The sequence below is a fragment of the Homalodisca vitripennis genome, chromosome 6 (assembly GCF_021130785.1).
Source record: "Homalodisca vitripennis isolate AUS2020 chromosome 6, UT_GWSS_2.1, whole genome shotgun sequence".
Taxonomy (NCBI): domain Eukaryota; kingdom Metazoa; phylum Arthropoda; class Insecta; order Hemiptera; family Cicadellidae; genus Homalodisca; species Homalodisca vitripennis.
In genome coordinates, this window is record NC_060212.1 from 71,208,371 (window position 1) to 71,280,459 (window position 72,089).

Here is a 72,089-nt window from a genome sequence, read left to right on the forward strand (position 1 = left end):
TTACTTTATATAAATAGAGATTATAATTTTTGATTGTAAAATAGTAATGTAAACTGTATTGTGGCTCTTGTTTTACAGTAATAGTAGAGTTTATTAATTTGTGGTTAGGTGTAAGAGAGGACTTAATAGTCCTAACCTGGCCAATTGAATATGTTTTATGTTTTACGTTGTATTCAATAAAGTCATTTTTCTTTTTTTTTTCATTTCATTCAGTGTATACGCACAAACCTCCTGTGAAACGGCGATAAATGTACAAAAAGAATTGTATTTATTCTATTTATTATAAGAAATGTTTATACCTACCACGACTCACATCTCTTTTGCCACGTCCCCATGGAGGTGGGATGAAAGAAGACCTAACCTCGTAACTCTCAACGTTATCAAAGACCGGTTGTTGTGATGAAGGGACAACCACTATCAGTAGCATGCTGAGACTTACGGCTAGCATTACAGGCCACAACATGATTACACTGCAACAGGCAGAAGAAAGTCATGGATTCTGTTATGGGTGGAGAGGCAGCTGAAACAGGTCTTTACGTATTGAGACTCACGGCAAGCACTACAGGCTACATCAAGGTTTCACTGCAACAAACAGAAACACATCATGGATACGGTTATGGATGGAGAGGCAGCGGACACAGGTCTGCAGGTATTGAAACTCACGGCTAGCACTACAGGCTACATCAAGGTTTCACTGCAACAAACAGAAATACATCATGGATACGGTTATGGAGGGAGAGGCAGCGGACACAGGTCTGCAGGTATTGAGACTCACGGCAAGCACTACAGGCTACATCAAGGTTTCACTGCAACAAACAGAAACACATCATAGATACGGTTATGGATGGAGAGGCAGCGGACACAGGTCTGCAGGTATTGAAACTCACGGCTAGCACTACAGGCTACATCAAGGTTTCACTACAACAAACAGAAATACATCATGGATACGGTTATAGATGGAGAGGCAGCGGACACAGGTCTGCAGGTATTGAGACTCACGGCTAGCACTACAGGCTACATCTGCAACAAACAGAAATACATCATGGATACGGTTATGGATGGAGAGGCAGCAGACACAGGTCTGCAGGTATTGAGACTCAAGGCTAGCACTACAGGCTACATCAAGGTTTCACTGCAACAAACAGAAATGCATCATGGATACAGTTATGGATGGACAGGCAGCGGACACAGGTCTGCAGGTATTGAAACTCACGGCTAGCACTACAGGCTACATCAAGGTTTCACTGCAACGAACAGAAACACATCATGGATACGGTTATGGATGGAGAGGCAGCGGACACAGGTCTGCAGGTATTGAGACTCAAGGCTAGCACTACAGGCTACATCAAGGTTTCACTGCAACAAACAGAAATGCATCATGGATACAGTTATGGATGGACAGGCAGCGGACACAGGTCTGCAGGTATTGAGACTCAAATCTAGCACTACAGGCTACATCAAGGATTCACTGCAACGAACAGAAATACATCATGGATACGGTTATGGATGGAGAGGCTAGCATTACAGGCCACAACATGATTACACTGCAACAGGCAGAAGAAAGTCATGGATTCTGTTATGGGTGGAGAGGCAGCTGAAACAGGTCTTTACGTATTGAGACTCACGGCTAGCACTAAAGGCTAAATCAAGGTTTCACTGCAACAAACAGAAATACATCATGGATACGGTTATGGATGGAGAGACAGCAGACACAGGTCTGCAAGAATTGAGACTCACGGCAAGCACTACAGGCTACATCAAGGTTTCACTGCAACAGACAGAAATACATCATGGATACGGTTATGGATGGAGAGGTAGCAGACACAGGTCTGCAAGAATTGAGACTCACGGCAAGCACTACAGGCTACATCAAGGTTTCACTGCAACAAACAGAAATACATCATGGATACGGTTATGGATGGAGAGGCAGCGGACACAGGTCTGCAGGTATTGAGACTCAAGGCTAGCACTACAGGCTACATCAAGGTTTCACTGCAACAAACAGAAATACATCATGGATACGGTTATGGATGGAGAGGCAGCGGACACAGGTCTGCAGGTATTGAGACTCACGGCTAGCACTACAGGCTAAATCAAGGTTTCACTGCAACAGACAGAAATACATCATGGATACGGTTATGGATGGAGAGGCAGCGGACACAGGTCTGCAGGTATTGAGACTCACGGCTAGCACTACAGGCTAAATCAAGGTTTCACTGCAACAGACAGAAATACATCATGGATACGGTTATGGATGGAGAGGCAGCGGACACAGGTCTGCAGGTATTGAGACTCACGGCTAGCACTACAGGCTACATCAAGGTTTCACTGCAACGAACAGAAATACATCATGGATACGGTTATGGATGGAGAGGCAGCGGACACAGGTCTGCAGGTATTGAGACTCACGGCTAGCACTACAGGCTAAATCAAGGTTTCACTGCAACAAACAGAAATACATCATGGATACGGTTATGGATGGAGAGGTAGCGGACACAGGTCTGCAGGAAGTGAGACTCACGGCTAGCACTACAGGCTAAATCAAGGTTTCATTGCAACAGACAGAAATACATCATGGATACGGTTATGGATGGAGAGGCAGCGGACACAGGTCTGCAGGTATTGAGACTCACGTCTAGCACTACAGGCTACATCAAGGTTTCACTGCAACAAACAGAAATACATCATGGATACGGTTATGGATGGAGAGGCAGCGGACACAGGTCTGCAGGTATTGAGACTCAAGGCTAGCACTACAGGCTACATCAAGGTTTCACTGCAACAAACAGAAATACATCATGGATACGGTTATGGATGGAGAGGCAGCGGACACAGGTCTGCAGGTATTGAGACTCACGGCAAGCACTACAGGCTACATCAAGGTTTCACTGCAACAAACAGAAATACATCATGGATACGGTTATGGATGGAGAGGCAGCGGACACAGGTCTGCAGGTATTGAAACTCACGGCTAGCACTACAGGCTACATCAAGGTTTCACTGCAACAAACAGAAATACATCATGGATACGGTTATGGATGGAGAGGCAGCGGACACAGGTCTGCAGGTATTGAGACTCACGGCTAGCACTACAGGCTACATCAAGGTTTCACTGCAACAAACAGAAATACATCATGGATACGGTTATGGATGGAGAGGCAGCGGACACAGGTCTGCAGGTATTGAGACTCAAGGCTAGCACTACAGGCTACATCAAGGTTTCATTGCAACAAACAGAAATGCATCATGGATACAGTTATGGATGGACAGGCAGCGGACACAGGTCTGCAGGTATTGAAACTCACGGCTAGCACTACAGGCTACATCAAGGTTTCACTGCAACGAACAGAAATACATCATGGATACGGTTATGGATGGAGAGGCAGCGGACACAGGTCTGCAGGTATTGAGACTCAAGGCTAGCACTACAGGCTACATCAAGGTTTCACTGCAACAAACAGAAATGCATCATGGATACAGTTATGGATGGACAGGCAGCGGACACAGGTCTGCAGGTATTGAGACTCAAATCTAGCACTACAGGCTACATCAAGGATTCACTGCAACGAACAGAAATACATCATGGATACGGTTATGGATGGAGAGGCTAGCATTACAGGCCACAACATGATTACACTGCAACAGGCAGAAGAAAGTCATGGATTCTGTTATGGGTGGAGAGGCAGCTGAAACAGGTCTTTACGTATTGAGACTCACGGCTAGCACTAAAGGCTAAATCAAGGTTTCACTGCAACAAACAGAAATACATCATGGATACGGTTATGGATGGAGAGACAGCGGACACAGGTCTGCAAGAATTGAGACTCACGGCAAGCACTACAGGCTACATCAAGGTTTCACTGCAACAGACAGAAATACATCATGGATACGGTTATGGATGGAGAGGTAGCAGACACAGGTCTGCAAGAATTGAGACTCACGGCAAGCACTACAGGCTACATCAAGGTTTCACTGCAACAAACAGAAATACATCATGGATACGGTTATGGATGGAGAGGCAGCGGACACAGGTCTGCAGGTATTGAGACTCAAGGCTAGCACTACAGGCTACATCAAGGTTTTCACTGCAACAAACAGAAATACATCATGGATACGGTTATGGATGGAGAGGCAGCGGACACAGGTCTGCAGGTATTGAGACTCAAGGCTAGCACTACAGGCTACATCAAGGTTTCACTGCAACGAACAGAAATACATCATGGATACGGTTATGGATGGAGAGGCAGCGGACACAGGTCTGCAGGTATTGAGACTCACGGCTAGCACTACAGGCTAAATCAAGATTTCACTGCAACAGACAGAAATACATCATGGATGCGGTTATGGATGGAGAGGTAGTAGACACAGGTCTGCAGGAAGTGAGACTCACGGCTAGCACTACAGGCTAAATCAAGGTTTCATTGCAACAGACAGAAATACATCATGGATACGGTTATGGATGGAGAGGCAGCGGACACAGGTCTGCAGGTATTGAGACTCAAGGCTAGCACTACAGGCTACATCAAGGTTTCACTGCAACAAACAGAAATACATCATGGATACGGTTATGGATGGAGAGGCAGCGGACACAGGTCTGCAGGTATTGAGACTCAAGGCTAGCACTACAGGCTACATCAAGGTTTCACTGCAACAAACAGAAATGCATCATGGATACAGTTATGGATGGACAGGCAGCGGACACAGGTCTGCAGGTATTGAAACTCACGGCTAGCACTACAGGCTACATCAAGGTTTCACTGCAACGAACAGAAATACATCATGGATACGGTTATGGATGGAGAGGCAGCGGACACAGGTCTGCAGGTATTGAGACTCACGGCTAGCACTACAGGCTACATCAAGGTTTCACTGCAACAGACAGAAATACATCATGGATTCTGTTATGGGATGGAGAGGCAGCTGAAACAGGTCTTTACGTATTGAGACTCACGGCTAGCACTAAAGGCTAAATCAAGGTTTCACTGCAACAAACAGAAATACATCATGGATACGGTTATGGATGGAGAGACAGCGGACACAGGTCTGCAAGAGTTGAGACTCACGGCAAGCACTACAGGCTACATCAAGGTTTCACTGCAACAGACAGAAATACATCATGGATACGGTTATGGATGGAGAGGTAGCAGACACAGGTCTGCAAGAATTGAGACTCACGGCAAGCACTACAGGCTACATCAAGGTTTCACTGCAACAAACAGAAATACATCATGGATACGGTTATGGATGGAGAGGCAGCGGACACAGGTCTGCAGGTATTGAGACTCAAGGCTAGCACTACAGGCTACATCAAGGTTTCACTGCAACAAACAGAAATACATCATGGATACGGTTATGGATGGAGAGGCAGCGGACACAGGTCTGCAGGTATTGAGACTCACGGCTAGCACTACAGGCTACATCAAGGTTTCACTGCAACGAACAGAAATACATCATGGATACGGTTATGGATGGAGAGGCAGCGGACACAGGTCTGCAGGTATTGAGACTCAAGGCTAGCACTACAGGCTACATCAAGGTTTCACTGCAACAAACAGAAATACATCATGGATACGGTTATGGATGGAGAGGCAGCGGACACAGGTCTGCAGGTATTGAGACTCACGGCTAGCACTACAGGCTACATCAAGGTTTCACTGCAACGAACAGAAATACATCATGGATACGGTTATGGATGGAGAGGCAGCGGACACACGTCTGCAGGTATTGAGACTCACGGCTAGCACTACAGGCTAAATCAAGATTTCACTGCAACAGACAGAAATACATCATGGATGCGGTTATGGATGGAGAGGTAGTAGACACAGGTCTGCAGGAAGTGAGACTCACGGCTAGCATTACAGGCTAAATCAAGGTTTCATTGCAACAGACAGAAATACATCATGGATACGGTTATGGATGGAGAGGCAGCGGACACAGGTCTTCAGGTATTGAAACTCACGGCTAGCACTACAGGCTAAATCAAGGTTTCACTGCAACGGACAGAAATACATCATGGATACGGTTATGGATGGAGAGGCAGCGGACACAGGTCTGCAGGTATTAAGACTCAAGGCTAGCACTATAGGCTACATCAATGTTTCACTGCAACAAACAGAAATGCATTATGGATACGGTTATGGATGGAGAGGTAGCGGACACAGGTCTGCAGGAAGTGAGACTCACGGCTAGCACTACAGGCTAAATCAAGGTTTCATTGCAACAGACAGAAATACATCATGGATACGGTTATGGATGGAGAGGCAGCGGACACAGGTCTGCAGGTATTGAGACTCACGTCTAGCACTACAGGCTACATCAAGGTTTCACTGCAACAAACAGAAATACATCATGGATACGGTTATGGATGGAGAGGCAGCGGACACAGGTCTGCAGGTATTGAGACTCAAGGCTAGCACTACAGGCTACATCAAGGTTTCACTGCAACGAACAGAAATACATCATGGATACGGTTATGGATGGAGAGGTAGCAGACACAGGTCTGCAGGAAGTGAGACTCACGGCTAGCACTACAGGCTAAATCAAGGTTTCATTGCGACAGACAGAAATACATCATGGATACGGTTATGGATGGAGAGGCAGCGGACACAGGTCTTCAGGTATTGAAACTCACGGCTAGTACTACAGGCTAAATCAAGGTTTCACTGCAACGGACAGAAATACATCATGGATACGGTTATGGATGGAGAAGCAGCGGACACAGGTCTTCAGGTATTGAGACTCACGGCTAGCACAACAGGCTAAATCAAAGTTTCAGTGCAACAGACAGAAATACATCATGGATACGGTTATGGATGGAGAGGCAGCGGACACAGGCCTTCATGTATTGAGACTCACGGCTAGCACTACAGGCTACATCAAGGTTTCACTGCAACTGACAGACGTATATCATAGATACGGTTATGGGTGGAGAAGCAGCGGAAACAGATCTGCAGGTATTAAGACTCACGGCCTTCACCACTGATTACATCACGAATTTACTTCAATACACAGGAGTATGTCTTTAATATCTTCAAATAATTTTATCATCTAAAGCTTTAAAGATTTTCGGTACACCAATTTAAAACCACCTACCGGCCCCGTTTTAATCATTAAGAGTTGTATGAAATTCCAAAATTAAGAAAAAAGCACTCACACAACCAAGTGGACAGTCTTGGTTTGGAATACAAATAAGTATGTCCTTTTTTTAATGTAAACCCCCAAAAACCAACTTTTGTACATTTATAGTTGTAATTAAAACAATTTTTTACAGTTTTACAAGTAAAGGTAGTAACATTATAATTTTTATAAAAATTACTTTGTAAATTGGCCCTTATTTACACTTACCCTATAACAAAAAATGTAGTTTAATACTAAACCTTTGGTTTTTCGACGCTTTATATTCAAAGATTGCACCTGTTTGTGTAGTTTATAAATATCCATATCCCATTTAATTCAGTTCATCATCATTTACTATCCACGTTAATGATTGAAAAAGTATTGAAAGAATAAATACTCTTAAGTTGTTCCAGTTCATTAAGATTTGTTTTTCAGTTGAAATCATGTCATGGACATTACTTTAATATTCAGATTAAATTTCTCTTTACCGTTATTTAAAAAAACTTTATTTTCTTGTTAAATTTAAGTTCAATAGACAGAAGTAAAGGTGTAACAATGACGGAAAACGGCAAATTTACAAACAAATAGATCGTTTCCTATTGTGAAAATACAGTAAATAATTACTATTAAGCTAAGTTTATTGCCATGAAAGATATATGAATACCATGAAGTTCATATAGGCAGAACGCGTACTGTACGGATTGAAAATAATGATAACGACAGTCACAGTACTACATATATGTGTAATATTTTTTTTAAAGGATGACTTATATATCAGCCATTAAATTTATTTTTTTTACATATACAGAGAAATCGAATTATTCCTACTTGTAAAATAATACAAGGAAACACAATTTTAGTAATTTCTTATGAACTACAAAATTGAGTGATAGAAATTTAGTGCAGCTAAATAAATGAACCAAATTTATAAGTGAGCAATCATCTACTACATAAATATCTGCTATATATTTCTGAATCCATATCATGAAAACATGATTCATCGCTTGCTTCCGAATTCTCTGGGGGCTACCAGCGGATCGTATTTTTTATAATGTAATGATTTTAAGTTAATTCTGTTTACATAACTAATTCACCAGTAATGAACTTTTTAAGATGCCACAACCCTCTATTAGTTTCAATATTCGCAAATATTAATTACTTCTTCACTCTTGTGTACATAATATGAGCTCACAATTACGTTGGCTTTGAACGTGTACGAGATATTCTGGTTCGAGTGAATTACTTTTCCTTGTTGTTAATATCAAGGAAATTTGTCAAATAATGTATATTTAAGGACACTTTAATTTACTCTGGTCTTTGAATTTTGTTTCATAGTTGATTTTGTTTTTTTTTTACGATCAAGAAAATGTATATACATTAAAAAGACATGGAAGCCTACTTCTGTCAAAATGTAACTAAGATGGGTGTTATAACAGACTCAGTTTGTATTAACGGTTAATTTTGTCTTTTATATGTACATTACAGTACTGACCAAACACTGCATATTTAATATTTGCCAAAATTTAGAGATTAAATTATATATAATTATTTAATATTGTTATCTGAAAATTTTTTTACCCTATGCTAATCAGCGGTTGTAGAAAAGTTTGATATAAAAAGTAATTTTACTATAAAGCTTAATTTTTGCTTTTAAGTTATGTGGAAGTTTTATGAACTACTGATAAAGGTCACAGTTTCGGTTAGCTAAGAGTGATACCACTACAGATTAAATAGAATTGAGTGTTGGGTTATTTCTTGTACGTAAGTAAACATTTTTTATTAATTTATCAATAAAGTTTAACAAAAGTAAAAAGTCCACCCAACACGTGCCTTATTATTTATTCATTAACCACCTGTTTAGTTTGAGACCCTTCTTCATTCAAACATTTTAATTTCTTCAGACTAAATGTAGATAGGCGTGGCAATTTGTGCGGGATGTATTTCAGTGTTTTTGTTCGTTAAAGGCACAGCACTGCAAACCCTAACATTCCCCTTACCTTAAGGCATTATTCCGGGAAAAACGTCCCCAGAGAGGGCGGCCTAATGCTGCTAAATGTTACACATGTTTCATTGTCGGAGGGGAATCATAATCATCATTTATTAGGCCTAAACTGTCCATTTAAAGTCTAAATTTGGTTTCTTTACGTTTCAAGGTATATAATCTAATGAAACTAATTAGGTCAATGTTACAGTTTCTATGTAACGTCTGTTAATAATACCATGGTTAATATTAATTTATAAAATAACTCCATATAACTTTGATTACATCCATTCGAATATATGCTACCTAAAAACCTATATGACAGCCCATGTGCTAAATGCATTAATTCACTGAATGAGTTATCTATTGTGCAACTATTACAATTGAAGGTTACATGTATGCTGTAAACAAAACGTTTATTTATAAACATATTAACCACTGTAATTATTTATTTAGGTGTTGAAACCATGAAGCTTGGGTGCCCTTATCATTTTTATTTATATTAACTGTCACTCATAACAAGTTTTTTTATAAAGTTTCTTAAAAATCTTTAAATGAAAGAAGATGAGACAATACAGTTTAACTCAGGTTTCGCACTAACCAATGAATGATTTGTTCACTATTAGACTCTTGCATAATATACCTCTGTTGCTTTAGGTATTCAAGGCTTCGTAATATAATATATAGTGTATAATAGAATCCGTTTAGCTCGATTAAATGGGTTCTATGTAATTTATTAAAATATGGTATGCACTTCATGCTAAGTTCATAGAAACTATTTTTTCATACTGCTGTTAAATTTGCTGAGAAATTGACTCAATCAAATTAATTAATCTTGGAATGCTTGAATCTCAATTTTCAGTATACAAAGAATTCATTAAAGTTTGAAACAATGTCGCAATTTGTATAAATATTGGCTTTGAGAAATAATATAAAAATGTTTTAACATAACATAAAGGCACCACTGTAAAATCCACGAAAGACCAATACAATAGTCAAGAGGGATGCAGAATATCTAGGAGACAAAAGGTTCCACCACGGGGAGTATATTGTATTCTTTCGTTCTTACCTAAACTAGTATATACTTTGAAGAAAACATTTCAATTGTGCTAGAAAAATTCTTACTGTACATATGAATATATTTCTTTCTTCAAGTAGTTTTATATTGGATCATGCTCATATAACATGTTGCTTCAAATATATTTTTCTGCTTCTAAAAAATATATTTACAATATTCCAATATTCGAAAGAAGTATCAAATAAAAAATAACGTATTCTATGCTAACTAGAAAACTTTTTCGAAAATTACTGTTTCCCATTCTAGGAAAAGAGAGCTCGAAGCACCAGAAAAGCATTTTCTAATATGTTTGTATGTGTTTGATTATTGAATGCAAACCTACTCTTACATACTTTGTTTAGATCTGCTGCAATGATTATTGTGTAGTGCAAGTGTTAACATAGAGTATGAGGCGAGTTGGTAAACAACATGTTTTTTTAATCAATCTTAAGTGACTTGCAACGCATTGATATAAATTATTTGTTGTGATTTAGGTTTTATCGCGTTAAGTTATTTATTCATCAGAGCAATATAGTTGTATCGATTTTTATCATTGAGCAATGGAAAAGGGCACACAAATATCTGCTACCTTCATGAAATAATATATTTTATCACACGACTAGAGGGATTTATATTCATTGATATAACTCACTGACCAATGCAAAAGGGCACACAAATTCCTGCTACCTTCATGAAATATATTGTATCACACGAGGGATTTATATTCATTGATATAACTGAATGAAGTTCTAATTTAGGGTAGTTTTTAATCCGATTTAAAATTTATTGTTTTTACTGTCTCATCTTTATTCTTTATTCTTACAAATATAATTAATGGATAAAATATTCATGCAGATTATTTGTGACTTCAATGAACCTTACTTTTTATGTCATTAACTTATCAACAAAAATTGTGCAAAGTTTCATATATGCTGATAAGCTTTCTTATAGATATTAAAAGATAAGTTTTCTCTTTTAATATAAATCCGACGGTTAGTTCTTGTTTAGTTATTTGGTTAAGTACATGTATGTTGTGAAACACAACTCTTAATAGTTTACAATAAACTGTGCAAATATTTCGTACCCGGAATTGTATTTAAATAAGCATTTTTAGATTATAAATCAGTCGTTTTATTCCTTGGTTCTATAATTATTCCAAAGTAATTCACTCAGTTGTTCTCAGAAAATAACCATTTCAAGAAATATCTGCCTGTAAATATAACTTATACCAATACGTCACATAAATCATCTCAACTCTTTATGGTATTTAGATTGGAAAAATTCCAACGCATGTATTCTGTTCAATGTTTACATCTCTTCCTACAGAAACACTCTACACGGACCAATCGCGTATTCCCCTCACCACTCGGGATATAATAACTGAGTGTCTAAATATATGCAGTCACTCGTTTGGAGTAGTCTTGGAAACCCTAAGCAAGAGCTAAACAATATTTCCTCTATCCAGAAACTTCTTAAAGTATTACTTCACTATCATATTCAATTCAATAAAATGAGTTTAACATTCTTTTATCCCCTTGATTTAGAAACATTTATCAGTATATGCATCTTACCCTACAATCAAAATCTTAAGTATTTTGAATTTTCAATAAGCTAGAAATTTCACACACTCGTAGCTCCAATGTACTCATAGTGGAAATCGAGAAATCTTGGAATTTGACTATGTAAAAATTTAATATTTTCCGTGGAAGTTACATTTTAGTTTACCTACTAATTTTACAGTAAAATTGAAGGCACAAAGTCTATTACGGTCCTCTCTTATATTTAAAAAAACCGAATTATAAAGAAATAATTTATATTTTGATGTTATTTTAGAAAAATAACGAATAAGACAATCGTGTTTTAAGATGTAGAACAATTACTTTAAAATAAAACTTAAATTTCAACTCTTGAAATGTCCCTGCTCAAAAACTTAGAAATCAGTTTTTAATGGCAAGAAACAGCGAATATTTTCTTTGTCAGTCTTGTTATATTTTCGTAATGCAGATTAAGATATAATAGGGTTATGGCACTAAAAATCCACAAACATGAGAAACGTTTTATAACTCTTTTTACTATTTAGAGTTTTATAATGAAGGAATATACATTGTAAAGAGATACTATAAAATACCCTGTAATATGCTCGTCATTATGGACACCACGTAGTTAGAAACTAATTTATATTTTTAAAGAATAACATTGATATAAGTAATCAAATAAAAAATTAATATACTGGATTAATTTATAGACATGAATAAAAGTTTCTATATGATATTGAACACAACAAAATGACACTTTGCGAAAATTAAAAAAGTAATCTGAGATAATAAACACAATTTTATGTGTATTACGTAATTTTTCAACTTTAAATTTCTTATAATATACCATGTACATATATCTTAACATTTTTCTAGATGCTGCTTAATTTTTGCGACGGCATTGCTGGTTATGATTAGTTTGCCTGATGCAGCGAGAATTTTACATTATGGTGATGATGGCGAAAGACAATTCAGGAAAACACGATGTCTTCAACAGGCACATACTGCTCAATAAGAAAGTACAACAAACGACTAGAGGAACAGCGGTGAGCTTAGTCGATCGGTTCATTAAACTACCACCAACTACGCTTACTCGTGATTACTGGGAGAGGTGCAAACATCTCAGTCTTGGGCATCTTTGCTTTATAACTTGGAATTACAGCACTAGTTATTTTGGTGCTTTGATTATACAAAACTCTTACCAGTAGGATGCAACTAATCGTTGTTGTTAATACTATTGTAAAAAATGAAAATGTATTAATTGATTTAAACTTGTCTTCTAATAATAATCTATAACATATTTCTACCATTTTTAAAAAAGCATTAAGAGTATACTAAGGATGTTCCTTTTTGTTATTAAGCAGTTTCACACTTCTTTAAAATGCCATTATATTATTGACGGTATATTATCCAACGTGCGTCAACAGTGTCAACCACAAGACAATCTTATAAAAGAAGTTAAAGACGTACATTTACAAACTTCTGGTTCTTAACAATTCTATCTTTATCTCTAACTGTACGTCAGCTTTCAATAAACTTCTTTAAGCGTCTAACCTGTCCTTCAGGATTTTACAATCGTCCACTGCTATCACTCTAACTATCTCATTGACGACTTCAGCAATCGGGAATATATGATTATAGATCTCTGGGTTTACTACGTCTCTTAGACCTCCTGATAACTGTCTCAGTGTCAGACCACAACTCACATCTGCGCAAATCAGACTTCTTGAAACTTAAGTTTAGCTCTGAGCAGTCTATTATATTTCTAAAAAGATATATTTAAGTTTTGTAGTAAACAGATAGAAAATGTATAAAATAATTTGGTCATGTAACGTTAATGCAAAAATTAGATTTTTATTAAATCATTTTCAATTTTTCAGATATTTTACATTAATTTTTGTTATTAGTAAACACGTTTTTTGAAAACAACTTAAAATAATTAATAGAAGTGCGATTCATTACGTAAAGTAAACTGCTATAATCGGCTAGATAATAGCAGTTACACAATTATTAATATTTTTAAAGGTCATTTTTACTTTCCTGTCAGCATTCATTTATTATTATTTGTGAGGGTTATTTGTACTTTACTGTTAGCAACAAAATAGAAAGGTCAAAAAAGGTATTTAATACATATGTAAAATTCTTTTATTCACTATTGATGAGTGCAAGAGGAAGTTACCTGTGAAATTCGATTAATTACTTTCCTGGATTAGTAGAACTGTTTCAAAAACTAAAACACGTCATTTCTATTTCCATTTATTGGAATATTTAAAACTTCATAACGGAAATCTCGTATAAAACATCTGAAAAAAGCATGAAGATAACGTGCAAACACTTTACGACTTGAGGGAGTCGTAACACTTGTCTAGACGTCAGAAGTGGTGTAAGTTAGTAGGTATTTCTTATCAGTTGATTTAATTTTCTGAAATGTTACTGCTCTTTTTGTGTTCAATTTTTCAAGCTTGTATATGCTTGTTTATAACTCTTTTCACCATTTTCAAATAAGCCAGATAACTTTTTCTTACCATCTACTGCTTTATTATGTACAGACCAGCGGTGACCTCCTGTAATTGATTTATTGTTTTTCACTGACATTCAGCATGATCTTTAAGTGTTACGAATTGTAATTTTCTGGTTTCTAAGAATATTCTTTTGATGTAGGAGGTCAAATTCTATTTTATTCTTTTCAACACGCTTTATGTAACCTCAATTTTAACCAAGTAGATTTTCGTCATAGTTTAAAGAGACTGGTTCTGGGTACTTAATCTGTCGGCCCCTAGAAGTATCTCGCATTTGAGTATTCATACATTAAATATACATTAAAAGTTGCGACTACGTAGGAGTTTCCAAATTCTGGGTACTGCTACTTATGGAAGGGAAGCAAATAGCTGGAAGCTATGAAACTGTTGGACATATTGACCTTGAGCATCCTTCATAATATAAAATCTTCCTGCCTGAGAAGATCGGGAAACTTGGAAAGCTTCCAGAATGTGTAACATACAAATATCTGTACATATTCATTTTTTTCATTTCATATAGAACTCTATATAGAACTGTACATCTGGAAGAACTCCCACTTACTAGAACTTCTAATTCTCTAGTAATGTCTGGTATATCGGAATTTCCTGTTTTTAAGGAATATCAGCCTCTGAACTGTCCGGCTTTTGAAGGTTATGGTCTACCATGGATGATAGCTATTATTCATCAGGAAAATCGGGGTCCGTTGAAAATTACGAGAGAGTAAGTTTTGCAGCTCTAGGTTTTGGTTCTAAAAGAATCAAGGTAATTACTGTTCGAATTTTAAAATTGTAGGCTCTATTGTTCTACACACCCTTTCTATCAAAACTATCCAGCAATATGAAAAAAATTAAGTCACGATACACCAGTCGACCAGGGAAACGAACACGCCGACCAGAACGCGTGGTTATCTATGATAGGGCAATGTGTAGCAGAATAATATTAGATAACAAGGAATTTATAACATCTGATTGCTCTATTAGGCATTTTTGATCAGATCCTCTGGAATTGTTGCAAGATAGGCACCATCTTAATGGATTTATTCGGCCGAAAGAGCCGACGCAGCCTAATAGCCGAAGGCATTAGTCAGGTCGATCAGAACCTATTAATACTTTATAATCTTGTTTAAGCCATTGTGGAAGTTTTTTTCATTATTAGTTTAGTTTATTATTTAGAAGTTTTTGCATTATTATTTTATTGGTAAATTGTCTTATAAATAAATATAAATCGGAAAAATGTTTTTAAGCACTCATCTCGAGAAATTCTAGACCAATGCAACTAATTTCTTTTATAAGTATTTTCAAAAATCCGAAGAGTATTTATATTTATATAAAGAAAAAGATCGAAATGTTTATTTAGATCTAGAAAAAACTAGAATATTTTGTTCCCCAAATTAGTTTGACACTACGCTTTTGACACTTTCAAGAACAATAGAAGTTCGATAGGTTGAAACCTATTTTTAAATTTAGTAATTATATAGTATTTAATCAGTAGTACAATTCAAATAGCAAAGAAAAATAAATTTTCACTTGAGACTGCGCCAAGGTGAATTTATAGCTTGTGTATATTATCATACACTGTTCAGAAATTAAACTTAACAAAAAAGCAATGAATTTTTTCAAAAATGGTACTCATAACTGGCGGGATTCCTTAATGGTATTCCTGTTTTTTTTAAGTGGCTTAAAAGCATAAAAATGACAATTAACATGGATCTCAACGAATTATTCTTTCCCATACAACAGTCTGAAAAAACAACCAGACCTATTTAGCTAAAACCTTTACAAACAATTATTTTAAAATTAATCTAAAACTTAATACATTTTTCACCCTTATAAGGGAGTAATAACAGTTGCAGGCTTTTCAGTACTACGTATGTTTGATTTTCTTCTTCGGAACAACACGACAAACCCAAGACACTAGAAAATAAATTACAAGATCCGGACATTGACGCTTTTTGAACAAAGTAGTCTTCCGATAGCAGCTAACATGCGAATATATATATATATATATATATATATTTTTTTTTTCAAGGCAATAAGTTAACACCATAAATGAATTTAAACGGCCGGAAGTAGACACCACTTGACCGAATTATGCTTCTGAGTCCTATATATGTGTATATTTTTCTTGGTCAGAACAAAATGACAAACTCTACTGGAAGAAGATACTTAGGCCGGAAGTAATTACCTAGAGTACAAATAAACGTTTCATGACTGAATTAGGTTCCCGAGATCAACATATTTTATTTTCTCGGTCAGGGAAAAACAAAGCTCAGCAGTGGCGTCGGAAATCTACTTCATTAGAACCAGAAATGCTCTCAAACGTGAAAACATAATAAAAAGGCAGGTTAAACTCTGATCCTCTTGATTTTGAACTCTGAAGTAATACGTACCTATTGTACGTCTTCTTATGTTTCTTAGGACTCCATCATATAATCCATTAGTGATTTTAGTAATTAGATAGTTAAAAATTACGTGCTAATCATTGGGTAACTGCTAGTCATTGATATCAGTTAAAGCGGTACGGGTAGCTAACGAAGCTGCACCTTGTTTGTATATCTGATATTAGTAGTATTAGGCAGTAACAGTTATAGTAGAAGCAGTAGCACTGCTACTAACAAATATTAACAAATATTAATCTTAATTATATTTGCCTGCTACAAAATAACGTTAACCCGAAGTGCAAGGAAATTAATGTTGTATGTTAAGATTGTATATTTTTGTGAAAAAATCTTATTTCTGTAGCAGCACAAAAACACTTGTGTGCAATCATTATATTCTAATTACCAGAAGCATAAAGTGTAAAAATATGTTTATTCTTTACCAAATCTTGAAACGATTCAGCTACAGAAAGAATTAAAAATACCATTTGACTGGTAGAACACATTTCTCGTTAAAATATCTTATTTCATTTAGAATTACCAGGTAAATTGAGGATACATATCTAATAAGTAAAAGTGTATTTCTTTTGTTACAATAGAACCACTAGTGTTATCATGAGTATGGCATAAATTAGGTATTTTGTAGATTATTATAACAATATTGTTTTCAATCACAAACATGTACGAAATTATATTTAGTATTAATGGTTTAGAAGAAGTCGACAGAGAAATATGCGCACGTAGATTATGCAGTTGAGAAATCTTTCAGTTCACTTTTAACATGTATTTTCAAGTAATTATGACACTTAACGGTTCCATGTACAATTAAATATTCAGTATGTTTCTAGCTTCACATAATATAAATAATGGATGAATTTCAACTAGATGTGGCACCCAATCCAAAAAGATTTCTTATTCAGTAAAGTTTATGCCTAAATTATCGAAATATATCCATACAGTTTCATTCAAGGGATTACCAAACAAACTTTCATACTTAATCCAAAAGCATTCTATGTTTTTCAGTTGACATGAATGTTTTTTTTTTCTATTTTGACTACCAGTTATTAAAAACAATAAATAAAACTAACAGTAACAGTATTATAAAATTCAGAAAATATTAATTCTTTAATATCACATGCAAAATCAATTAATTTTATGGGAAACATTGATATTTTGGTGAAAAAAACAGAAGGTTTTTGTAGACGAAAAGTTTTAATTAGCCCTTTGTCATGTCAAGAGCTAGTGTGTTCTCTGCCTAATCTCGCCGAGGTTAAACATTTCGCGTGTAAACAAGGTCTCACTTCAGATAACATCTTAATTAGTTCTGGATTGCGTCTGATGTTAGTTGTATCTGACTGTTTCATCCATTCATATATTTTTATTTGTATTTAAACACTTCTTTAATGGTATTATAATATGGTAATTGTATCAGTTTTGCTTTCTGGTCTTTACGAAATGTAATGACTTTTTGTCACTAAACTACCGCATCTACATTTTGAATTAAATTGAGAATTAAAGGAATCAGTACATATTTCAAGAAAGATTATAAACAGTTTTGTTCTTACTGTAAAAGTTATAAATTTATAAATTATTACATGTGTAAAATTAGGCTTATTCGTACACAGATTTTATTTTTAGTATAGATATTATAAAACTAGTATTATAACACACACAAATATAATAGGCGTTCAATATATTCTATTGCTATACGTTACAAAAATGTAATACATTTTTTCGAACAATGAAATCCAAAACTTTTAAGCATAAAAAACATTTGAAACTATTATAAGCAAAAAAACATTGAAAGCAATTATAAGTATAAACAATTATACTAATTTCTTAATGTTTTTATATACTCTTAGCCTAACAATTTAATGTTTTTGTCACCTGAAGAAGAGAATAATTTCAAATCCACGAAACGTAGTTTTCGATGTTTGTAACATAATAAATGCTCAAATGATTCGTTGTCCTTTTAAAATAAATTATCTTTTTTCAATAATAGATTTCAATAAAACACACACACACACACACACACACACACACACACACACACACACACACACACACACACACACACACACACACACACACAGGTACATGTTTTTAAAGCAATGTCCCAGCAGTGTATCTTACCTACATTTATAGACATATTTAGTTGTATATCTTATAAAATCTCAGAATTAAAATGGTTTCTAACAAGTTAGAGTTTGTAAAAAAAGAATATATATTTAATATCGTTTACGAGAGGTATCACAGTAGCTGCAGCAACTTTATCGTAGTGTAGCATCGTTAAATATTTAACCTGCATCAGTAGCATGCTCTCATAAACCATGTTAAAAATGTTCACCTATAACTCGTAAACTCACGTCAATAGAATGTACAAAACATAATGCTGCAGCAGCGTCAATACTTGTTAAAAAATAAAACAGTCATGAAGCAAAATATGTCAATGCTTGTCTATCAGTCGATCACGTTGTAAAGCCTAACCCAATTGTTGGTAAACTTTTTAAAGATTAATGAATATAATATTACGGTGGATTAATTTTTCAGTATCCAACAAAAAAGTCCTTAATTTCATACTAGCTGTATAAAAATAACACATGTATATCCAATAAAGCTATTTGTTAACACCAAATACAAATTATTCACAACGTTATAATGGAAACAGGATATTTCCGGACAATTCCATCGTTCAGTGAAACAAAAAATCAATAACACTCCGTTTCGAGATCTACAATCTGATCTCTTCTTCAGGTAAATAACAAACCTAATACATAATTACAAACTAGGTTAAAATAAACAAATCATACCAAAACGTTGTGGTACGCCTAAGTCGGGAATCACAACCACCATGTTGTTTGTCAACTTCACTAACTCTAAAACCTGCACTTAATAAAAAAACTATACACAACGCTAATCATTAAAACTGAACTACAGAATACAGGTCACAATATGTCTGCATTCGTCTTCCAACCACCTACGACTGAACAAATGGCAAATGGCAATCGATACGGCAGAAAGATAAGACAAATGCAGACTTACAGGTCACTACAGTGCAAGGACATACTGAAATCAAATCTTTGATTTGTAACATAGACTAATGTATACTTTTTGTTTCTTTTAATCTGAAAAAAACCTTCACATTTTACATCTTATATGATTGCATTAGATCAGTTACAAATATATTTATCCTGACATTTTCTAGTTCTTGTCATGATTATTCACTTAAACACTATAAACTGGTAAAAAGGACTAAGAATATATTTTTCCCTTTTTATTGAGAGTATTATTTTTGCTTTTGATTACCAATGTAGTGTTTTCACCATTCACAAAACTCAATTACTTCTATCACCAAGCATTGTGTGAGTGACAAATTCAGAAACAAATTCAATTTAGTATTCCTAGGTACAGAATCTCATAAACCATATAATCCTGAGATTTGTTAACAATTAGTATAATTTATGCGGATCAATTCCAATCGACTGTGTTCTCCAACGTCAAAGTTCCTTTCATTTACTATTTAAAATTAGATACTTCAAACATCTAAAAAATTGATGAATAAGAACCAAGTAATAATCCACACACACATTCATGCCACCTGAATATGCTCAAGGGGAGGAAATATATTCTCAAATTCCGAGAATGCAATAAAATTTATTCCATGTACCGTAAAATTTCGCTGTGAGCTGTACTTTGAAACTCACTGGTTATTACATATTTATCAAAAGATTTTGGATTTATATCTCCCTAATATGAGATTTATTTTTATAAAAATTATCTATACCACTCTTATCCTTGGAAATATTTTCCAATTACACTGTTGTTATTGAGAGGGAAAATGCATAGATGGCAACTTCCAGTAATGTTGAATAACATTTTTCCAACACTTCTTTCAAACGCTTAAGAATTATATAAATTAAACCACAAGAATATTCTTTTCTGGTTGGTTTATACTAGGGCTCTAAAACCTATACTAGGTACAACAAAATCGATGTGTCACTTAAATCTGGGCAAAAAAAGGAATGCCCGGAAGTGGTTGATCAATAACCACAAATGTCGAGATATTAGAGTAATGAATATCCCGCCCGGTTTGACTGGAAGAGGCTGCATCAAAGCTATCCTCTCCTTCTAAAAAAGTGAGGTAACTTATAGAGTGTATTACCCTTTCCTAATTTGATCTTAACAGGAGGCATACCCAACCGCCCGGCTCACTAATCTTAAATATCCTGTCTCTCCAGAAGTAGCGCAATCGTCCTTTTTAGGCTAAGTTTACTGTGGGACCTTGTTTTATTGTCCTCAGTTAATGAAAAATCAATTAGTACGCCAACGATTTACGGCGCAGAGGGTGAAGTTTATGCTCGATGTCCCTTAGTATAGACTAGGAGTGATGGTGTTAACTACGGCTAAACAGTAGTTGTGTAATATTGTACGTGTATTATAAAAAAATTTAATTTGCCACAGTTTAAAATAACAAGTCATATAAATTGCAATTAATATAAAATATAGTATTTATATTAGATGCATTATCATCTGAGCATGTTGAGAGCGTTGGTTCCTAATAACACAAAAAAATAATACTAAAGCAGAGGATCTGCGTCGTTCTACTCCAACAACTTGTTGTGACAGATAAGTAATGGAACGCGGTTTCTGGAGACGTATTCAAGGCGAGAACACCTGGAGTCTAAGGGATTGAGGGCATAACTTTCCGTGAAATACAAGGGCACAGAAATTTAATCCAACTGTTTTAGGATCCCTTGTAAATTTTACTTGTAAACCTTACAACGCTTATTTTCTCCATCTTCTGTTTGTTTACAGTAATAGTTTAGACATATGGTATCCATACAATCATGTTATACATGCCTTACAAAGTATTTAATTTTATAATAATTTAAATAGCACATGAGTCAAACAGATTAGCTATAATCTACAGTATAGTGATAATTGCTTCATAGATGTATAAACATTATTGTAAACACGTTGCGTAGTTTCAAAATGTTACACGATATCACTAACTCAATAACAATTCACCATTTGATTTTTCAGATTGAAGTAGGAACTTACTCATATAACGCATAGGAATAATGTTCCTTACTTTCAGGTGGTAACTGTCTGTGTTTTTTAGGGAAATCTACATTTGTAATTAAATAACGGTGCAAAGTTCAAAAGTTTCAAAACTGTTAGTCTATGTAACACCTGCCTTTTGAAAACCAACAGCTATATAAAAGTGTTAAGCTTTAAACAAATAAAAAACCGGAGGATGAACTATTGTATGAATTCTTTATAAGAATTTAAAAATAAGGGGTACTTTTCGATGACAAATGTATTTTACTATGATAAATAATTACCGTGCAGAAATGGTTTTTACTAAGCTTTGCACACACACACACACACACACACACACACACACACACACACACACACACACACATATATATATATATATATATATATATATATATAAAGTCTACAGATTGTGTTTTATAAAAATTATTTTTAAGAGAGTGTGGAGCATACTCCTAGTGCATGGTCTAGAACAGGATGTTGGCGCGGTTATGGGAGTATAAATTATATAACCTATAAATAATTGTTTAATGTTATATTGTTGTATATTGTTAAATTTTATTTCCTTGTTATTTAGTACTATTTAACTTTATAGGCAAAAATGTTCTATAGCACGTTGTTGGTGTCAGTTTGAAGTTGTGTGTTTATTTATGATTGTTGTATAAGGTGATATTTGTATGTTGGTTGTGTTGTTGAGTTTTGGCATATTTGTAAAATTTTAAATTTCTAGTAGTAATCTAAATACAATAAAAATAGCTAGCTGCCACGAAGATTAAATAGATATAGTATTTGTATATTCATATTGCCCTAATCCTCGCGCGCCCTTTTGGGTGCTTTGGTGTAGGAAACATTGTTAGATTTGTATTTTTTTGAATAAAAAAAATATATATATTTATATAACTTAATGTTTTCATACCTATAGATGACACTCGAGGTTGACAATTAACGACGTCTATCTATCAAGGGATTGAAAAAATCGTGTCTGACCTACAGATGAGATGGACGAGAAAACCGCACATTAATTTTACTCCTAAAAAAACTTGGTACAATAAATAATGTAAAATCTTTTCGTGGATTATAAGCTATTAGTGGCTATAAATTTGATATTTTTCATACAACTTACACTAAGTATGTTAAGCGACACATGGTGTTGCTTACTCTTACCTTGTTATAAAATCGTACCGTAATATTACATTATGTTAAGAAATACAACAAATATTTCACAATGAAAATATTCTGTTACCAATTTAAGCGTCATAAGTATCCGGATGTTTAGTATTAAAACAAACGTCTGAAAATTAAATCTAAATCTTTTATAATAAATAGCAAAAAATGACAAGTGAGCTAACAAATTTTTAGATAATATTTGACTAATTGGATAGCTGATTACTTTTATTTCACTCTCTTGTTAAAAAAACTCCTACTTATCATATTTTCCATTTCAATTGTGGCCTTTAGTATTTAAATATATATACCAATTCTCTCTAATTGGCGCGAAGTATCACAAAAGATTCTATATAGGATATTGCTGCTCTTAATTGGGAAGTATTTCTTTTACAATCAATTACTAAGCACCACTCATATCTATAGCCGCGGACTGATCAACTAATCCACCATGGAATAAAGTCCTCGTTCCAATCAACAAGCGTCAGCGCACACATCCTTCGCTGTCAGTCAAGGCCGTTGCGAGTTTTAATTCATCCTCTTTCGATACGATTTATGTTTTTTGTATAAGAAACCTATGTCAACAGGTTGGCTATGGTCAACAGTATTAGTTCCAGTACATTGTACTCGGATGTTATATATCTAAATTATTTAATTCCAATACACAAAATATTGTATCTACAGCACACATAAGTTAGTTACGGAATCATATTTAGATGCTAGAACCTAAAATGATATATACAACTTTAAAAAGTAGGTATTTATAAAGTTTTGGTATAAAAAATTCTATAATTAACTGGAAAAGAATTTCTATGTTCAGTGACACAATACTTCGAAATCAGAATATTTGAATTCATAGTAATATAAAAAAATTTTAGATTTGTTTTATAAATAAAAATAAACTAATGGTGATCGAATACCATAACATTTTAAAAATGCATATATTAAACTAAGAAAAGGATTCTTGACAAGTCATCCGAACCCAGAGAAGCCTTAGCTACGAAATGAAACCCAACTATCCACCTCCACAAATTTATAAGTTAAATTTTTATATCTCAGTCACACACCTCTCCCTCTCTCATAGCTCATATTTCTCCAGTATGAATTTTGATGTGTGAATGTCCTAATTAATTCTTATTTTAGGGTTTATTTGAACAGTCCTATACAGCCAGTGATAAATGGGCTAACTTTGGGGCAATGTATCTGAAGAAATTCTTGTATGTGCAGTTTTTAAATCCATACACCTTTGTACGAGTATAAACAATTTTACATTGTATTCACTGCATTAAAATAACATAAATAAAAGCTGTTGATTAATTCTTTACTATGTTATAAATTTTTATCTAGTTCTTATAATCTAAGTATTCGTGATCATAATGAATTATACTCTTTTGAAATTTTGAGATTACAACATATCAGTTATGTAAGGCTTGTTGTGTTCGGATTCGATGTATTTCAAAAATCTTCAATATTTATTTTATAAAGTGAGTCTTAGAGTACTTAGAAACTCAGATCCCATGCTTTCCTCTATTACGATCCAGATTTGTCGTCCACGTGAGAGAAGCAACTTTATTTTCTTCAGAAGTTCAAATTAAATCTATTTATACAAAATTATTGAGCATTCATGTTGTCTGGAAGCTTAAATAAAATAATAATAACTAATGGTTTATACTGATCCAACTAAAAATGTTAATCCATTTGGAACATTAAATTCTGGCCACTATGTATTTACAATTCTTAAAAATATAAGAAGTAAACCAATATATAACAACATTAGTATATGTTTATGAGAGGGCTATTTATAAGAATTCAGATTATTTATAAATATGCCTTGTCGTAATAAAATGGCATTTTAGAGAAAAATTATATAAATGATAAAAATGAACTACTTACTCATCTTAAGTGCGTACTATATAAAAGTTATAGGCTGTCACACTGTGTAGTATTAAAGGCCCGGATTGTTTAACTACTTACCTGACTATCATTCTCAGTGTATTGTTACTACGTGATTGTAATTCATTACACACAAAGGTTACAACACACAAATGAACATCGCTCTCAACAATGCTGAGGAGGTAACCACTGGCCGCACATTGACCATTGTTGTCTCTATCTTTGTCGAGCTCCCTTCCCATAGTGTAAGGGTTAATGAAGGGGAAATCATACTTACAGGTATAATACATATGTTGTGTTAAGTAGTTTTTTTTATTGCTTAGAGTTAAATATAAAAAGTTTTAACATATGTCCACAGAATAGCCACAAGTGGTAACATGATCATATGGTTCAATTTATTACGAATTACATATATAACTAATACTATAATACTAAATACTATAACTTATTCGCTATTACATATACAGCAGGTATTCTTAGCCCCTGTAACATAATTTACTACCACATCACAGTTTATATATTACCTATATAACTTTTAAACTCTTCTTTCTGCTCAATTTTTAGACAGTTTTATCGATTGAGAATTTGAAAAAATTTGTTTATGTAAAATGTATATTTTATGTGAATTTATGGGGTTTTAAGATATCTTTCATGAATACAGAAAAGTATAAAACAAGTGTTGCCGCTCCACCACAAATGACTGGCATTTAAATAAGGAGGTATTTCTTAGCCCCTGGAACATAATTTACTACCACATCACAGTTTATATATTCCCTATATAACTTTTAAACTCTTCTTTCTGCTCACTTTTTAGACAGTTTTATCGATTCAGAATTTGAAAAATTTGTTTATGTAAAATGTATATTTTATATGAATTTATGGGGTTTTAAGATATCTTTTGAATACAGAAAAGTATAAAACAATTGTTGCCGCTCCACCACAAATGACTGGCATTTAAATAAGGAGATGGAACAATTTTATACTCAGTGCAAAATAAAATAACTAATGATTACAAAATTAAGATTAAAGAATAAATAATTCTTATTATCTAACAAAGAACAAAACAACCCCATTTTATTAAACGTTTATAATATAATAAGTAAAAATAATAATACTTTTAAGTTACATGTCAAAAAAGCTGTGTTTTCCATTCCCTCTTAATTAAAAGATAAACAAATGTAAAGTAAATGCATTTAAAAACCTTGAATTTTATGAAGAACATTTAACTATAAAAATTAGTTGTTGCTTGTACAGTATGACGGAAACATAATTCGTTTTGTGTAATAATTAATGTTATCAATTATTTGAAATAAAAATAATATAGTTTCCTCAATTTACTCACACGTGTAGTAAACTAAGTTACAACTATCAACCGTTTTTGTAAATCTGACTATTATTTAATTTTCTACAAGCTCTTTTACTCACATGACAGATATTACCAGAGCTTACTTGAGCCTACGGTCATTTTTGACTGAGCAGTAACAAAGTTTATTCCTTTGGGATTGGAAAAATTGTATCTCTGTTTGTTTGTCTGTCTGTCTATCTGTCCGCTAGATTCGTCAATAAGGAACTGTTCACTAGAATTTCTTCCAAGTTTTACATTAAATATCATTTTATATAAGCAAATTCCGTTCATGTCCCATGTCACTTCATTCAAATTAAAAAATGTCTTTTTGTAGAGTTATACACATTACATAATGTATGGAAATCGACAGAGTTATTGTTTAATATTTTAACAAACGTACAAATTGAAATACCAATAAAAAATACAATAAATATTTTAATAAATAGTACTAAATATTAATAAGAAAATACTTTCCAGTATGGTTTATTTTTTTAACGAGGCCTTTCGAAATCCAAGGTTTCATCATCAGGCGACTCCGCGAATAAAAAAAAAAACTATTATACCACACTCACTCTAGCCAATATTCCCACCCGTCTATCAGTCTAGTAATTGTGCAGTCACCTAGTCGTATGCAATAAACTCATGAGTACTATGAAATGTATAAGCCGCTAAAAGCATCCCAAACAAGTTGTAATGCCTTAGGCGTTGTGGCATTGTGTATTGAATTTGTCAACTGTTTGATAAAACGAGCCCCTGCCTGCCAGTGTAAGTGTTAGTAAATCCCGGTCCTGTGTCTTACAGTTTGGTAAGTGTACTTGCCCCTTACCTCATATCTATCATGGCACATTTAGAGATACAAAATAACGTTCTCTCCTAAATATACAGACTAACTTGTAGTTTTTAAGGCTTCCTTGTGAGATGCTCTATACTTCAGGCGTGCAACTATCCGAATCGCTTGGTTTTGCATTTTTAAACCTCTTAAAACCTGATATTTATGCTGGCCCCACAAAAGAATCAAACCATAGTAAATGGTGAGTACATAAAGGCGTGATATGCTGTCACAAGAACCTGAATAGGGCTTGTTTTGCCAAATAAATGAAAACACAAATGAGCAATGAGAGTTTGGAGCAAGTATCGTCAATATGAGCATTCCATAATCCCTGTTGTATGATTATTCCAAGGATTTTATAACAGTCATCTTCGTGTATCATAGAATCATCCAATGAGACGGCTGGTTCGTTATTTTCAACTTCTGATTGCTATGCGAAAGTCAGAATATTCGATTTTGGAGATTTTACTGTGCCATTGAGGCTATTAAAAGAGTGAACACAATTGTTCATATAATTATTAGTGCAGTATAAAACTTCTCTGCAGTAATGATGGACGTATGTCATTGACATAGATTGGAAAAAGAATAGGACTGAGTATTGATCACTAAAGGATTTCAAATATCACGAATCAGTTTAGAGAATCTTTTTGTGATTTGGACAATTTGTGCTCTGTGACTTATGAATGAGCTAAGCCACTTCAGGAGACGTACCTCTTTTGTCATGAAATTCAAGTTTTCAAACATTTTGGCGTGGTCAATAAAGTCGAATAATTTACTGTCTAGAAACACTCTTAATGTGGTATTTTTATCTTCCAATCTCTATAAAAACAAAACAATCTCCAGTAGGCTCACTAATGCGTCTGTGGTACATTTTTTTTCCTTCTGAAATCAAATTTATTCTGTTATAAGGAATTGGTTTGCTGATAAAAGTAAAGCATTCTGGTAAAAAATAATCTTGCACGTCTAAGAACCTGCCAAATTGAGACAGATGAATTATTTGTAGAGAGTCAATCGTCATTCTTAATTATAGAAGTTACTTTCTTGGTTTTAAAGAGCGAGGGAAACTCCTTGCTAAAAGACATATATTCATGAATAATCTTGGAATTAAGTTGAGCGTGAATGAACATTTAACAGTTGCTTTCATAGTTAAGTAAGATTTTAACTATAAAATCGCAAAATAAATGTATTTCTAAGCAAACTGAGTACATTTCAACGTTTTAAACTGTCATCTAGTATCACATTTAGTCAATTTTTAGGTTATCTTTTGTCAGGCAACATCACCGCACCAACTACGCTGCAAATAGTACGATTTCTGCAAATAGTCTTCAAAGATACGGAAACAGTGTTGCCGAGTTTGTGGAATTTTTCCAGGACAGTACAACAACACTCAAGACGAAGATTGCAGGTCTTCAAATTGGAGTAGAAATGAATTAATGACTTTTTTGTACTTACTTTGTTACCTTTATATTGTTATGTTTATGTTGCATATTTATATTGTTATATTTGCATAGTTATTTATATTGTTTTATTAATGTAATGAAAGTAACTAAAACCCTTTTAAAAATCTTTTTTATTGACATACACGTGTTTCGGTTTTTAACCATCATCAGTGTACATTAGCCTCTAAATAAATTAATAAATAATAAACATGTAATGTTCTTATTAATAATCTGTATTTAATATTTTAATTTTTTCAAAAATTTGATTTGTTATTTTTCAGATAACTGAGGAATGTTATGAGGATCATTATTATAATTTTGATAAATATGTACTGTAATTCTTCTTTTCTGTTTAATTTCTCTCCTTTCCTTTCGATATCTAAAATTTCCATGTTCTTTTCAATATTTGTGTAGTTACAGTTAGTTTCCAATAAGTTTTCAGCAAAATTCGATTTTATTGTAGACATGTTATTTGTTTTCAAAGCTTGTATGTGTTCTTTAAACCTTTTATTAAAATTTCTTCCAGTTTTCCCAAAATAATTGCTGTCACAGTAACTACAGTTAATTTCGTATACTCCAGATTGTTTGTATAGTTCTTGTTTGTCATTATTTTGGTTCACATTGGTTTCAATAAGTTTAAATGTATTATTTCTTGTTTGGTGACTGATGGAGAATTTTGAATTTTTAAAGGTTTTTCGAACATCTTTGTTTAATTAGTATTGAATGGTACACATATGTTGATGAAATTCTGTAGTTTTAGGATTAGGTAGTATTTTGTTGGTTTTATTGATTTTTCTTGTTTTCTTCTTCATCATTTTGTCTATAATTTGGGGTTGATATCCATTTTTAACAGCTAGGTATTTTATTATTTTAATTTCTTTACTTTTATTCTCATCACTCATGGTAAATTTAACATTAAAATAATTGCTGTCACAGTAACTACAGTTAATTTCGTATACCCCAGATTGTTTGTATAGTTCTTGTTTGTCATTATTTTGGTTCACATTGGTTTCAATAAGTTTAAATGTATTATTTCTTGTTTGGTGACTGATGGAGAATTTTGAATTTTTAAAGGTTTTTCGAACATCTTTGTTTAATTAGTATTGAATGGTACACATATGTTGATGAAATTCTGTAGTTTTAGGATTAGGTAGTATTTTGTTGGTTTTATTGATTTTTCTTGTTTTCTTCTTCATCATTTTGTCTATAATTTGGGGTTGATATCCATTTTTAACAGCTAGGTATTTTATTATTTTAATTTCTTTACTTTTATTCTCATCACTCATGGTAAATTTAACATTCTGTTTACCATTGAGTGAAATGCTGCTAATTTGTATTTCTTAGGATGGTTACAGGATGATGGGATTAGAAGATATGTTTGTGTTATTTTTCTATAAATTTAAAATGAGTGATTTCCATTAAGATTAGAAATACTTATATCAAGATAGTTAATTTTGACTTTTTGGGTTTCTTTAGAAAACTTAATTGTTGGTGATATAGAATTGAGAAATGTTAAAAAGTGTTCTGCTTGGTTCTCATATCCATTGAAAAGACATAATATATCATCTACATACAAATTATTTTGTCTTTAAATGGATTAGTGTCACTAATTATATTGTTTTATTTATTTTATTATATTGGAATGTAACTTTTATTTGAAGTGTATTTATATATTTTTTAACTACATCTAATTGCTAATAAATAGTCTAAGGTACGGTATTTCTTAAATCTTTCAATTGTTATCAAATATTAGGGTAGGTACCTGCATGTCTTAAGTTATTATCATCAGTTTCCTATCAGTTTCTGTTTTTGGCTTTTTACGTTAATCTTGACTTAAGAAATACAGATAATACCACTTTTATATTGTCTCTAAGCACATACAATGTATCTCACGTGCATATATTATGCTGAGATTAACAAGTAAGTAAGGCTCCATTACCACGCATTGCTCATTGACTCAGATAAAATACGAGTATATTTGGCAGGTTGCGTAAGAAGGAAGGAAGTCATTAAATTGATAACAAAGAGCAAGTGAATTAGCATTAATTCATTAGATACAATACCAGTGTATAATCAACCTTGATAAGACAAGAGAAGTGACCACAGTGAACAGTCCCACACAATAGTTATTGTCTTCTCTGTTGGATTGCGTTCGAATTGTTAAAGGGTATACAGACTGGGAGGATTTGCGGTTATACTACGTTACAATCGAATTAACTAAACTTGAGTTGGTTCTTATTATAGATATTCCGTACTATCCAAATTGTTGTAATAACGGTTTATATCACACTTTCTTTGCGTCCTCATTATCAAAGGAACTCATTAGGGAGTATTAGTTTTATTGTTCACATCCAAATAGTAACACGTCTACCAAAATACAAATTTAGCTTTGCAAAATAGTGTTAAGGAAAGCAATTCGAATTTTTAAATTGTTGGTCCGTAGAACACATGAATATAAATGGATATATTACAATGAATCATGAGTATTTTCTTTTCAGAGAAATAATATAAAGGAACTAACTAAATTCAATTTTTCAGTAATTGTAATACGCTGTAAAGTGATTTATCTTCATAAAACGTTTTTTATAAAGAAAGTAACATAACAACATTATGTAACAGTTCCCAATAGGTTATAAAATCTGGAATTCGCAAAACAGGCTGCGAATTATTGTACTGCATCTTACAGGCGGAACACTTCATTCAGCTCACTGTACTTGGATGAGGCAAACTTCTGTAAAGTTGGACAATAGCTGTACAGTGTGTGACGTATGGAGCTAACTTGTCCTGTCTCATTCACAACAGTCTCATGGAATCAGCTGCTACGATTGCTATCGGCATTAAGTCTCGTTGCTAGAATTCAACAAAGGATATTATTTGACAGAAATTATTAAAATTATTCACTATTTTTAATAATTCTCGAGCTATTTTGATAAAATATACAAATCGTATAGAAAAAGTGAAGCAAGATGCTATACAAGTTGAAATAAATTAACGGATGAAGTTTTATATAAACTATAATCATGACAACTAGTTTAAACGATTAAAATAAAACTGTATAAATACAATGTGTTTATATATTTTGGGTTGTTTGATAAATAAAAATGCAATACAAACAAAACAGATAATAAATACAGAGTAATATTTATTTAAAAAATAAATGAATTTGACTTCATATTGAAAACTTAAATACCTGATTAGTTTACAATAACGTTTTAAAGGTTAGCTTGTTTTGCAGAATTATGTTTCTGTTATTTACAAATAGTAAGATATTTTGTAGAAAAAATGTGTACACATAATATGTTACTATATAATTTTGCATTTACATGAATTTTTATACTTCAAGCAAGTATTGTAATGGCCAAAGATAAGTAAGTGACTTTGGACACCATGGGTAACTTATAAATAGTAAAATGATATATAAGTGAAAGCTACGTAACTGCATGAGCAAAAGCTCTGAACTATTCAACATTAGACACTTGACTGTATAATCATAATCATTGTTTTCAAGATTTATATTTAAATTTATATTAGAAATTAGCGTTTTTTAAATGTTTCTATACTTGTAATTTCCAAAATCTGGGACTAAAATATCATCTAACAGTCTATACTTAAAACTATTTTGGCCCTGTAACTGAGATGAATTATAATTGTATTGTTTTATAGAAAGCGACTATTATTAAAACTAATAAAAAACTTAACATTGTCTTAGTTATTGATTAAGGTTGCTACATAATAAACTAATGTTTAATTAATAATTTATTAATCAAAAACTGTTTGAATGTTAAATCTTTATTATAATAGAAATTATATTTTAATTGTAAAATAAGTTATTAATAAACTACTTAGACATATAAATGTAATCAAAGTGATAAAATTAATTTTACGTATTTTATTTATTACATTGCTATTTTGGAAAAAAGTTTGTCTATGTTATTAAATAAATATACTCACAAAAATATGTATCAATACAATGTTAAATTTTAAATAACCTTGTAAGTAAATTCCCTTATATCACGAAATTTAATCTTTAAAGAACTCTTAAGCAAAATATAGAAACAAGCATTGTATTAGTTTTTTTTATTTATCCCAATATTTAATCACTCTGGGGCTATTTAACCACTGTACGACGGCTGGTTTAGTGGTTATTTAGTTATTATTATTAGTTATTAGTTATTTATTTAGTCTTGTTATTCAGTGGTATAAATCTTGAATGTACTTCCAATTTCCACGAGGTGTTTTACTAAGTAGACCCTCTTGGTCAAAAACTAGGGTGTGGTCATTGATAGGTTATAGATATTGAAGATAAACTCCATGTAACGCGCTACCTTTTAGGGTTTAATTAACCCTGCAAGATTCTACAGCATCGTCTTATATAAGGTAAAACTTCTACTAGAATTTATAACAATCATTGCTGTTCATTAGGATAAATTTTGGATTTTTCTTATAATATCACCTTGATGGCCATCATATTATCGATATATACATAGAAAACTTTTTTGGATGATACTACTCAGTATTATAGACCAAAATATGAAAATAAAAAATCCCTATCCCACCTATTTTTTAACTACGACCAATTTCGCTATTTTGTTAAAAAATCATGTTTCGTTTCAACAAAACTCAATTTCCTCCATTATTTTTAATGTTTTTTTTTAATTCTGAATCCATTTTTGAAATCTACACATGATTGTTTAACAAAATAGCGAAATTGGTCGTAGTTAAAAGATAGATGGGATAGGGATGTTTTATTTTCATATTTTGGTCTATAATACTGAGTAGTATCACACAAAAAATGTTTCGACACTAACTTAAATTCACCCTGTATTTCCATTGAAATTTATGCTACTTGTAAATGTAAATCATCAAAACAACTCAAATATTCCTACTCACTGAGCCATTTCCAAATATCGTACGGTCTCCAACAACGACCACATCAATAACCCCAATATTACAAAGTGCTTTACTAGCTCTAATTGAAGCATCATCAGACAGTCTAAGCTTTTTGCTTTATTTTTAAAGAAGAAGCTAATGTACCTTGATAGTTACATACCACTATAAAAGAAATACTTTAGAAAAAACCTTTAATCATTACACCTTCTTTATGGTCCAGTTACATCCGTACATGAGTGCTCCCTTATGATATTTCAACATGTATTAAAGTGGCTATATCCCAGATTGAAAAAAATTCTGAACAGTTACACAGCTCGAAGGGAGAAAATATAAAAGTTACTTTTACAACAAAACAGTTTTACTTTTTTTAACTTGTTTTAATGAAGCTACTAATATCTATACAATTAATTATTTTATTCCTTTTTTTTTCTTTTCTATCCTATGACTTTGTGTAACTCCTGCGATAAAAATGCTTTACAAACAAGCAATGATTTCATACAAAGCAAATTACCTTTTGTTCTCAAAATAAAAATAATAGATCGGCTAAGTTTTATAGTACGTGATAGAGAAGGCTTTATAGCCATAACCTTACTCATTCTGGATATATCAATATTAAGTTTCATGTAGGATTTTAAGTCTATAAATCAGTTTGTTTTCGATATATCTAACGGACTGGTAGACAAAAAACTAAATTTTACTTCCTGGTCCTATGGTAACAGGTTTGTATATTCTGTAATGATGTATTTTTACATTACAAGGTTACTGCTGTGTGTCTACAGGCATTATTTCATACTCAAATGTGTCGGTGTAGAAGTGAGAGGGGTTGATTATGAGGGAGGGTGAGGAGAGAGAGAGAGGAAGTCAAGTTTCTATACAGAACCTACTGTAACTCACACATTGTTCATTACTTGGACACGAGTGAATACACGTACAATAATTGTATCTGACAATGAATGTGTCATAACTCCCACTTGCTTATTGTCAAGTTTTGCTGGTTTCCACAATGGAAGCTCTGTATTGTTCTAATTGTATTATTTTAACGACAAAGCACATTGTGATAGCGATCTAAGAAACAATATTCTTATTCAGATTTTGTCATAACTGGTTTTCATGACATAAATCAAATTCACTTCAAAAACATAGAAAGCAAACTTATTCGGATCCAGAAATTACCTGCGGCTTCGCATCCATGTTGCCAAAATAAAGAAAATATGTCAAAAAGATTATATTTATGGCCATTTAAATTTACTTAGGTGTTAGTATTCGAGCCGCACCTGATTTTAATTTGTTTTCGTAATCATGAAAGTATAAATATATACACAGATCTGAGAAGCCTACCTGTGTTAAAAAACAAGTAATATAGATTTGATAACAGTCATGAAATTTATAGTAAATGTTAATAACTTTCTCTTTTATATCTGTATTACATTACTGGACAACACTCCATACTTAATATTTGTGAAAATGTAGAGTTAAAATTTTATTTTCACTAAAACTTTAAATATTTTTTATTGGATATTTTTTACTGTGTGCTCAACAGCGGTTGCAGAAACAGTTGAATTAAGAAATGTTGTAACTATGAAGCTTACCGTATGCTTTTAAAACTATAAATTAACAAAACTTGAAAATAGTGGTAAAATCAATTGAGGCTGTCCAAAGTGACCTATCTACCATAAATTTGAATTGGAGAAAATGGCTTCCAAAGTTTTGGCAATTTTTTTTAAAGCTGGTTTTAATTAAATTTTCTGTATATATTTCTGAATAGGAAATCATTAATTAATGAATACCAACAATTTAATATTATTCTACACATAATATTAAACATATCTTAGATTACTAAATAAATGGCACACAGCATACTTTGGCTTTTACAGTCATATAGCTGAATGGTGCTTAAGTCTCATTTTTGTGGTGGATGAGACACTTTGGCTTTATTGTAAATAAAATTAAAAAATTTCCTTTTATGAAGATAACAAGTTTTTTATTATATGTACCCACAACAGTGTTCATTTGCTTCCTCTAGGTAAAAAATTACCTTGAAAACATTATTATTACTATACATTTTACGTAAAAAAGCTACAAGTGGCACTTAGGTTCTTTTGGCATTTTACTAGTAGAGTATGTTGGGAACAAATTGGAACATAAGATTTTAAAGTAAGTTTTATATGCTGAGAATAATGTAATGTGTAACAATAAAAGGAATAAAACAAAGCAAGTTCAGTCTTAGAATAGTAACTCAAATTATTTTAATGTATTCTTATTCATTAATCCCTAAGAGGGAGTATTACAGCTTAAAATAATAAAACTTACATAAGAAAATACAACACACTATAAAATTAATCACTCGTCATTGGCCAACTTAAGCTAAGTGGATGGCTAACAAAAATGTGCAACAATAAACAATAGCAACACGAAAATTTAATTATTTAATATTACTTATTTAGGGAATTTCAAAAACTACATAATTATATAATTAATAAAATAGATAAAAACTAAGAATTACTCATCCTCATCACTGCTTGAGGTGTACAATGCTTCATCAACGTTGTCTACATGCATAAGGCTTTTATAAAACCTTTGAGAAATGGGAGGTATAAATGGCATTAAGTCATCAAGGTCTTTTAGCTTCTTAGAATCTACTGTCCGCCCTTGAGGATACAACAACGGTAGTTCTGTAGGAAGTGTTGTTGTGGCATTTCTTTTCTTAAGGCAGATCGTGTTAAAACCATAATTTTCTTCAAAATTGTACTTGAATAACATTTCAAGATCGGTGCCTTTCTTTATTTGTACATGCATAATATCTCTCCATTTCACTTTTTCACCATTTTGCATTTTCTTCCTGTTTGTCACTCGTTTTAGTAACACTCCAGATGATAAAAAATTGTCATGGGGCATTTCATGGACAATAAATGGTTTCTTCTTACATGCAGCTGCTGCTACCTTTGACCAGTCAGAACGTAAGTAAATAAGTTTGTGAAACTTCTTTTCCTTTTCTATGAGACCAAAATACTGGTCGCATGGCAGGTACGAGTGGCCTGAGACTAAAAACTTATGATCTACTTGTTTTACTTTAAATTTGGAGCTATTTACTACATAATCTAACATTGCAACAACTTTTATATTTTTATTTGGCCACCGCACTGGTCACTGTACATAATAATCTTAGATCTGTCATTGACATGGTTTTTAAAACAATGAAGAAGGCATGATGCTATCTCATCTGGTCCCCTGGAGGCTTGTGCCTCATGCCATAAGTAGACGAACACATAATTTGTTGTCAAGTTGTGAACACCAAATAAATAAGTCCATAACTGACGTTTGTAGTAACATATGCCTACATCCAAATCTGGAGTTGGTAAAGTCTTCATGAGATCAAAACTAATCACATAAGTATCACTGCTGGGTTTGCTGCTTAAGTTAGAATCATATTTCATCATTTCCCTGGCTTTTTCGGCAAGTATGTGATGGTTGTCTAATTCTTCTTTACTTTTACATTTTTCATTTTCACTAGATGTGTAATCAAGCTTATTTTTTAAGTAGTTGCATGTTTTACAGGTATCCTTTAAAGGAGGGTGAAAGTGGTAGTTGAAGTCATAATTGAAAATTTCTCGAAATTTAAACAAACTGCAGCTCATCAATTCTGGTGTTTGCTCTTTGCAATACTGCAGATATAAATTATACATAATATTCATGTTTAATGATGGAGACAAATACTTTCTTTGATTCTTTTTCCTGGTATAGTGTGATTCATAGATTGGAAACTTTTTTATGAACTCCTTCACTTGCTCACGAACAATAATCTTTGTTTTGTTGTGGGATTCATGTTTTCCACGTAAATCATTGGGTGATTTTTTTGTAATAGCACGTGCAATTAGTTGATCTGAAATCCTTAAAGTGTGTTTAAACACATTTTTGCAAACCTCCTTCTTGTTCCCACTTGAATCAGTAATATAGTAGTGGCGAGAAAAGTGCCTACTACTTACATCTTTGTCCGTTCTTTTCCTGTTAACTTCACATATGCTTACATTAGAATATTACGTTAGAATAAACATAGTTTGGAGGTTCCACTCTTTTAGCCCATAGAAATGTTTATGAATTTTTTCACGTTCTTCACAAGGAAAGTTTACCAAACATCTGAAGTTACACTTGCATTCAAAAAACCTGAATTCCTTTTCTTCGACTATTCCTTTTACTGATGTGTATTGTTGTCCAGAATTCCTCAATCGCTTGCGAATGTTTTTTTTCCAGTTTGCTTCTTCTTTCTTTCTCTTTCTTCCTCTATGAGCTAAACTATCTTCCTGGATAATAACTGGTAAATTATCATTGTTAACATTTTCTGACAGTATACGATCATCATTTACTGTACTTTCATTATTCAACTGACGTTGTTCGGGGTCCAACATTATAGTAGTTTTGAAATGATCACTTTCCGTTTCTAAATCATTATTGAGATCCAATGTTACATCTACAGGAATTGCTTCTTGAACACTGTCCATAATCAATACCTCTTCACTAGTTGATTCTACACTAATACTGTGGGTTATATTATTTACATTTTGGAGATCGTCAAAAAAATATTAAGGCATTGTTTGCAGCTTCTAAAATTAAGCTTTGTGAAGAGTTGTTTAGGGCATTTAACAATAAATCGTCAAAACTATCATTGTTATTTAAAATTTCGCCTTGATTGGGGTCATTCACACAGTTTCCTTTTGTTGTTTCCTCTTGAGTATATTTTACGATTGTGGTAGGAATTTCACTTTCAATAATACCAGGAATATTGTAATTTACATCAGAGTCGTCATGTGCATCAAGATTGGAGTGATTTCCTTCTTTGTCACTTTCATTATTTACCTTTTGATTTGGGCGTTCATTCAAATCTGGAAATAATAATAAAGTTGTAAAAGTAAATTCAAAGACGAATAATGTTTATGCCAAAGTAGCCTAACCGCCAAAATGAACCTATGTGCCCATTTCACTGCAAATCGAAAATTCCAAAGTAGCCTATGCGCCAAGACAACTTTAATCTTGTTATACTATTCTGTATTATTAATTTTTTCACCTTTAAACAGAAAAATGAGTGTTTTCCATTCCACTCTATTGGTATAACTGTGAGTTAAACATTTCCTCACTTGATTATTTAGCCTAGCAAAGAAAACAGCTAAGACATTATTACGATTAGACTAGCCTTTTTATTGTTTTTATTGTAACATTAATTACAATATTATCTTTATGGCACTTTAATTATGTGAAAGAAAATCATTTTTTCTATAAACCTAGTTTGTTTTAATGTGGATATTCAATTAATTCATCTATGAAAATTACAATCTAAGAGAGCACTGGTCATATCCTAATTCAAGGATCACAGTGTTTACAAACAAAATATATCATATAATTAAACTTACCTGTTTTTTTCACTGTATCAGGAGCATTTTTCATCATCTGCATGATACGTTTTGTACGTTTACTAAACATGATTACACTTAAAACATTAAAGTAATAGAGTTTTAAAGGCACTACGAAATCACGTTTTTCCTTATGGCAGAACAACATGTGTTTGGAAGATAGTTCACTTTGGCATATGAATCCTGGGTGGGGGAGCAGTGCTGCCAAAACAAATCTAGTGGGGAAAAAATACTCTACTGCCGTTTTATGTTTCATAAGTCACTTTGGCATTGTAGCTTACCCTTCAAAGACCCCACTAGACACATAAAAGCAAAAATACAAAAAATGTCGCTTAGGTCACTTTGGAACTGACAGTCTCAATTAACATATGGTTGTGCTATCAGAAAGCTATGTTTGCACAGAAAATTTGATTATATTTAACAGAATCAAATTCAGAGACCAATATGGGGGATTTCCCATATTAAAAAACCAGTGGTATCTTAAAAATTGAAATCGGCCTAGAGAGTGAAACATAGGGAGGGAGAGAGAGTGAGGGTGGGGGGAGGGAGGGGAGAGAGTGAGAGAGAGAGATGTGGGAACATAAAAACACAATTTTAGCTGTGTGTCACTGTCTAGTCACGGGATCTTGGCAATTTAAACTTTTGATGGGCGGAACATTGTTAGCAGTTACTGCTTCGATGATCTTGATATAGACACTATCAGAGTTCAAAACCGGAAAACAGTGTCTCTTTCTGTAGCAGTAAATATTATGTCAGTGATTTTTTTACCTAAATCTTTTCTTGTTACGTACTACTACATCTACTTACAACTTTACTCTGAACACAATGTTTCACTAATTGTACTGTTTATAAATATTTTCACTGTTGAGATTGACTCTAAAGGCAAGACATTTTGGAACTAATGGTTTTATCGTCAGTGAACTGAATAGATTTATAATGTTTATAACAGTTAAATTATGACATATAATATTTTGGAAATATTTATTGTTAGTTTTTTATTGAGAAGAAAATAGAAGGTTGCTAGCAGTAAGGTTTATTATTAATTATGTTTTATTCAAGTAATTTAAATTTATTTATGTGTCAGTACTATTGTTTAAATATCATATTTTTTTGTTTGATCTATGTAAAATAATCAAAATCATCACATATAATTTCATATATTCTTGATTTTATTTTAATATGAAATTTTAATTTTCATGGTATTTGGAATTGTTATTTATTTATTTATTTTGTGAAACTGTTATTTTTTATAAATATATAATGTATTACAACCCTATGTTAAAACCTATTAAAACCCAGAAGAGATTTACCTTCACACCTGCGGATGGCTGCTAGGAGGACAACTTCCTGCTTCAGGAGCTCCTTGATGAGCCCGTAGGCGTGATGGTGAGCTGTTCGTGGCCTGGCTTGATCTGGTCAACGTGTTTGGGAGTGTTCCTCACTGCTTACTCATTGCCGCGCTTCGCTCAACTGGGCTTACCATACATATATACACACAGTAGCGGGTCGACACAGGACATTGCTTTTGGCACATGGGTCAGGCAGGGCTGTCTCCGGTCCCCGCTGCTCTTTAGTCTGGTGATGGAGACGCTCATCAGACAGCTAGTGGCACTGTATGAGACCGGATTGGCGTCCTGTCATATGCCGATGACCTTGCTTCAGTTGAGCTGAGGGCGCTGTCTGAGACAGTCGTCCTTGCGGCCACGAGGGTTGGCATCAAGTTTAAGCCCGTTAAGTGTGCCAGCTTCAGGTGAATAAGCGGCCTGTAATGTCAACACGTTTTGAGGTCGACGGTATCCCGCTTAGGGTGCTTGGCGAAACATCTAGCGGTGGCCAAGTGGACACCATTCATAGCCTGCTTGCTCCATGATAAAAATTGCATGCCTTCCGCACTTTCCTAATCCCTCAGCTGATCTTCAACTTTAACACTGCAAGGACCAAGAAAACAATCAGCGCGAACTTAAGAAGGTTCAAGTGCGTCTTAAATCTTCCACAGCGTGCCAGTACGAAGTACTTCCTGGGGTGGAGCCGGCCTTCTTCCACTCTCAAACGTTGCTGACCTCTTGGCTCTGGCTCTCGCCTTCCACATCTTAAAATCTTCGGATCAGTGTCACTTGAGGGAGTCGCTGCCTCAGCCAGTCACCCGTCCACGGCGAGGGTTGACATGGCGCTCCGCGTCTCTTATCTTAAGGGGGAGCTGGACTTCGCCACGAACGTTGCGACTACATTCTCTCTAAACCGGTCTGCCTTTATCCGCCTCTTCAAGCGCCTTCCTGACCTTCATTGGGGGTGGTGTGAGGAGAGGCAAAACTTCAAATTTTCCGTCCCCGGGGAGAGTCAACCATCACGAAGGACAGCGGCTCCCAGTCGAGATTGTGTTCCATATTTCTATAAAAAAAGACCAAATTGACTTTATAACATTATTTAAATTTACAGTAAAAGTTAGATATGTGTATTTGATATTTTCATTACAGTACTGATAAACCACTGTATACTTAATATTTTCTTAATTTTACAGTTAAAAGTATATTTTTACTAGATCTTTAAATTACTTATCTGGATTTATTTTTATACCCTGTTCTCACAGCAGTCGCAGAAAAGGTTAAATTTAATCGTTAAGAACTTATAAATGATACTTAAATTAATGAAACATAAGATTTATTCACATTATAATAGTTAATAATAACAGTTGATTACAAAAGCACATTTACTGTCTGCTCATAACTCATAAAGAGAGTTTTCAAGGCTAAGAGACGTTTTAAAATAATCAATACTCATATATTAACAATCGGCCCATTAGTCTTTACGTAATAAAATAACACACAAAGACATACACATTAGGTTCTTATATAATACTATATCAAATAACAAATCATTTATAACTATAGCTATTTATAACGAACAGTTAGTTTTTAAAAGTCCTAAATAACAAATGTTAAATCCAATTGCAATATTATTCTTAATACCTCTTTCAATTTGTAAAATCTAAACAGTCAGTTCTAACAAATACGCGTAGTTTCTTTTTTAACTTTGAAATGATAAGCAATCTTTGAAACTACTGTACTTAATTGAAGACACTTAGAAAACACTGGAGAAAGCGGCAAGATAAAGTTCAAACACTTTACGACTTGAGGGAGCTGTAACACTGTAACAAGTGATATAAGTTTGGAGGTATTTCGTATCGGTTGATTTAATTTCCTGTTATGTTATAGCTCTATTTTTTTTCTTTATTCAAGCGCGTATATGCTTTTTATTAACGTTTTGCAATATTTTAAATGGTTAGACACACGTTAACCTATCTCGTTTTCACCATCTAATGCGATATTACTTGCTAGTAACCCGGTTAACCTACCAAACCGTTCTGTTGTTTCCCACTGATATTTAAGGATTACTATAAAGTTTTCAAAATATAAAATATCTCTTGTATTATTTCTTGTTCAGGTAAGATTCTATACAGATTCCATATTATGTTATTCTGTAAAAGATTGTTTGCTCCAAGACAAGACATCACTTGCTCACTGACCACAAAATTAGCCAGGTAATTAGCCGTAATTTAAATTTAAATTTCTAAGGGCTTAACCTGTCAGCCCCTAGAAATATCTCGCTTTTGAGTTTCCAATACACTAAATGCACATCAGTAGTGTCTAGAACGAACTCTAGAACTCTGGATACTGCTACTTCTGGAAGCAGTCAGCTGGGAACCACTAATCTCTTATGCCTTTTCGGATTTTATCGTTCATGATGTAGCTGCCACTGGAAATTCTCGAGCTTTGGAAACTCATCTTTCCCAGCTTCTAGGAATCTGTAGACTATGGCACTATCCTACCTCCTAAGAATAGCAGCTTTAGAACTTCCAGGCTTTTGAGGGTTCTGGTCTCCAGGAGTTGTTTCTCACGTCTCAGAAAACTTTGCAGCTCGGTTGTTCTACCCAAGATAAAACATCTATAAGTTAACCTTCACGAATTTAAAACAGTTTTTACGATAACTCACTTTTTTATACTACTTAAAAGTTCATAATTTTAACTCATGTTGATTAAGTTTTGAAAGTGAATGGTTATAATACATCTTTGGCATATCAAATCTATTTGGCACTAAAACAAATAAATATGGGTTTTTTAATATTTAGGTAAATGCTGAAAAATGCATATAAAAATTTAATTTTAAATTATTTTGAAATAGTCGTTATATTTTCTTTATTGGATTGGAATAGTTTTTTTCACTACGCAAAGGTCCTCCTTTAATGAAATTTTTACATATATTATGCCCATTTGAATAATATTTGGGTAATTTTTATTCAATATAAACATTCAATGTAATTATTTTAAAACGTACACACTCTCTTATTTCAAAATTTTATATTTGTGTGAATTAAATACCAGTTATCGTAGTGTTCTGGAATCGTAATATCTACTTTTACCATATATTGCGGCAGAGGTGAATTCAAATCATGTACATTATTCTAAATATTAAATAAAACATTGTTATTACATTCTTAATTGTTTGCAAGCAAGATACTAAATATTTCTTTTCTTTGTCATTTCGGTATACCATATATGTCGCTGAGGGAACAAGAACGGAGGAACTCGGGCACCAACGTGGCTTATGAACAATGTGCTTCGTGATAAAAATTAGAGAAACAACCGCGTGTAGTGAGCCCGTGACTATAGCAAATGGATTCACAAAGCAACATTCCAACAAAAAGTGCAATATTACCATGCCAACGATAGCAAAAAGTCTTCATATAGTGGTGATAAGGACTAGGAATACAATACTGTACAATTCATTTTAGTGATTTAAACTAATCGTAAATATTGTTCGTAAATCTAGTAATAACGTCTGTTAAGCCTTTTCTGCTAATACAAATGTTTTATTAAACATAAAAATGTGTTCGAAGCTGCAAGTATATGCTAGGTAACTATAGACTCAGAAATTATAATAGGATTTCGGACATTTTCTATTGTTTTGCCAATGTATTGCAAACCATTTATCGTCAAGATAAACTTTAAGCAAAGAAAATCCGAAAGTACAATAGTTGTAATGCTACAATCTAAAGCAACTGCTTTTAGTTGTAGCAAACACATTGACATGTTGAGAAGAAACAGAAGGCCTATGACAAGAAAAGTTTTAATTAGTCCTTTGTCATGTCAAGAGCTAGTGTGTTCTCTACCTAATCTCGCCGTGCTTAAACATTCTGCGTGTAAATAAAGTGTCACTTCAGATAACATATTAATTAGTTCTGGACTGCGTGTGACGGTAGAGTATCTGACTGTTTATCCATTGATATTATTATTTGCACTTAAACACTTCTATATCGTTATTACTAGATGTAATTTTCTTTCAGTATTGTTAACTGGTCTTTAAAATTTAATTATGATGATAGTTATCTCACAACCATGATAGTCACCGATGTGCTGACTTAAATCATAATATAAAGGTATCAGTTGATATATAAGGACAAATTTTTATACTTTTTGTTTTACATATGGAATAAGAATTGCTGCATTTCTATGCGACGAAGTGGGAAATTAGGTCTCCTTGTATATAGAAATTATTTTTAGTGTTCATTATTTAAATCGTATATTATTATAATGCACATAGATATAACAGGTTTTTGCACATTTTCCATTACTATATGTTACAAGAATAACTCAGTATTTCAAGTATTGAAATCCATCCTCTTTTTCACCAGTCAGGGAAACTTTAAGCATAAACATTTAAAAATACAAAAAATTAAAACATACACATATTTTTATATTTCTGTACTCTTAAAGTTATGTTACAAGGTTTCGATACATATAGAATAAAGTCTCAAAATTCCCGAAAGTGTATTGTTCTTTCAAACAAGTGATAGTAATAAACTTGTAAGATACATGTTTTACAAGCAAGCGTCTTCTTAGCAGTTTACCGCTTACCGATATTTTTTGGGAAAAAAACTAAATTTTTATTTTAAAATTCATAATAAAAAGTATATTTATAAATAAAAGAGCTTGTATTTATGAAAAAGAGTAGATTATGGTTTTAAAACTGTTTATAAAAAGTATATGTCTGAAAAAAAGAACTGGAATATTACTTCTAATATCGATTACAAGAAGATTTTTAGTAGTACACCTCTTATTATATTTGGGAAACAATAGTAGCATGCTCTCATAAACCTATTAACAGAGTATCCACAGTTACCACGTAAACTCAGATATATACAATTTAATAATGATATTGTTAATAAATTATGTTACTGAGGGATCCTTACCTAGCAATCCGTTAAACTGATTTCAAGTTTATAAGTTATGATTAACAATAGAAGAGCTTAAAGAGTACCAGAATTGATGAAATACCTTTAGTTGCACGTCAGTAATTCGTTAAGTCTCTCACATTCTCGATTGTATGGAGTATAAACTGCGGCTGTTTTGTGCAATGGCATGGTATGTACCTATGCAGCCTAATCTGGATTTACAGATTACACAATCTTCAGTTCTTTAAGTGTTGTGCTTTGACGAGATCATTGCTACAGTTTGATTAGATTTTGATGCTTTGTGCTTTATTAATCGTATGCTTGTTTAAGAAGAATACGACATATTGATCCCTGATGAATACGATACCTTCCAACCCTTGAATGGTTGTTTTCTTGTTTAGTAACAAACAATTATTATCGCAAGTATCCAAAATTCTGTTTTTCTTAGCTTTTATCGGCCAGCTAGTATGTATTTCAAATATTACCAAGGAGGCATTGTTAAACATAGAAACTGGGAATTTGGCATGGATATTTAAGTAACGAATATTAATACCGAACATTTCTTAGAGTGTTTTATATAAATGCCTTTAAAATAAGAAATAGTTATTGTTACGGTGATCTAAAGGTTATAGCTTATTTTTAAACTAGTGATTCTTTTAGGCTATTGTGAAATTCACACCGCTTATGCCATATCATATATAAAAATAAAAATCGAATTACAATTTGAAAGAACTGAACCACTGATATTTTCCACTTAATACTTTTATAAATCTCGGAGTGTGATATTAATTGTTTTTAATTTAACATTTGCAAACTAGCACGTTGAAATTATTGCCATTATAATATTCTGTTAGTATTGCTTAAATAAGAAGAACGTCCTAGGCTTCATTATTGTGAACTCGCCACAGTACTTTAACAAAATATTCACATTCGGCTGAATACGGTTGTTACTCTGAGATGGGTAAATGTCAGAGACAACTAACAGATGTCGTGTGACAGTGAAACTCTAAATTGGTAAAGTTCAGTTACAGTAAATACTGTATTGGTTGGTTCAGCACATTGCTCATTGGGTACTTTTACTCGTACAAGACACTAACATTTTTGTAGTATTTGTATTTATATTAGTTGTAATTTGACTCGTTTCAGGTTTATTCATCGTTATTATATCTACTTGTATTTTATTCAACTTGTTATTAAAACCAAATATTTACGGTTTTCTACTTTAAACTATATTTCTGCAATTTAACTATTAAACCACAATCTCGTTATGCATCTCCAACAGTTTTTAAGTGATTTAATGAGAGTATTTAATCCATTTTGAAGGAAGTCCTCGATACTAAGTTATAACCAGTTATAAAACTAATTAGGAATACCCAAAACCACGTATCTCAGATCAGGCTTCGATGAGATATAACTCAAATATGGATTTCATTTTCGACTTGTCCTGGGCACAGGTAAATGTAAGGACAGTCATATAGAAATGTTTACATCCCCCCAACAGACAACAGAGAATATTTTGTCAGTGTTTTGAGTGACAGCCTTCAATAACGTTTAACCAAATTCTATTGTTTTACATACACCATCACAGAACCATTATTCATATGTATTTATGAATGAATTTTCATGAAACAATTACAATTATGGATGTAATCACTTTCAAAATACCTTGCTACATCCTATATTTACAATTATTATTAAATTAGATTTCAAAACAACGTTCAATTTATAAAAGTAAATAAGAAGGGCAATAAGGAACAAGAATGCGCTGAAATCAAACCTTGTAACCAACGTTAACATTAACTTTCCACTCTGTAATTTTTTATTGTAATTCTATGAATAAAATTTCAAAATTTAGAACAGTATTCAATTTTATTACAGATTTATTTAATCTACTGTCTTGTTGTTGGTTTCTTATGGTTACTTATACACTAATTAGAAGGTTTCACTAATGCTCAGGTATTCCTATAAAATAATGCTTCATGTAAACATTATTATTCGTCTATACGTCAGTGGAAAGATAAACAGAAGTAAAGTGATTTCAGACCCTTAAGTGATAGATTTCGTTAGCGTTCAGCCAATATGAAATCTATGTAATCTTTACGTAATGAGTTGGCAATGTGATCTTAGTTCTATTAATATGTACGCATGCTCATACTTATTGTCTCCAAGATATTACTTAATATACTTTTTCTAATCAAACGCTTAGCGAAGGGTATGTCAGTCAAGGCCGGGATGGATGGTTTGAACAGAGCCAGCTAGAGAGGGGTGTCTACAAGTCAAGTTAATTTACTTTTTCTACTCAAACGCTTAGCGAAAGATATGTCAGTCGAGGCCGGGATGGATGGTTTGAACACGAGCCAGCTAGAAAGGGGTGTCTACAAGTCAAGTTAATTTACTTTTTCTAATCAAACGCTTAGCGAAGGATATGTCAGTCGAGGCCGGGATGGATGGTTTGAACACGAGCCAGCTAGAGAGGGGTGTCTACAAGTCAAGTTAATTTACTTTTTCTAATCAAACACTTAGCGAAGGATATGTCAGTCGAGGCCAGGATGGATGGTTTGAACACGAGCCAGCTAGAGAGGGGTGTCTACAAGTCAAGTTAATTTACTTTTTCTAATGAAGTTCTTAGCGAAGGATATGTTAGTCGTGGCCGGGATGGATGGTTTGAACACGAGCTAGCTAGGGAGAGGTGTCTACAAGACGAGTTAATTTACTTTTTCTAATGAAGTGCTTAGCGAAGGATATGCCAGTCAAGGCCGGGATGGATGGTTTGAACACGAGCTAGTTAGGGAGAGGTGTCTACAAGACGAGTTAATCTACTTTTTCTAATGAAGTGCTTAGCGAAGGATATGCCAGTCAAGGCCGGGATGGATGTTTGAACACGAGCTAGCTAGGGAGAGGTGTCTACAAGACGAGTTAATTTACTTTTTCTAATGAAGTGCTTAGCGAAGGATATGCCAGTCAAGGCCGGGATGGATGGTTTGAACACGAGCTAGCTAGGGAGAGGTGTCTACAAGACGAGTTAATATACTTGGACCTGAAACATGGAGGGAAACCATTACTTTGCATTATCACACGTTTGGTATTTTTGTCAGTAGGCCTAATATACTGAAATAATCACTAATATATTTAAAGCAAACAAAAATATCTATTTTAAAATTTCACATGGCAACAACATATTGTTGTAATAGTCAGTAACTGCCATTAAAGGAGACTATATACGTATTTCATAATACACGAGTTCCAGTTATCGTGCTGATCTAAAAAAGATTTACCACATATTTACACGCACATTATATATGCCTTTTTGGATGTTTAAGACGTTACGTATCCCAGAGCCTTGGTATTTTGAGATGTTCAATATGATTCTTGTTTACGTGTATAGTCAAAATTGCAATAATTTATCTTTAGCCGTTGTCAAATTACTTATTGTAAAAATTATTTTTCATTACATGCGTGATGGAAATTTTAAGCGGATATGACGCCAATAAGCGTTGTAAAGGTTATACAAGGCACATGAAGCTTGCTATGAGGGCTTAAAGAAAAGCCAGAACTGAGCAAGCTTTAGTAAATCCTATTAAAATCTTAAATTGTGTCTTATTAGTTTTAAAAAACCCCTTAATAGGTCAAGAATAATAATTATGGAACACTTGTGTTATTTTCCATAAAGGGCAGGAACAATTATAAACGTACAGGTCCTTACGTACATATAAAGTAAAAAATATGTAGGTCCTTTTTCAATATTGTAGTATCTCAAACCAGAAAAGCTAAGAAAAGCTCTTTATGTCATCTTATGATGCGACTTTTGGGCATTATTACTAATTTATTCACAATCCCAATATGGGGGCAACTTAATAATTTGAAATGATAAGCTCCATCGAGTGACCCGTAATTTTTAAGTTACTAATAGAAGAAAATTAACAACGAAACTAGAAGTCTCTATCTTAACTTTGTACAAAATGCCAGAGCCTTTACTCTTGCAATGCTTTATAGACCTTAGAGTTTGATTTAAGTATAAACAAGAATAAATATTTTATTGCAACTCAATTGGTCAGTGGTTAAAAATTTAAAAAAAGTTAAAAGCTTATTTAAGAAATACCATTAAATTATAGGATCTGCGTCGTTCTACTCCAACAACTTGTTGTGACAGACACATAATTGAACGCGGTTTCTGGAGACGTATTCCAGGCGGGAACACCTGGAGTCTAAGGGATTGAGGGCATAACTCCCTGTGAAATATTAAAGAACAGAACTTTCTTTACTAAGAGTTTTAAGATGTATTTCAAATTTTTCTTATAAAACTTTTAAGACTTCTTTATCTTCTTTGTCAGTATATTAAAGTTATCTGAATATACGTTCTTCATAAAATCATGATACGTATATCATTAAAATAATTAGTATTAATAATCATAATAATTAATATTATAACTTTAGATTTTTATCACATGTATGAATAATACTCAAGGTGGATTGTTGTTGGCCAGCGAAGCTTGTCATTTAAGCAGTTAGAATCCTTTATGTATGTACGTCTGTCTGACTGTCCATCTTTCAGCCTATCTGCATATCTTTAAAAACACTTATCTACAGAATTAAAATTTGTGCATGAAGCTTCATTTCTAAGTGGGCAATCATTTTTCACTGGTCAAATCAAACAATCCAATTATTTTATTTTATTTTTGTGAGTGATTATGTTTCCAAAGAAAGCATCACCCTAGACTACAAGTATCCACATGAGTGAATACTTGTATTCAGTATATTTAATTAGTATTTAATTTTGAATGCAGTTAAAGAGTAGCGACTTAAGTATCATTTTATATACGTTTAATCAAGGTAAGGTTATTTATTTGCTTTATAAATTGTAAGATGAATTACATTTCCTACAATAGAATATAAAAATATGTAATAAGGGTTTAACTTTCAATTCTGGTATCTACGCATCTGCGTGCTAACCAGTTTCATTTTAAACGCAAGATGTACATTTTTTTATTTTCAATTTCAACATTTAATATTGAATTTGATATTATTTAATATTATTTATGTTTTTTAACGACGCATAGTTTCTTACGGACAATCTAAAATTTAAGTTGTTTTCAAAGTTTTAACAACGTTTCAGAAAACCAGATGGTTTACATTATTTACTGAAAACGGATTTTTTATATTTAAAAAAATTATTAATTTGTAGTGTAATCTTGGTTTATAAGATAATAGCACAATATACTGAATGTATTTAAACATATCATGTGTCTCATTCATGTATTCCTATCTGTTAAAAACAAATTTTACTTTTTTTTATTTAATTGCAATTGCGGTATAATTTATAAAATATAACCATGCATAATGTAAGCACAAGGTCACACAATGAAGGATCGTCGCACCATTTTTCTTGTCTATTAAACTAATTATCTTCTTGCTGCTCAAATTCCATTAGCCATATCGAATATAAAATATAGCCTGGACTGACTGACTAAATCCTCTTAAATATGCACTTTGAGGATAGGTTTTTATGCTTTCGTTAATATCGACCTTAATGAAAATTTTGTTTGGTCCCTAAGTACATCGTATGTGTTTCACGTTCATATAGAGATTGAGTTAAATAAGGTGTCCTAAATATATATTATAAGAACGATTAAAACTGTAGCAAAGAAACAAGACGAAACCTCTATAAATCGCATACAGAGAATGTATTTTAAATATTTTCATCGAATTTAAGGACAAGCACATCTTAGCTGACAACGTATACGATACCGAGTTAAAGAGTTAGGAGGGTTTCACTACCTCGCATTGCTCACTGATTCACAGAAAATATATTTTTTACGGTATTCCCTCGAATTCATGAAACTGATAACAAAGACCAAGTGAATTAGCAGTATTTCATTAGATACAGTATCTGTGTATAATCAACATTGATAATACAAGAGAAGTGACCACAGTAGACAGTCCTACACAATAGCTATTGTTGTCTCTGTTTAATTGTGTTGGGATTGTTAAAGGTTATACAGACTGGGTATGATATTTGTATTAATTTTACCTTATCTAACAAACGATTTAGCTAGCTTAAATAGCAATCCCTATAACTCTTTTTATTGTACGATTCGAATGTTCTACTCATATTTATGAACAAAACTAAATCCTTTGTAATAGTGTCGATTTGCAATAAACTTTCTTTCCGTTCATAATATCCTACAAACTCGTTAGGAAACGATTATTTTTATTGCACACCACTGAATAACACTGTAGCAAAGTATATGTTCAAATATTCCAAACAATTTAAAGAACGCTATTAGATATTCTTTGTATAGATTAATTGTAAGAACATATAAGATATAAGTGAGTTGATTTTTTGTAAGTATTTTCTTCCTCGAAAAACATCATTCAAAAATTTTATTCAAAACAGTTCTATTGTTGCTGTAATACGCTATGAAGTGATTTATCTTCTAAAAATAAATAACTTTTATTTTAAATAGAAGCATTCCCTATTTTACCTTTTTATCTAAAGTTACCGTAGTTAAGTTAGTGCTTACTGTCAAATCACGGCCTACCCTCGCTATTACTTACTTGAGGTTATTTGTTAGTACATTAATTTAAAGCTAAAAACATTGCATAAAAGTTCTTTATTTTAACTCATTTTCTTTACAACCGCTAATTGAAATGATTCATAGAAATATTTTGTAAGTTGTACTATAAAAACTAATGTTTCGATTTTGTTAATTTTATTAGAAATAACGCACAAGCTTTATTCCTAACACTTAACCATGGCTATTTTTAGAAAGAATAAATTGCTAACATAATTTTTTTTCTAAGTTACATTTTATCGAATTACTAAGGAAATATTTGCGTTTCCAAAGTGCTTCCAAATAGTACTAAAGAAAACTGGAAAGAAAGTTCAAGGTGTGAAACAGGGCATTTTCATTCAAATACATGTTCAATAGTGTTATACCATATTTGAAAAATTCAGCTTGTAGGGAATTATTTTCCACGTATTCTTGGGATGATATCAAAGTTATATAACCTTGGAAGAATGAGAAGCAGCTCTGTTCCAGCTCCTACAGTTAAAGGTAGGTTACAGTCTATCACGGCCAACACTAAGGGAGCTAAACCCTCTGTAACAGTCATCCTGAGTAGTAAACTGGACCACCCTTCACCCCAATATCTCGACTCTTGTGGTTACATCCATAGGGTTGCTCAGATGTGATACATCGAATTTCCCTGTACCCAAACAACTTCAAACTGGAAGGAATTAAGCAGACAGAGGTCAACCTTACTTCTGGTTAGACGGAAAGGCATATAAAATGAGATTTTTCACTGGTGCAGTAAAAAACATAATAATATTATTTACTTACCATTAATGTAGTACGTTAATTTTACTCCTATATACGCAGAAATATTTACATTATGGACTTTTACCGAGAAATAAAAAGCGTATTTAGAACTATTCATGACAAAGCGCTTTTCTCCACTTTTAATGAAATGTAGCATCTAATAACGTTCTATAAACAAGCACAGCACAATTGCAATGATTTTTTATTTTTATTTTTTTTGTATCGTCAAACAGTTTAGAATTCAGTATATGTTTAATGTATTGATAGGACATGAGTTATTTAATGTTTTGCCATGGACGAATTAAATCTTGCAGTAATTTCATAGAGTATGCAATATTTTTATTGAAACATAGAGTATAAATAATATAAATATAAAAACATAGTCGATTGCATGATGTTTCCATACAATAAAAATGTCTTTTTGTTTTTTAATCTTAGCAAACATCTTGAATCCTCCATTTTGAATATGGTTTATATTTAAATATAGATATGGTATATAACAAAGATTTCTTCAATGTTTACTTAGGAGGAAAATCCTGAGATTATTATGAAAAATGATAGGAAATATCTTAGCCTATATTGTTGTCATAGCAATGATTAAAGGTCATTTTTATTTCATTTTTCTATTCTATTCTTTTGAATGCTCCCTATGATTGTTGTATTATATCTTATGAAATTACTAGCTATTACCCGCGACTTCGCACGCAATCTTAGAACCAAAGTCCTTATATTACTTAGTAAAAGCAATTATGATATAATATGATTGGAGTCATATAACAATTTTAAAACGTAAGTAGGCATACATCAGGTAGATATTATTTAAGTTCGTGGTAAATAGTATCAGAGTTTAACTTAATTATTATATCTTATTTGGCATGTGTAGGAGCATTTCTGGTTCTAATTAATTATATGCATAACGTCACATCTGAATCTGCCTTTTAATCCCGATCAAGAAAACACAAATCTCGGATCACACAGGTCTCAGAAACTTACTTTGGTAAAAAAGCGTATATTTCCAGTCCTTTTCGTATATTTCAGGTCTAAGATATTTACTTTGGTTAAAAAGTGCCTACTTAAGACCGTTTAAATTCACTTACCTACTACTCACAGGTTGACATAGTTGAGTTTGCTAGGACTGAAAATCCTATTACGCCCTAGGGGGAAAGTCCTACCTACTTCTTATGTCCTTCCGGTATAAGGGGGAAATCCTTATTAAAGTTATGCAACATTCCAAAATAATCGTTATTAAAGTTTTGCGTTACATTTGTTTTTTGGACTGCAGCCAGGGAAAAAATGAATCGTTAAGGTATGTTAGTATTCATTTCTCTGTTTCTTCGTAAACCATTGTTAAAATGTAATATTATAATGTCAAGGAAGCCCACCAGTTTCAAGTAACTTATGTGAAAACATTCATAACTTTGTACATTAAGGTTTTATAATAGTATTCAATATATTAGATTATTTTAATTCGTCACTGGCGCAATCTGGAGTAAAATTTATATATTAATGTTTTATTTATTATCTGCATTACACTACCAATCAAGCACTGTTTACTTATTATTGATAAAATTTAAATGTAAACAGATGTTTCAGAAAGATTGTCGAACTATAGCTGTCAAGAGCTGTCAAAATACGTTTCGTTCTTATCTAACATTCGAATTCAATTTGAATTCGACTTTATTTGGTGAAAAAGCACTCTAAATGTTAATTCAGACCAAAAGCTATACCTGTTCCAAATTTCAGCACAATCCGTACAGCAGTTTCAGCGAGATTCGAGGACAAACCTCCAAACATCCAAATATCCAAACTCTCAAACTTTCGCATTTATAATATTAGTGGAATAAGACATACGGCTTTCCGCACTTTCGGCATGTCCGATAGAAGGTCTGGAACTACGATCTGTAGGACTGTCGGTACAGCATTTTCAGTGTTCTGCGCTGGAATATTTTAACAGTTTGAGAAGCAGTGTTTCTTATTTTAACATTCTCCTCTTCATGTATCAAAAACACACTCACTACCGTAATTTTCTCCTCCACATCCATCTTCCAACAGATCCTCCTCCAACTAACTTCTATTTTAGCGGAAGGCGGATGGAAGACAGTGCGGAATGCCCGATCCAGTGCGCGCACACCCTCCAAAAAATGTCACCCCCGTGACGGCCGCCGCATATACACAGTGGGCGCGCAGCTTAAAGGAGCTGTCCCCGTGCAAACAGAAGATAAATTTAAACAATCCTTCCAGGAACCAGCTGTCTCAAACGTCCTTACCCGGCCCGATACTATACAGTTTTGTTAAATCTTGAATGTTGTGCCAAATGCTTTGTTGATCGTGTTAATATTGAAACGGTGTCTTGCACCGAACGCAACAAATCTGACATTTCCTGTAAATCGAAGAGAAAAGCCAGAGTCGCAGTGGTTAGTTGGGAAAAAGGCTCAAGAATGTATATAAAACATCTGAATAATAGTAAAATATAATTAATTAACACTATTGTTTCTTTGGCAAGCAGCAGATTTGAGAATGGTCGAGATCGAGTGCCTTAGCTGAGTTTGCCTTGTCTCTATGAAGAAGTGAAACCCCTAAATACTTCCGGTCTAATTGAGAAATCATTGTTAATTTCATGCAACATTAAAAAAAATCGTTTATAAGCTCATGCTTATTACAGAAAAACGTACAGAATTGAATTACACTCGTTTAATTTACACACACACACACACACACACACACACACACACACACACACACACACACACACACACACACACACACACACACACACACACACACAAAGTAAGACAGTGAAAGTGCAATTTAACATTGGACATTGGACCATTGCACTAAAGCTTGCAAGTGTTATTTAATCACACTACTACTATTTTGTTATATTTGTATCGTCTTTTCATAAGCTACTATTGTAAACTTGCGGTTGCCGTTGGAAAAATAAATAAATCACTTTCTCGATTCACAATTAAAGTATGATTTGGCGCAAACTGATATAATTACCGTTAGTGTATATGTGTCTACCCCAATTAGCTGTTATTAGCAAAGAATAAATTTAAACTGTACGAATTTAATTCGTGTTCACTTATTGTTAGAAACTGGAAAAAATTATTACGTTTTACCCTTTTGTATATCTGCAGTCCGCCTGTGTGCTTTACTGTAAATCATATTTTTTTCAATATTTACAGATAAAATGTGTTTTATATTTCAAAATTTTGATTTACATAGACCAATCGATTTTATTAAGACCCAAACAGTATTTATTAGTTACAAACTCATTTCGATTAATATAAATATGGTGGTCGTTTTGTATGTCTATGTCAAATTTAGAAATGCGCCTTACAAACAGACAATAATAATTATCAATCAATTGAATAATCATTTCATCAAATGAATCAATCAAACACAATTAAATTAATATTAGAAATATGTGATTATTTATATTTTTAATTCCATGTGAATAACTAAGAAAATTGCACTTTTTCTTTTGAAATAAAATTAAATCCTAAATACGTCAAACTCCTTAAGTTTGATCGCAAGGAAGTAGTTACTTTTGTATGTATTTAATTTAAAAATATCCCACTCTAAGTAGTTATACACAAAGTATTTTATGCGATATTTACGTCCTCTTTTAACCTATATTGTTTTATTGTACTGTAGGTGGTTTTTTAAATTCAAAAAAAAATTTATTAAACTACTATAATTTTGAACTAATTATTTTTTTTTTTTCTCCTAAAGCCATGCTTCACCGTGAGCAATATAAGGCATGTACTTTATAAGGAGTTTATAACTTATAATATTTTTACACACAAAGGTGTATTGTATATGTATATTGAATTAATAAAAAGACACATACAAACGTAAAAACATTAAAAGCACAAAATTAAAAATAAATCTATTATTTAGACGTTTCTTATTCGAATGCAGTACTGTCTCTACTTTCGTTCGATAAACTACTAAGTATTATACATTGAGGGGATGAATTCGTTCTTACAACAATGTTTTACGTCGTAAATTAAGGGAATGTGCTGAAAAATATTATGGTTGTATAGAAATAAAAGATGTTAACCTATACCAAAATCTAAAAGCGCTGTTAAAATACACAATGAAAATGTACTATATTAAGAATGTACATTTAGGATATTATTTCTGGTAATATTATTACAAACCGTTGCCTATTTCTACTAAATAAGTTTTCAATTCAGAATGGTTATCAGCTACTTCCCAATATGTTATAGTTTGCGCGAGACAAAGCAAGTGCTCCATATATCTTCACAAGGTAAGTGCTGTTGAGCACGCCATACCAACATTACAGCACGATATATCCCACTGATTTAAATCACTAAGGGTTGCTTCTCTGAACTATTTCCATTTTCCGTTCTATTATTTCGTAAATCTCTAAAATAAAAGTCGTTTTTGTAATAAATAATAATTAAAATTGAAATAATTATTAATATTACATAATATTTATTAATTATAAATTTATTTTTTAAGCTTTCAAACCGTTGCCATTAGAATTTTATTTATTCCTGTTTTTTTCTCAGAATGTTCTATTCCACATTGCGGAAAGGTGCCTCATTTCAATTCCTTTAGCATTGCACCCTCAAGTAATTTGGCTTTGGTGAAAATATATTAATAGTAGTGACATATAAAATATATATATATATATATATATATATATATATATATATATAAATTCTACATAAATTAGCTAAAAACGAACATGCCAAAGAAAACGAATGTTAACAACTCGGTGGAAAGGGGAAGGTGAAATCACTAGTAATTAAACTATTCACTTCTCGAATATACTCGATAAATAAAATGATAGTTCATGAAGTAAATTCATGTATTTAAGAAAGAATAAAGATAATTATTGGTGTTTTTGCATGTTTATAAAGCCATCCAGCACTACATCAATATTAATTTTGTTATACCTAATATTTTACTTGGACGCATTAAAACACTAGAATGGGCTTAGGAATATCGTAATTTCAAAGGAAGAGTGCTGTGTTAGTAATTAACTTTTGCATTTTACAAAAGTCTGTATATGAATATTGAACGCTTATAAATAAACTTGGAACTCCTATACTTTAAATCTTTACTCTTAGACATTTATTACGATCGAAGTGTTTTTCTTTAGGATGTTATGTCTCATTGTGACATATTTTGTGAGTCGTCAGTGATTGTGTAAATAACATATTTGTCTAAAAAATTGGAAAGAGCATATGTTTGGTTCAAAATGTATGAAACATGCTCATGTACAACAAACCATTGGTTGATTTGACTTGGACGACCCCGGGAATTTAGAATTTATTATAGAGCGTTTAGAAGCCAATATAACTATTGTGATTCTGATTTGGATGATAGCTCTAAAGGGGATAAATTATTTAATTTATACTGCTATTCAAAAATTTTGCACTGTTTTTATTTGTTTGCGGACTTAAGTTACTGTTCTTAACATTACTTTTTTGTTTTATTACATTTATTTCATGTTAAAGTGAAATTAACAATTTTTCAATGTTACGAAATTTTTATTATGCTCCTTTTGATATTATTCTTACATTTGGTTCAATTGGATGTTTTCATATTTTAAAATGTTATTAATGAAATATTACTATTTTATTGTGATAAAATAATTACATAGTATAAACGTCTTGAAACACGTTACAACATTTTCAGGGTTCTTTATCGGGTAGAGGGAGACCCAGAGGGGATGAACCTCGAAGCCAGATCCCACTTATTTCGTCAACTGATTTTCATAGCCGCTATCAAATAACACAAAAGTCTGTCATATTTGATCTGCAACAGATATTACAAGTTAATCTTTGATTATATTACAACAAAAACTATGCACAATTCACCTGCAAACAGTTGTCTCGTTTAGACTCTTTTTACCAAATACATTTAGAAGTATGTAGGTCTATGACACAGCTAAATAAAGAAATAGACTGGACATGGTCATGCGGTAAGTGTATCCAGGTCAGAGCAGTGTCACTCGTGAGGAGTGGAGAGGAAATGCATGAGTCACTAATGAGTTTCGCACCTCATTATTTCACTAATGAAATTGTAGTACCCTTGAGAATGGTAGATCATTTGAAAAATAAATATTAGTGTTTTTTTAATATTCTAGGCAAACAAATGTTTAATATAGTTTTGAATGATGGAAGAAGAAAGAAACAAATTTGACTCAGTAAGAAACAAAAACTTCGTTATCTGTAACTTTAAAACCATTGGATGAAACGTTTAATGAAACAATATGTAAAACATTAACGTGTTTTATCATCTATTGGAAAATTAAAATTCTAAAAATATTTATTAAATAGTTTTGATCCTGTAGCTCTAAATACTTTGTTGAAGGTACTTTTGTTTAGAAATTCACTTAATTAACTAAGAGACATGGAGGGTAACAGTAGCCGTTTACAAGATGAGGGTAAATGGCTAATTGCCAGGGAGGAAGGACGCGCTGCGCTGTTACAATCTCCGTACACTTAAATTAAATCTATCATCCGATCAATCTAATAGTCTATTACATTACGCCATGAAAAAATCAGATTGGTTAGAACTGTTTACTCCCAATTATAAATATATAACATAAATTATTTTTGTCAAGGTCTCTCATACGTAATAAAATTAATTATATGGTTAAAATATACAGAGTGGAAAAAAAGTATGGAAACGCTTTCACTAATTTTGTATGGCTTCACTTATACAAATTAAATTTTGTACATCACCACTTGTATTAAGAACCTAGTTTTTGAGACCAGTGGGGACATTTTATCTTTTCAGGGGGACGGCCCGTGAGGAGTCAGACGAAAATCTTAAATGTAAGCATAGGCCGAGTTTGGTATCAAATTAAAGGTCTAGTAAAAAGAAACTCATTACCGCAAACCGCACTTAAAAAGGTTGGCCCTATCCAGAGTACGGGCCGTATGAATTTCATGACAAAGAAATTTAGTAATTTTGTCTCGTGAAGTAACTAATTTACTTTCAGTAGTATGTTTTATGTCGGTTATGTAAATTTGAAAAACAATTTCCAACAAAAAATTATTTTTTTTACCTCTACATTTGTTGGATAACAGTAAATAGGGGTTTTCCTGTCTTGTCTTCAAGAAACTGAGAGTATTCAATAATACCACCATAACTCCTTATAAACATGAGGTCAAGGTCCAGTCCCTCCAGCCCTTTTATCTCAGGCAAACATAAACTGGTTTAGGCAATACAAACAGTACTGTCACAGCAAAACTCCACAGTTTTGTATTTTTAATATCAGTTTGGTTTTTAGTCTACATTATAATTTCGTCCACGTAAGATAAAGTGAAAGTCTTCACTAGAAGGTACTGCGATAGTTATACATTTTTTTACTTAAGTGTTTACATTTTATTCTACTAGTTTTAAAAGCAATGTCACTTAGTGAGTTTGAGAGAATCACGCTGCTTATGATGCGTGGGTATGGATATCTAGTTCGTCCCTATGAAGAAACAGCGCATTTGTTTAATGACACTTTTCTTGATAGACCCCCAATTAGTAAGTCAACAGTGTTTAAGACAGTAAAAAGATTTGAAGAAACTAGAACAGTCAAAGATCGCGAAAGAAGTGGCAGGCCTAAATCGGCAACAAATGAACAAAAATCTTTGGATGTACTCCAAACATTTGTTGAAAATCCCAGCACCTCGGCCAGAGTGGCTGCAGAAGATCTTGATATGAGCCATACCTCAGTGTTGAATGTTTTACACAAAAACAAGTATCACCCTTTTAAAGTAACCCTAACCCAAGAACTTGCAGAGGATGATTTTGATCGAAGGACTGAATTTTGCGAAATAATGATGAGAAAGTGTGACGAAATTCAAAAATTTTTAAGTTTGATATTGTTTTCAGATGAAGCTACATTCTTTGTTAATGGACAAGTTAAAATAGGCATAATTGCCGTTACTGGGCCGACCATAATCCACACTGGATGATAGAAGGCCACACACAAAGGCGTCAGAAAGTGAATATGTGGGCTGGAATAATAAACAATAACATTGTAGGACCGTTTGTGATAGATGGAAATCTAACAGGCGAAATTTATTTCAATATGTTGACAAATAACATTTTGCCAGCAGTGCGTGCTCTTCTTGGGGCAAATTTTAATGCAGTATGGTTTCAGCAAGATGGAGCACCGCCCCATTACTATTTGCGGGTGCGCAATCTGTTAGATGAAGTGTTTCTTAACCGTTGGATTGGTCGCAGGGGTACCGTTGAGTGGCCGGCTAGGTCACCGGATCTTAAACCACTAATTTCTTTTTGTGGGGCTTCTTAAAAGATAATGTGTATAAAACTAAACCAGCCAACATTGAGGAGCTGACAAATCGTTTATTAGAAGAAGCAAGAAGAATTACACCCGAGATGCTTCAAAATGTGACTGCAGTAGGTTTTTATAATAGACTAGCTCATTGCCAACAAGTGTTCGGAGAGCAGTTTGAGCACCTCATTTAAAAGGTATGGTTATTTTTTGTAATACATAGATAATTTTTAATTTAATTCTTTTGGATAGTTGTGTTCCATAAAGTGTCATTTTCAGTCAGAACAGTTTACTTGAGACTGTGAAATTGCAGAGAAATAATAATTAATCAAACGTTACTTATGAAATTCAAACGGCCCGTACTCTGGATAGGGTCAACCTTTTTAAGTGCGGTTTGCGGTAATGAGTTTCTCTTTACTAGACCTTTAATTTGATACCAAACTCGGCCTATGCTTACATTTAAGATTTTCGTCCGACTCCTCACGGGCCGTCCCCCTGAAAAGATAAAATGTCCCCACTGGTCTCAAAAACTAGGTTCTTAATACAAGTGGTGATGTACAAAATTTAATTTGTATAAGTGAAGCCATACAAAATTAGTGAAAGCGTTTCCATACTTTTTTTCCACCCTGTATAAGGGTCAGTCTAAATTTAACAATAAATTAAATATAAAGTTAGCTTTTTTATACATAGTTACTGTTAAATTACTCTATTTCAATTTATAATCTTAAGACTTCTGTACGCGCACAGACTTAATTAATATAGGCGGGGAGTATATTGTCATAGGAAATATCTCATTTTGAATTAATAATTCATGTATTTTTGTGAAGTCTGTTTATATTTTCAGCCTCTACCATTATAGTCTATTACCGTATGTCTGGATTTGCAGTAGGAAAAATAATATGAACTCATTTGTAATTTTGTATGTTTTTATTTATCAGAATTAACATTTCCGCTCAGAGAAAAAATCTATCATTAGTTGTTTCTAGATGGCGGGCTTTTTAAATTTTAAAGGAAAAATAGCCGACGACAAGTGAAAAAGTCTCAAGACACAAATAAGGTATTTTGTAAAACATATATTATCTTCTTTGTTATGAACGGATTTATTATATTAAAAGTATTATTTCAGATCTGGAAATAATACTAATAAGAAGTGTTCTGGTTAGTTTTAACAGTTTATTATTTTACCATAAAAGAATTCACAAATAATTGTGTGCTTTCAATGGAGACCATTTCAATAGTATCTAGACAGGAGACATACTGCGCAGCGGGTGTTAGTGTGACGTATGTTGCCAACAGAACCTTTTCACTTTGCCAAGATCTTTGTTGGTAGAACTGCATCAATCTTCACCATTGTCAACTGAAGGTTTTGATATTGTATAAATTACTGCACCTTTTAGGAGCAATCGATGCAATAAATAACAAGTCTCTTTTTACATTTGACAATACAAAAGTAAATTTGAAGCACGAATGTTAGTATCAAGTTTTTATTAATACTGATCAATAACCAATGATGGATGCGTAATTAAAAGTCCATAGCTTATTTCATTTTCGAGATATCCTGTGAACCTACAGAGAGGCGAATGTCTGATTTGGCATAACAGAAATTTTCATAGGTTCCAATCAGTTGGAAGAGAAATTGTTCTATACTGAGTAATAGATTATAATTACGTTTAGCAAATCCTTTGGATTTGGACAGTTTTTGATCATATACCACAATGAACTCATATTTTCTATGTTTTAAGCAGGTTTCATGCAAAATTAAAGAGATACTTAAGAAATAATTCTCCAGATGTTTAGCGGACAGTTAGACTACTCAAACGCTTTTAGTCTGACAAAACCCTCAACTGTCTTAAGTTCAGTATGATTTCAGTTTCAGATAGCTCTACAGATTAAAGAGCTAGGGATGTGATATACCAGAGCTTTCTCTTCTTATATTTCATGCTGAGCTCAAGTTTGATAAATCATCAGCATTTTTATTTTCCTCCATCCTTTCAAAACCTGAATTAGACGTTTTTGATTTTACTGAGTGTTGAAGAAACAATCTAATAATACAAGCCGAGGTTATTTTGATCTCAACACTCAGGAGTACAGTTATGGATCGTATTGTCCTACCACAGACCACGATTCTCACAACATCAAAATACATTTATTTAGAGAACAATGTTAGAAGATTATGTTCATTAAAATTGATGATAATTTCCCAAAGAAAGTAATGGGTTAAAAGATATGTGTCATATAATAAGTTTTCATACATAAGATTATTACAGGAAAAGCCACTACCATACTTTTTTCATAAACCATAGCGTGCACATTCAAACAAGGGAATGTTTCAAAAATTTTGAACGTTTTGTTATCAACAAAAAAACGTTCTCAGGTTGTTACGGTTTGCTTTATGTGAGCTATTTTTGATCAATCTGGATAAATAAAGAAAAATACGGGATACTACCAAGGACTAAACCTCAGAAAGTTTGACCAGTTTAAGTTTAATAGTATTGACTTACTTCTTAGATGAAAACCTACGTTACACCACATACCTTTAGTTACTCTGAGCTAATATTAATCGTCCTGTAGACAATAGTAATAATTTTATAGTACATGAGTACACGGAGTAACAACAATTATTATAATCAACATTCATTTCATTCTAAGAGACTGGATATTTCATCTACATATAAATAGAGAAAAATATCACAGATTTTCCCCTATTTATATAAAAAAGATACTTTTGTGCGAAATATGGGTTTTTATTCCTGCGAGTTAAACCCATGATTTGCCCACCATTAGATTTCATCCTCACCAATATTCTTGTATTGGCTTTGTTATTGTTAAATGACTCATTATTGAATATTTAATAACTTTAATAACATGGCGTAGTTTAACAAAATGATAGATTATGCAGGACGACGTTTTAAAGTTTAAAGTTAATAAGAGTAATTTTAGTGATATTTAAAAGAGATTAATGACTTCTGTTAGGAAGTAACTTGGCTGTCGTTAAGTTTCGCAGTCAGTCCGCAAGAAATTCAGAACATTCAGGTATAAAGGATGCTTTTAACGTAAAATTAATCTCGAATACCGAGGAGGTAGGAGAAATTTATTGTTATTGGGATATTTATGAATATAGAAATTAAATTCTATTAGATAATATTACAGATAGTATGTATGGTATTGCGTTATCGTGATATATAAATATATATATATATATATATATATATAAAAAGTGTTTCGTAAATAATTTATAGCATCTAAAATGTGTAATCTGCCTGTAAAGAAAGTTTCAAATAACATTTAAAATAAAAATACAAACCTTAAGCAAAGATGAGTGGTATTCTTCTTACTCCAAAATCTGCTTGTAAACACGCAAAAACACATATATAATATACATAATACATAATATATGTATATGTATAATATATTATAGGGTATATATATATATATATATATATATATATAATAAATAAATAGATAAATATGTTATTTTGTGCGTGTATTGCCAAATCTCTGCTACCCCTAGCTGTTTCCAATATGACTTGGCTTTCAGTATATATTGCTTACTTGATTTACATATTGTCTACGAAACGCACGTATAAAATAAAATAAGTTTATTATTTTCAATATGAAAGCTGTTGATTTTGAGGGTGTTTAGAAATGTTAAAACACACCACATACAATCTGATAATTATTTCACGTTAGCTGCTATAGTAGATTTCTTATTTTGTATTATTAAAAACAAATGGAGCTCCCGAACATACACAATTATTGCTTCCTTCATATATTATCTAAAATAGTTCACTTTGGTAAACAAAAAATTATAAAGTACTAAGCACAGATTGAATACGTCAGTTAGTAAACCAAATATAAACTTAAAAATATTGAAAAAACGTATATGGTATAGAAAGAGAAAAACACTTGTTTAATATTTGCATTACAATTGTCATTTTTAAGTGATATTATTGTCTTTAAATAAAAAAAGTTATACAATTTCGTTCATATGGCTTAATGTATATTCAACACAAGGTGGTATTTTAAAAAGTCTTGATTTTATATTTTGAAAATAGACAGAAGAAACATTGGTAAAAATCCTATAAAATTTAATTTATAAAAATTATAACTAATTTAAGAGCTAAATATAAACCAATTTAACTAATATTTACGTCGTAAGGAAACGTATTTATCGATATAAACGTAATTACAGGTAGAATGTGTTTGTGCGCATTTACAAGCAGATTTTGGAGTAAGAAGGATAGGGACCTGGTACCACTCACCTTTGCTTAAGGTTTGTAGTTTTATTTTCAATGTTATTCGAAACTTTCTTTACAGGCAGATTACACATTTTATAGGCTATAAATTACTTACGAAACACATTTTTTATTACTGATTTATTATACGAGTATAAAGCTATTTTATTAGAGTAACATTATGTAACATTACATTTACATTTTCTTTTGTTTTCTACTATTTACGATACTAACATACTATAACAATAAATAAACGGATAATCTTCTACACAATCAAATGAACAATTACTTCTTCAAATGTAATAGTACAGTTTGTTTAGATTTAAACATAAAGTGCACTTGTCTTCAGGGGAAAAATTTAGTAAAGGTTAAAATATGTTACAATTAGAATTAACATGTGTGATTGTTATGAATTTAAACTATCGAAAGAGAGATAAACATAAACCTCCTCGCTTTTGTGTAAAGGGACTTGGGGGAAATACTAATAATGTTTTGTTTTTATACTTATGAAATACCTTCCTCAAGAGGGAAAACAAAATTAGAATTGTTTTTCTCCCTTCCCAAAAATTTCACAGAAGGGATTCCACTTTATGCGGAAAGAACATGGCTAAAACATGTTTTATAACCCTGCAAACAAAAATAAATCACAGCGCTCTTTAATTATAAGCATGCCCAAGACTATTTGCTGAATTAACACATTTTCTGCTTCTTCTTTTTAAAATTCCATTTCGTACTTCTGGATAACTCGTCCAATCTAATCATACTTCATAAGACTGGCTGTAGCACTGACCATTAAAAAATTATGTTAACAAAGTTACCGATAGAATCGTAAGTGGGGAACGAATTTAACCACACCATTTGTGAATCCAAAGAGCAGTCAATAAAATGTTGAATAATTGCAAATTCTCTAAATTTTATGCTTCCCAGCCTAAACCGACAATTGATGTCACAGGGGCGGATTTTTACAATTATGGTTTTGAAAACAGCTCTCGGTATGATAAGTGTCTTAATGATTAGTTAGAAAAACAGCTTAAACATGTACCTGTCAGAAATTTTCCGGGCAGCCCTTATACAAGAAGATTAACTTAACTGCATATTGCTTGTTTAAATTTTGAAGATGAAAGGTTTGAAAGAATATTATTATTTCGAAAATTTGTCATCGAATATCCGAAATTACTCTAATTTTGTAACATATATCGATGACAAATGTACGAGGTCCTATTGTACTTTTAAATTTTTATTTCGTTTTTATTACATAAAGTTATTATAATACTTATGAATAAAGCTAGTAGGGATAGGCATTTGGCCAATTATAGACTTCCGAAAATAACCTTAGTAATACCGGAAGTCAATGTGTTTATGCTTAGGTACAAAAATGACATAGGCAATATTTGCTTGATAACTTCGTTATCGAAACTTATAAAGTATGTAACTGAAATAGGTACAAAGTGCGGTGCAGTTATCATTATTATACGTTATTATTTTTAACGTCACACTGACGAAAGCAAGCTTTAGAAGCCCTATGATCATATCAGATTTACGTTGTCTCTCATCAGCGTCCAACGTTTCCAGAACAAACTCACAGTGTCATACACCGTCATTACGACACCATATATGACCACCATGTGGTCTGGGACAGCTTTATGTTACTTGTGCAGCAGTATCCAAAATATGGTAATCGGCAATTTATGGATATATGTTGTGAATGTAGTGTTGTCCATGTGGTACACATTCTTGTAGGGGTACAGTTGGCTCAAACGAGGACAAACTAAACAAACTGCTAACCTGGACTTTCATGACCATTGCAATAATCAAGATATTGGGCACGATAACATTAAGTGATATTAATCAATAGTCAAGTTTGTTACAATGGCGAGTTACATATGGGAATTTTAAGAGGGAGATTACAAATATAACGAGGCCACGAAGCGTTTTGGCCATTCTCTTACTTGGATCAAACCTTTTTCTTTTTTATATCCTCGTATTTTGACCTCAACCAAAATTAAAGAGGCTAACTTTCAACTTAGTAAAGTCCGCTGTATATTTAAAAACAAAGCTATGTGCTTATAAAATGTAAATTGGCTCTCGGCTCCGTGAACTAAACGATACTTAAACTTAGCTTGTTTCTCTATCAATCTCTTAATACAATTTACCACGTGAACTTCAGTATCAGAGCTATTTATTCGTTACAAATATAAAAAGCTATTCCAGCAATGGTTAAATCTAAATTTTTAATTAAGAATGTTTATTACTACGCAATATAAATACGGTTTTTTTTTACTTTTACAACTAGCAGAATGTACAGTTCCATTTATATAATAAAATGTTTAAGGTAGTAAATTTATCTTGAGCCATGCTGTTGCGCTATAAATACTTTACAGTAATACATTATATAAGATGCTATCGAAGGTAAATCTGACAGGGCAAGGGAGGTGACGCGAGAGAGCTACTCTAATGGAACCTTTTGTATGTCGCTATTTGCCGAAGCAGTGGGAGAGAGAGAGCGGAGAGCAGGAAAAGGCTTCCGTTTGTCAATGGTATAAGTTTGCTCTCTACACTTCACTTTATGCGAGAGGCTAACTTAATGTTCCTAATAAAACTAATCCTGATTTTACTGAAATTGTACCACTTTTGGATTGTTAAATAGATTATTTTACAATGTGTCGCATAGCAGGCTTAATTGAAATCACATATAAAACTTAATGTAGATAGCTCATTTCGTTTATGAGACGTCCTGTGGACAGTGATCCAGAAAGGATATCTTCTACATCGCCCCCGAAGACAATAGGAAAATTGTGCTATCATACTGAATAAGTGGCTTAAATTACAATAAGCCAAATTCCATGGATGACCATGCACTAACATATAACTCATTCTTGTCTTAATACAAATGAATTTTCATACAAATTTTGAAATCTACACGGATGGGTAGGTTACATGTTTTACTACGTTCCTTTGAACCATAAAAGAGAATTTGTAACAAAAATTCCATACTATTGTCAATACATTATCATAGAAATTTTACTTTCTATGTAGAAATGAAGTTTATCTAAAATGTTAAGTCTGCTAATTATATTTTGCTCGGGATACATTCCCACATTATATATCCAAATTTGTTCATTATATTAGGTATGTGTAGGCAGTTTTTAAATAATAAAATTTCCAGTGAGCTAGGGAGCGTATTAATACGTAAGAGTGCTCTGAAATAAAATATTGTCACCAACTTTTAAAGCTGACTAGCCACTCTATTTTTTTATTGCATTCTCTAAATGTAAGTCCACCTAAATGTGTTGATATGTTACATATTAAAATCTCATACGATTTTACTCAGTTTGTTTGGAAATATTGTATATTGCATTTTTCTCATTGCCATCATGGTTTCCCATAAGACCAATTTAAAATGTTTCTCCTGCGCTCAGCCAAAACCCATGGTGTGTAGTAACATGCACCACTATCTAAGTCAATGTTAAACTTATAAAAATTAAGCTTTGTGCAAAATCTCAAGACTATAATCAGTTAGTTCTGAGATATCGTGCGAACAGATAGACAGACAGACATGACAATTTTCAGCTCCTTCGCTATTGCTCAACAAATACACTATGGATTTCTTTGGAAAATAAATTCATAAAACCTAACTGTAATTATTAATTTTATAATTACATATTTAATATTGGAAGACCGGTCTGTTACAAATATTTAATGACGGAAGTATAATATTAAAAACTGCCAAGAGCCATTTTTATTTATTTCATAATTGCATATTTTTCTATTATTTATACATTTATATTTTATTACTACAACTTATAATTACACTCGCTGCCAGCACGTCTTACAGTACCTATTTCTCTGACGCTTACATTCACATTCAAAATGTTGTTACAAGCAAATAATTAGTTGGTATTTATCTGTAGTATGTCATAAACACCTCAGTCTGTATTAAGGTTCTAGGTCTGACAATTCCGTTCCTAGTTTTGGGACCGTTAAACAAGAATAACACGTGTTCACCTATCAGTAGTTGAAATAAATATAAACCTTTAAATTTATTAATTCGAATATTGAAAAAGTGGTAACTTATTATTGGGACACTTTGATTCAAGTTTGATTAATTAAGTCAAAATTGGTTCCAAGTTTTCCCATTCAGTCATATGCAAATTGATGTTAGAATATTAGGAAATTACAGTGGTTCACTTAAGAATAGAATTCAGAGAAAGCGTCTTCAAACATTATCCTTTATAGCACCTATTTTTCAATAAATTTGCTCATAGGCCATGCAACAGGGAATGCATAATGAAACCTATTAACTTTTAACTAAATATTTAAACATACATATTTATAGAAAAGAAAGATATACGTGGCATTTGGAATAATTCTGTAAAATATAATAAAACGAAATATGTAACTGATAAATGTTAGAAAACTATTGATTTTCATAAAGATTAATATACAGATTGAGTAACTGAGAATATGTGAAATATCGCTCGCGGGTGTTCCAGAGATTTATATCGGTGGGTGTTGGCAACAGAACTCTCTTTTACAGTGCTAGCAACATTTCCTGCATCTAACTGAGTCGACATCATTCTGTTTTTACCAAGATTTTGTTTTTTTTACCATGAGGTTTGTTAAGAAAAATGACAGTAATAGTTGCATTTAAATCCTAGTGGTTTAAGATTTACTGAAACAAAAGAATACTGCCTCCATCGAACATTCTAGTCACGCGCTTGTAACTCAGTTTTGCGTATTAAATTAAACAAGGAAACATGCTTTCCTGATGTTGGATATAACAATTCATTCTCTTTTCATTAGGCTACATGAGCTTCCAGTACCAAATCCTACCTAATGGTTCAATATATAACAAGTTAAAACGTAACACTAACCCCATGTCCTTAGCTTACTTTAAATGTTTGAGCATCTGAAAACTAAAAAATATACATTAATGGTTTCATTTACAGTAATGATATATTGTATAAGATCACTAAACAACGTAACTGGAGTTAAATAATTTTTTTACGATTTTGAAACGACTGAAGTTAAATAGGTTTGATGTAGGTATTTCAATAAATTTAATAAAAACTGATATTAAAAACAGTACTCTGAAAGGAAAACATAGCACTAAAAAGAAATAGAGTATGTGCCAAATTTGATTTGAGTGCGTTAGTTACATGAGTATCAATGTGTATAAATACTAGATCGTAAACATAATAAAGTCAGAAGCCGTGACGTTTTATTGTTGCTCCTTGTTATAGTAATATTATTATAGAAATTCGGCAGTATATTTTTTTACACCAAATCAAAATTTCCCAAACTCTTTACTCTAATGCTATTATTTTTGTGCTCAATAAATAAAAGCTATCCTCGCAAACTGATGTTGCTGATTCCATTTTGAATACAATATACTGGATGTTCCAAAATTACAGGACCAAACTTCTCCAAATTGTTCAGGAGGTCAAACTAAACGAAAAATGTTGTATAATGTATAGTCCTATCTTGCTTCGTTTACCTTAGATTGGCCATTTTGTTTTTTAAATAAAATTAATTTTATTTTTAATACGGGTTTACCGATTTTGTTGAAACTTGGCACAAATATTATAAATATGAACATAAGTTGTGAAAAAATATTTTTTTTAAATCTTATGTGTATTTTCAAAATGGCGGCCATTAAAAGAACGGTTGGTTTTGAAGTTATTTAGGTTTTAATAATTTAAATCCATTCATAAAAATCCATTGGTCATTCATGCTTAACATATCCTGTGAAAAAACAGACAGACAGACAGAATTGATGTTTTTCGAACCCTCGAGGTTGTTTAACTCCCAGCTAAAAAAAGTACTCTAATCTTAAAAACCCTCATATTTTTAATGAATGACCCGTTTAAAAAATATTTAAGGTACAGCTGATTGTTTTTGAGACATTTATAAATGATGAATCATGGTTTACTGCTTGAATAATTTATTCGTGCTATGTACTAGAAATAAACTAAACTTTTATAATATCTATAAAACATTAATTTGTATAACCAAGCAATAAATGTAAACTCTGGTGAGTATATTATGAACTAGAAGACCAAAATTATAAGTAATTAAATACAAGATGTTCAATATAAAAACGACAGGAATTTTAAGAAAGAATTCCAGAGAGTCAACTCGTAACTTGAGGTCTATTTTGCTATCTTTACGACGTGTCTCACACAAGAAGTAAGTTGGTGTAAGTGGAACAAACTTTACCGCATTATATAACAGTTGGTTTCCTCCCCAAAGTAGCTCAACTCGCTTTGTAGTTTTGGCAGCATTCCTACTACTTTGAGCATTCAGTGCATTAGTAGCACATTTAGTTGGTTTAGATTGCCATCACGCTTTCAGCTTTATTTTCTAAATCTGAAACCCTTCACAACATAGCTATGTTATGTGAAGAAAACTCTGCTGAATTCATATGGATTACACTATATTTTGTAATCTAAATATCTCTAATGTTGAGAAGATTGTTTGTTTTCAGTTTCTTCGTCGTCAAATTTTTCGATCTTTTTAAATAATTTATAGATTTATCAAATATATTATCCATCCAAATAAAGATAAATGTTAGAGTTAAAAAGTTAATAGTTTTAAAAAGCGTAATAACAAATTTATTTGAACATTTATTTATCAACATTTATCTTACCTTTAAGACATGAACCAGGCAAATAATTTCCGTTGTCGGAGGAGAAACGTAACCATCATTTAGAGCTAAACTGAGGTAAAAATTTTATTAATGTCAGTTTGCAACGAGCTAATAAATTTAAAAACAATATATAATAATTTTTAAATAGACAAATTTGTATACGCCAGCTTTTAATGTGATACTAAAGGTTTTTGGAAGTAACGGCAACAGCCCAGACCCACTTGATAATTTTTTGGCCTCCTAGGAAATCGAACCCGTGAACTCTCAGTTGGAGACCTTACGTCTACGCTAAACTTGACAGGTTATTTCTTAATGTAGAGATCAAACACTAATTGGATATGAATTTACTGGAATTTTTAATGATCTAGGGAATCGAACCCGTGAACTCTCAGTTGGAGACCTTACCTCTACGGAAAACTTGACAGGTTATTTCCTAATGTAGAGATCAAACACAAATTGGATAAGAGTTTACTGGAATTTTTAATGATCTAGGGAATCGAACCCGTGAACTCTCAGTTGGAGACCTTACGTCTACGGTAAACTTGACAGGTTATTTACTAATGTAGAGATCAAACACTAATTGGATAAGAATTTACTGGAATTTTTAATGATCTAGGGAATCGAACCCGTGAACTCTCAGTTGGAGACCTTACGTCTACGGTAAACTTGACAGGTTATTTACTAATGTAGAGATCAAACACTAATTGGATAAGAATTTACTGGAATTTTTAATGATCTAGGGAATCGAACCCGTGAACTCTCAGTTGGAG